This window comes from Oncorhynchus gorbuscha, linkage group LG19 (genome assembly GCF_021184085.1).
Source record: "Oncorhynchus gorbuscha isolate QuinsamMale2020 ecotype Even-year linkage group LG19, OgorEven_v1.0, whole genome shotgun sequence".
Lineage (NCBI taxonomy): Eukaryota > Metazoa > Chordata > Actinopteri > Salmoniformes > Salmonidae > Oncorhynchus > Oncorhynchus gorbuscha.
The window spans coordinates 20,345,472-20,395,954 of NC_060191.1; the positions used below are offsets into that span (position 1 = coordinate 20,345,472).

Below are 50,483 nucleotides of genomic sequence, written 5' to 3' on the forward strand. Positions count from 1 at the left end.
TCATCCCCTCGGCAGCCTCTGTGTCATATGAATGTAAATTGCAGCAGCTGAAAATGAGTCAAAGGTGTTTTTGTTTTTTTAAACATATAAAAAGAGGGAAAATGCAATTCTAGTTATGCAAACTTGAGGGATTTCTTTTTACAAACATTAGGCTTTTATATTTACACACTTCATAAACATTATGTGATTTGGTCAATATAGAACATGTATCAAGACACAAAGATTAATTTAGATTCTCAGAGGCATAGATCATGACTATCACAGTTATTATGTGTGGTTTATTTGAAAATGTAAAGCAGATTTTATTTACACTATTTTAGTAGGGGGCATACATAAAAGAAAAACATTACAAAGAATAGATTAACAGGTAAAACAGTCGTTGGTAAGTATCATGCCTTATAATAAATGTTAGCCTATGTTCCTCCTCATTAGTATAGCTGGGGATCTGAACTCAACTGAGAAAAAGAGAAAGTACTTGGCAATGTCAGTCTTAGTGTAAAGATCAAATTGGACTGAATATAACATTGGGAGCTAAGGCTAATTATTCATTCATTTTTAAGTAAGAAAAAGTCAATTGTAGTGAACACAAACATAGAAGTTCTTGTGCTCCTCCCAGTAGTGTAGCTCTTCGGCAAAGCTCCAGACACAGGCCAGGTCTTTGAAATTCTTGACCGTGTGGACTGCACATGGACCTGGCAACTGCTCAAACAGGAGCTCAGCTGTACCCACTACAGTGAGTTTCTTCTGACCCTGGATCAGCTGCTGGATGTGGGCCTTGTTCAGAGGCTCGGGTGAGGCACTGTAGGACACCATGACGTTCAGCTTCTCGTCTGTCGCTGGCACCTGAAAGCGATTTTTTCCTGTGGGGCACTGGAGGTCTTTTTTGTTGGAGAACAGGCCCGAAGGGGAGCTGAATATACGGACAGACCAGCACACCCAGTCATACTTTCTTTTCAGCTTCTCCAAAATGGCGTCTGCCAGCTGCTGGTTGCTCAGGTCAGAGTGGTCCCTAACCAACCTCCGGGAATCCAGTTCAGCCTGCTTGGGGAAACTGGTGATGCAGTCCTCAATGACAGCATTCATTTTCACCTGTACATCCTTCATCTTTTCACCCCAGTCTTGTAGAAGCTTCTCTTCGTCATCGCAGTCCTTTAGAGCGGTGTAGCCCATCAGAGCGATGAGGCCTATGCAAAAGAGTTTCTTCAACCTGGCACAGAAGTCTTCCATTGCGCGTCGACTTTTCTCTTCATAGTTAAGAGTAATTTCCAACACTGACTCTCCAGAGAAGTTGTCTCCCGTCACGGCACTATAGAGGGTGTGTAGGTTTTTGTCGCCACCTGTTTTGACAAAATGCTCCATGAAAAGCTTCTTCTTGACCTCACGAAACTTGGGTTTGGCATTGAGGATGTCCATGTACTTGCGGAACTGGTTGGAGATGTTCTCCTCTACAGAAAAGTAGGCAGCGTCCGCTCCGCTCTTCTTGATCTCCTCGTTAATACGCTGCATCTCCTCTGAAACCACCTCCAGGCGTTCACGAACTTTCTGGAACTGCTCCTTCATGAACGCAGCTTCCTTGCTCTCCACATTGTCCAGGGCCAATTTCACGATGGGAGCAGCGATGGCGAAAACAGGGAAGAGGTCACCTGCGATACTGGCCACCACCTCAGCTCCCTGTTCAAACACTTCCATTACAGTCTCTACCACATTCTTCTTCTCTGCTACGATCTTCTGTAGCTGGCCGGCCATCTTTGCTGGTATTGTTATTGTTCAGTGCACAACAAATAACAGTATAACATCTGAAAAAAAAGAGCATAAGGACATGGTCAAAAGGATGTTTGAACTCTTTTATTTACATTAGATATGTCTATGGTCTACAAAATGACTCGACTAAACTGACACTTAATAATAGCAGAGTTTACCAAAGTCAGTCCTGGGGCAGCACAGAGTTTGTGAAACGCTGGTCTATAGAATGACTCTTGACAAAGACAGAAACCTTTCTACTGACACTTAACTAAAGCATTATTGAAGATCCATTTAAAATATAGACAACCAATCATCCCCCAGTTCAAGCCCTTAGTTAAAATGGAGGAAAGGTTCAACAGCAATACCAAAGTCTTAACAATTAGGCCCATATAGTTGATTACCTACCTCCCTATAGAATATTAGTATTTGAACTTACGTAGAGCTGTTCAGGTATTGTTGGACTGTGGCCTGCGTCCTTGCTCAAACACTCAACTAGAGTGAATCCCTGCTGGCCTCACAGTGAGAACTGATAAAGAAATAGAGAGAGGGAGCAGTGTAAATTGCAGTACACAAGCAAAGCTTGCTGGGATTACAGCTGGACAATCAAAGTGAGCAATGAGGCAACAATGCAAAGAGAATTCACCAGTGAGGGAAGACACGTAGGGGTAGATACTCTATGGAGTTTGAAATGTGTACTTCAAGGCAGTGTTACAAGCAGGAATTAAGACTAATTTCAGCCTGGAGGCCATTGTAGATTAAATACTATCATTGTTTGTTACAGAAGTAGTGACAGAACATTTATTATACCGCATTTAAAAAAAAAACGAATATACAGTATAACGTGTACACCTCTGCTGCAATAAATCATTGTAAATTGTATTTGACAACTGGCATGAAATTACTTTCAGGTCAAAGTACAATGTTATAAGCTCACAGTTTATAAATAAGAACCTAATCCATTCTCCTTTGGCCCTTCAACTACCACCACCATCCCCACCACGGTTGCTCACTCAGCCAGTCCAGTCAATGCCACGGAGCGAGTGGGAGTGATAAACTGTCTGTTGGAGATTAAACTTGCTGAGCAGGAGTGCATTTTCCACAAAAATGCAAGTAACCACAGCAACTAGACAACGGAAACTATTCTGTCAGCGTCTCAGTCTGCCTTTCTCTGCTGCTGAGGTCTGGCCCAAGGGGATTTGCACTGCAAAAGATCAGGGAAGATGTCACCCTCATTTCTCAACCTGATCTATCACCTACATCTACAGCTGTCAAGGGAGGCACAGTCTTTATGGCCGTAGAGAACAGCGACTACGAAAACAGATTGGTCTAAGAAAATCCAAGAACTCTAGAACAATCTCAATACAGCCAAAGCTGACAACTCTCACGCATTTGACCCTCTTCTCACACCACACCTCATATCTTGTATTGAAAAGTACAGATTTTATTTTTTTAATTAGTTAGTGCGTTAACATTTCAACTGTGCTCCAAATTGTTTTGAAATTGAGAATCTGCGCCACTGAGGTATAATAAGAACTGAAGAATATGTCCAAGATGTCCGACTGTTGTTTTCAAGATAAACCTTCTCAAGTTCACATACGTCGATTCATGGACCGTTAATATCCAGGTGGCATCCCGTTTATACGGACAAACATCACATGCGCACAGGGAGCAGTGTCGACGTCATACAAACCCATGGCAGACATTGGATGAATATAAAAATGTTCATATCTTCGGTTGAGTAAAAAAAGAAATTGGCCTCAGCAACAATTATTTGAATAATTTAATGGATGTTTTGTGCACAATGGTGATGACTAAAGTGTCTTATTAGGAATTTTCAAATTTAACTTCTCTATGTATTCGACCCCGGGTGGTACAGCTGTCTAAGGCACTGCATCGCAGTGTTTGAGGCATCACTACAGACCCTGGTTCGATACCGGGCGGTATCACAACCGGCCGAGATAGAGTCCCATAGGGCGACACACAATTGGCCCAGCGCTATCCGGATTAGGGGAGGGTTTATCCGGGGTAGGCCGTCATTGTAAATAAGAATTTGTTCTTAACAGACTTGCCTGGTTAAATAAAATACAAAAAAAAAAAAAAATGTATGGAAAATTGTCTTTCTGGGCTGGGCATCAGCTAAACTACAGTACCGAAGCAAAACTGTAGGAGCAGTAGAAACCATGCTTCTAGACCCGAACCCTGGCCCCTTGATCTGCGTCTGCAATTTAATATCACAAGCGGAACCTCTATCATTGAGGGGATTCATCTCGCCTGGGTGCGCAGGTAGCCGTGTTTTGCATGGGCTGAAAGTTGATTGCATTTGGAATCAGGATGCCTTCCTGGCTTGAGGCAGGTTCAAAGCCCAGGGTTAAGTCGGCTCAAAATGAATTAAGCACGTGTAGTAATTAGTAGAGTCCTGTGTTTTCCCATGCAAAAGTGATTGCTTTTGATAAACAAAAGGCTTTATCTGCCTTCCCAATGAAAAATATTTGAGAATTTTCTGACATTTATTTGATGGAAAAGAGATTTCTAGATGATGCACCATGCTGTCTTGTCGACAAAACGACAGAGCGCCACAGATTATTCTTTGATTTGAGAATGGCGCTCCTTCTTCCCCACTTTCGCCCGATGGCGTGACGGCTCAGCATAATCGAATCCGTCCATTGTCTTTCCATAGCACTGTGAGCTGCGGCACAATGAAGCATTTGATCGGTCTTGTTATGTAAAGGATCAAGGGGACTGGATGAGCATTTTAAAGAAACGACTACCGCCCCGTAGCACTCACTTCCGTCATCATGAAGTGCTTTGAGAGACTAGTCAAGGACCATATCACCTCCACCCTACCTGACACCCTAGACCCACTCCAATTTGCTTACCGCCCAAATAGGTCCACAGACGATGCAATCTCAACCACACTGCACACTGCCCTAACCCACCTGGACAAGAGGAATACCTATGTGAGAATGCTGTTCATCGACTACAGCTCGGCATTCAACACCATAGTACCCTCCAAGCTCGTCATCAAGCTCGAGACCCTGGGTCTCGACCCCGCCCTGTGCAACTGGGTACTGGACTTCCTGACGGGCCGCCCCCAGGTGGTGAGGGTAGGCAACAACATCTCCTCCCCGCTGATCCTCAACACGGGGGCCCCACAAGGGTGCGTTCTGAGCCCTCTCCTGTACTCCCTGTTCACCCACGACTGCGTGGCCACGCACGCCTCCAACTCAATCATCAAGTTTGCGGACGACACAACAGTGGTAGGCTTGATTACCAACAACGACGAGACGGCCTACAGGGAGGAGGTGAGGGCCCTCGGAGTGTGGTGTCAGGAAAATAACCTCACACTCAACGTCAACAAAACTAAGGAGATGATTGTGGACTTCAGGAAACAGCAGAGGGAACACCCCCTATCCACATCGATGGAACAGTAGTGGAGAGGGTAGCTAGTTTTAAGTTCCTCGGCATACACATCACAGACAAACTGAATTGGTCCACTCACACTGACAGCGTCGTGAAGAAGGCGCAGCAGCGCCTATTCAACCTCAGGAGGCTGAAGAAATTCGGCTTGTCACCAAAAGCACTCACAAACTTCTACAGATGCACAATCGAGAGCATCCTGGCGGGCTGTATCACCGCCTGGTACGGCAACTGCTCCGCCCTCAACCGTAAGGCTCTCCAGAGGGTAGTGAGGACTGCACAACGCATCACCGGGGGCAAACTACCTGCCCTCCAGGACACCTACACCACCCGTTGTTACAGGAAGGCCATAAAGATCATCAAGGACATCAACCACCCGAACCACTGCCTGTTCACCCCGCTATCATCCAGAAGGCGAGGTCAGTACAGGTGCATCAAAGCTGGGACCGAGAGACTGAAAAACAGCTTCTATCTCAAGGCCATCAGACTGTTAAACAGCCACCACTAACACTGAGTGGCTGCTGCCAACACACTGTCATTGACACTGACCCAACTCCAGCCATTTTAATAATGGGAATTGATGGGAAATGATGTAAATATATCACTAGCCACTTTAAACAATGCTACCTTATATAATGTTACTTACCCTACATTATTAATCTCATATGCATATGTATATACTGTACTCTACATCATCGACTGCATCCTTATGTAACACATGTATCACTAGCCACTTTAACTATGCCACTTTGTTTACTTTGTCTACACACTCATCTCATATGTATATACTGTACTCGATACCATCTACTGTATGCTGCTCTGTACCATCACTCATTCATATATCCTTATGTACATGTTCCTTATCCCCTTACACTGTATATAAGACAGTAGTTTTGGAATTGTTAGTTAGATTACTTGTTGGTTATCACTGCATTGTCGGAACTAGAAGCACAAGCATTTCGCTACACTCGCATTAACATCTGCTAACCATGTGTATGTGACAAATAAAATTTGATTTGATTTTTGATTTGAAGATGAGAGCGGAGTTAAAAGGAGAGAGAGAAAGTTCTCAGCTGAGTTTATAAAACTGTAAAAAGAGCAGCATGGTAGCACTGTTTTATGTACAATGTTGCCAATAAAATGAGGCTTTGTTTGGGCTCCCGAGTGGTGCAGCAGTCTAACACACTGCATCCCAGTGCTAGAGGCGTCACTACAGACTCTGGTGCGATTCCAGGCTGTATCACAACCGGACGTGATTGGGAGTCCCATAGGGCGACCCACAATTGACCCAGCGTCGTCCGGGTTAGGCTGGGGTAGGTCGTCATTGCAAATAAGAATTTGTTCTTAACTGACATGCCTAGTTAAATTGTAAAAAATTTAAATGTTGCTGTTATTCCCGTCCCTATAGAGAGGAATAGTAATGCTGTATTTTTGTGGGGACTCCGCCATGGTTAGTTGGACAAAGCCTATGGGAAAGATAAATTAAGTTTTTGTAGGGTTTTTGTAGAAATGCCGAAAATAAGGTCTGTGGTAAACAAAGACTGAGGAGACCTTATACGTTTTTTTCTATGAGATAATGTTCCTCAGCTAACGTCACTTTTTGAGAATTTTTAACAAATGAATTCATAAAAAGGTCATGTTAACTGACTGCTATTATCTCATAAGACAAAACGTATAAGATCTCATCTCATAAGCCTGTGTTAACCTCAGACCTTATTTGGGGTGTTTATTCAAAAACAAAAACATTTCCCCCATAGCTGAACGAACTAGAGGTAACTAATTTATGGGTTTTAGGACTATAAACTGGCGAGCTCTATTGCAGAATGCAGCCTTTTGACAGCACACACTAAAGTAGATTTAATTCGCACTTGCAAGAGTCCCCTTGTTTTAGCAGGGAAGTTTGGTAGGGTGACCTTTTTGGTCAGATTGTGAACTCAAAAGTTTGATTCAAGAAGAGGGGGGGGGACAATAAATATACCAATTATTTGATTAGGGAGGGTGTAGGGGCAGATTAATGTAATCTTGTCTTCAGGAGATTTTATCTATTTAATTTAGCCTGATCAGTGGAATAATTGTAATTCTTAACAATGGGGTAAAATATAGAGTAATTAGTGTGCTTGTCAACAATGACACTTATTACCCAAGGCTATTTTTATTATTCCACTTCTTCCAATTTTGACAGTGTAATCACACATTTGAAATCTGATATGCCTATGTCTGAAAATTAATGATGAGGCTATGTATTTTTGCAGCCATTAATGGACAGTTTTGAATAAATCACACAAATAAGCATTGGATGTTAAATACTCCAGGCCTCAAATATAATTTTTCACATTTTACTATTGTGCAGTCAATAACACAAAATAACATCTGTATATAGTGTGTGGAAATGAATTAAGGAGGAAAGGCAATAAATAGGCCATGGTGGCAAAGTAATTACAATTTAGCAATTAACACTGGAGTGATAGATGTGCAGATGAGGATGTGCAAGTATAAATACTGGTATAAATACTGGTGTGCAAAAGAGCAGAAAAAATAAATAAATAAATATGGGGATGAGGTAGGTAGTTGGTTGGATGGGCTATTTACAGATGGGCTGTGTACAGCTGCAGCGACCGGAAAGTTGCTCTGACAAGCCGATGCTTGTAGTTAGTGAGGGAGATAGGTCTACAACATCAGTGATTTTGAAATTTGATTCAGTCATTGGCAGCAGAGAACTGGAAAGAAAGGCGGCCACAGAGGTGTTGGCTTTGGGGATGACCAGTGAAATATACCTTCTGGGGCGTGTGCTACGGGTGGGTGTTGCTATGGTGACCAGTGAGTTGAGATAAGGCGGGCCTTTCCCTAGCAAAGACTTATAGATGACCTGGAGCCTGTGGGTTTGGCAACGAATATGTAGCAAGGACCAACCAACGAGAGCATACAGGTCGCAATGGTGGGTAGTATATGGGACTTTGGTGACAAAACGGATGGCACTGTGATAGCAAATTGGATGCAGTCTGAGTAGAGTGTTGGAGGCTATTTTGTAAATGACATCGCCGAAGTCAAGGATCGGCAGGATAGTCAGCTTTACGAGGGTATGTTTGGCAGCATGAGAGAAGGAGGCTTTGTTGCGAAATAGGAAGCCGCTTCTAGATTTAACTTTGGATTGGAGTTGCTTAATGCGAGTCTTCAAGGAGAGGTAACAGTCTAGCCAGACACCTAGGTATTTATAGTTGTCCACATATTTTAAGTCAGAACCGTCCAGAGTAGTGATACTAGGCGGGCGGGCAGCGATCGGTTGAAGTGCATGCATTTAGTTTTACTAGCGTTTAAGAGCGGTTGGAGGCCACGGAATGAGTGTTGTATGGCATTGAAGCTCTTTTGCAGGTTTGTTAACACAGTGTCCAAAGAAGGGCCAGATGTATACAAAATGGTGTCATCTGCATAGAGTTGGATCAGAGAATCACCCACAGCAAGAGTGACATCATTGATATATACAGAGAAAAGAGTCGCCCGAGAATTAAACCCTGTGGCATAGAGACTGCCAGAGGTCCGGACAACAGTTAGGTCACCTAACAGTACGAACTATGAAGATAAATGGGGGTCAATCAATTCACATATGGTGTCCAGGGCACAGCTGGGAGCTGAGGGGGGTCTATAACAAGCGGCAACAGTGAGAGACATATTTATGGAGAGATGGATTTTTAAAAGTAGTAGCTCAAACTGTTTGGGCATAGATCTGGATAGTAGGACAGAACTCTGCAGGCTAACTCCGCCCCCTTTAGCAGTTCTATCTTGACGGAAAATGTTGTAATTGGGGTTGGAAATTTCAGAATTATTGGTGGCCTTCCTAAACCACGATTCAGACAAGGCTAGGACATCAGGGTTGGCGGAGTGATCTAAAGTAGTGAACAAAGCAAACTTGAGGAGGCTTCGGATGTTAACATGCATGAACCCAAGGTGTTTCCGGTTACAGAAGTCAACAAATGAGAGCGCCTGGGGACACACAGGGCCTGGGTTAACCTCTACATCACCAGAGGAAAAGAGGAGGAGTAGGATAAGGCTAAAGGCTATAAGAACTGGTCGTCTAGTGCATTCAGAACAGAGAGTAAAAGGAGCAGAACTCTGGGCGTGGTAGGATAGATTCAGGGCATAATGCACAGACAAGGGCATGGCAGGGTGCGAGTACAGTGGAGGTAAACCTAGGCATTGAGTGACGATGAGACAGGCTGCATCTCTGGAAGCGCCAGTATGGCTGTGATCCCCGTACAGGGACCAACATCAGGGGAAATTTCAGAGTGACAACTAAAAATGCAACTTCGTAACATTAAACATTCTTGAAAATGCAAGTGTCTTACACTCTTCAAATGATTAGAATCTTGGTAATCAAACTACGTTTTCCAATTTAAAATAGCTATTACAGAGAACAAATCCCATGCTTTTGTTTGAGAAGAGCAATCAAGAACAGAAACATTTTCCACCATGACAGTTTTTACACATTCACATCTGAATGTAAAATGACTTACATTCTGATATCTTGCTCTTATTTATCTTCCTGAGTGTCCCATTGATCAAATGAAGTGCCGTTTTCTTTGATAAAATCCATTTTTATAGCCTAAATCGAAACATTTTGTAAACCGATTGTGCCGTGAATTCCATCTCTATCAATTTTTTTACGGAGCATTCGGCGTGATTCGCCCCTGTAAACAATCGTTTATCTAGTCATGGTGGGTTTCAGTGCATTCCTCTGGATGTTTGCAACACAGCCAAACGTCATTGTTTTTTTTGCGAGGAGAATTGACCGAAGTGAGCTGATTTGAAGACAACGACAAATGACTACCTTACGCACCAATAATTTTAACGAAGCTTCATTGATTGACTATATTTCTGCCAAATGACCACTGATCTTATTGAAATCTAGCTGGGTAGATAGCCAATGAGCTGAGGTAAACGCCAGTATGTAATGGTTTGGGGTTTGACCACAATTCCTTGTTTGTAATCGCACGCAACTCCATTCTCGCCTTGACGATCAGAGGAGTTGCTGTAAGGCTTTTTACGCGCAGCTGTATTTCGGAAAGTTGTAGTTTCAACAATTTCATTGAAGATATCATGGCGAATAAATCATGTAAAGCGAAGTCAAACTCTAAAGGGAAAGTGAAAAAGTGAAAGTGAGACTGATTTTTTTGTTTGAGGAATCTTAGAGTGTTATGATTCAAACGAACTGAGGAGCTGTTTATGCAAGGACAGGATGTACTTCTGGACGGGTAAGTGCTAATGGCGTTTTATGAAATATAAAAATATATATATATAAAAAATAAAAATTTGCAATGAAATGTGTAGTTTGTTTGTGTGTGTGTGTGTATATATATACAGTGCCTTGCGAAAGTATTCGGCCCCCTTGAACTTTGCGACCTTTTGCCACATTTCAGGCTTCAAACATAAAGATATAAAACTGTATTTTTTTGTGAAGAATCAACAACAAGTGGGACACAATCATGAAGTGGAACGACATTTATTGGATATTTCAAACTTTTTTAACAAATCAAAAACTGAAAAATTGGGCGTGCAAAATTATTCAGCCCCTTTACTTTCAGTACAGCAAACTCTCTCCAGAAGTTCAGTGAGGATCTCTGAATGATCCAATGTTGACCTAAATGACTAATGATGATAAATACAATCCACCTGTGTGTAATCAAGTCTCCGTATAAATGCACCTGCACTGTGATAGTCTCAGAGGTCCGTTAAAAGCGCAGAGAGCATCATGAAGAACAAGGAACACACCAGGCAGGTCCGAGATACTGTTGTGAAGAAGTTTAAAGCCGGATTTGGATACAAAAAGATTTTCCAAGATTTAAAAACATCCCAAGGAGCACTGTGCAAGCGATAATATTGAAATGGAAGGAGTATCAGACCACTGCAAATCTACCAAGACTTGGCCGTCCCTCTAAACTTTCAGCTCATACAAGGAGAAGACTGATCAGAGATGCAGCCAAGAGGCCCATGATCACTCTGGATGAACTGCAGAGATCTACAGCTAAGGTGGGAGACACTGTCCATAGGACAACAATCAGTCGTATATTGCACAAATCTGGCCTTTATGGAAGAGTGGCAAGAAGAAAGCCATTTCTTAAAGATATCCATAAAAAGTGTCGTTTAAAGTTTGCCACAAGCCACCTGGGAGACACACCAAACATGTGGAAGAAGGTGCTCTGGTCAGATGAAACCAAAATTGAACTTTTTGGCAACAATGCAAATCGTTATGTTTGGCGTAAAAGCAACACAGCTCATCACCCTGAACACAACATCCCCACTGTCAAACATGGTGGTGGCAGCATCATGGTTTGGGCCTGCTTTTCTTTAGCAGGGACAGGGAAGATGGTTAAAATTGATGGGAAGATGGATGGAGCCAAATACAGGACCATTCTGGAAGAAAACCTGATGGAGTCTGCAAAAGACCTGAGACTGGGACGGAGATTTGTCGTCCAACAAGACAATGATCCAAAACATAAAGCAAAATCTACAATGGAATGGTTCAAAAATAAACATATCCAGGTGTTAGAATGGCCAAGTCAAAGTCCAGACCTGAATCCAATCGATAATCTGTGGAAAGAACTGAAAACTGCTTTTCACAAATGCTCTCCATCCAACCTCACTGAGCTCGAGCTGTTTTGCAAGGAGGAATGGGAAAAAAATTCAGTCTCTCGATGTGCAAAACTGATAGAGACATACCCCAAGCGACTTACAGCTGTAATCGCAGCAAAAGGTGGCGCTACAAAGTATTAAGTTAAGGGGGCTGAATAATTTTGCACGCCCAATTTTTCAGTTTTTGATTTGTTAAAGTTTGAAATATACAATAAATGTCGTTCCACTTCATGATTGTGTCCCACTTGTTGATTCTTCACAAAAAATACAGTTTTATATCTTTATCTTTGAAGCCTGAAATGTGGCAAAAGGTTGCAAAGTTCAAGGGGGCTGAATACTTTCGCAAGACACTGTATATATATATATATATATATATATACACACACACACACACACACAATGGAACACCTCAGTGACAGTTGAATGGAACGCCTTAGTGACTGTTCCCTCTGCTCTATACAATACATATCTGTTTATTTTATGTGATGATAAAAGGCTCATACCAATATTTTTTAAATGTTTTCTTTCACAGTGATAGCGACTCCAACTGGGGGCCCCCGGTGCCAAGCTGCCCGCTCTACCTGTGCCCCCAGTGGTGTTCATATGCCACAGTTCATTACTGCAGGCATGACTGTGCCTCAGGGCCAAAACGGCACAGCATGAAGGCGTCGTTGTGTTCTGTGTCGCATGAAATGCACCACTTGTTCAGTTTGCATCTGCTTTACATCAGAAAGAGACTGCTATGGGACATGGCACAGGCAGCAAAATATTATGACGAGGACTTCCAAGGGGTGTATATATTATTTTTTTCCTAATTTGTAAAACTTTTTTTTTTTTGTGTGTGTGTTAGAATTTAGAATTTCTTATATGTTGTATAGTTGTTTGCACTGCTGTACATAGTTATAGGTCATTTTACCAATTTGGCCACTTCGGTACATTTGGGCAACTTGTGTGGTACACCTGGGTGATACACCTGGGTGACTTCATGCTAAATGTCATGTAGCTCACCCATTCCTGAAGTTATCAGTCTGAAACTTTGCACACCTACGGTTGCCCTCTTGTGTTATCCATCAAAATTATCTCCAGCATCCTATCTGACTGTGTGGCTATTCTAGTACATGTGAAAGATGATACTACAACAATAAAAAACAGAAAACATATGCTCTTTCTTTCTCTTTTCTTCCACCAGATCTGTGTTATATTCTCCTACATTCAATTAACATTTCCACAAACTTCAGAATGTTTCCATTCAAATGATACCAAGAATATGCATATCCTTGCCTCTGGGGTTGAGCTACAGGCAGTTAGATTTGGATGTGTCTTCAGGCGGAAATTGAGAACAAAGGGATGCAGCCATAACAGGTTTGTTAACTATCTGCGGTCTCCGCATGTCTGGGGGGGTGGGGCAAGGGAGCTAACCGAGGCATGTAGAGCGGAACTTGGGGCTCTGCAGTAAAACAAAACAATAAGAGCTACCCTAAACAACAGTATACAAGGCATATTTACATTGACATAGGTAGTAAGATTATGGCAATGATCGTCAACTAGTAGGGTTAAACCACCTTAATATTGATATCTATTTTTATTAAAGGTTGGTTGATTGAGAAATTAATTGTTATAACAAGAACATTCTCAAACACCCAACACTTGGGAAACATAGATCAGGAGTTGCCAACCCTCCTAGAGTGCCAGCTGGATTTTCTTCCAGCCCTATTTGAAAGAGTTCACCCAAATGACAAAATCCAAAATGGTTGTGTCTTCAACTAGACTGCAATCTATGATTTGGTTTCACACTGCCTTCAACCATTAATATTAGAATTTCTTGTGCAGAGCATTTGTGTTGTGGTAACACTCCCATCACGTGTCACATACAACTTTCCACCTGGGAACAGGTATCAATCCCTGCTTCCAACCTTCCCACTGTTTTTCCCAATGTGCCTGTCTCCCCATCTCATTTCATTACCGTCTGAATAAAGTGTCAAACTACCCCAAAAATCTAAAAGTAACAAAGTCGTTGAATTTTGAGTGTTCATTTAGTGTTCAAAGATTCCGGAATACACCTGACCTGTGGTTTTCATTTTTAAAAATGTTCTACTCTTAGGCCTAAGCCATGTCAAAATATGTAGAATTTCAGGAAATGGGCTTTAAAACAGTACAATTCTCATGGGGGACAACCCCCAGACCCCACGGCTAGGGCTTGTGTTAGGGGGCAATGAAATTCACATAGCAAAATGTCTTCAAAGGTTGGCAGCCCAGTCAATGTAATTGATTAGAATGTATAATCCAGCATACTAAATATAAACAGATGGTCTGATACTATTAGATCAGCAGCTATCATAAAACAGATGGGGCAAATGGCTTTGAAAAAGACACAGCTCTCATTGATACAACATTTGCATTAGAAGCCAGTTCAATGATGGAAGCGGAATGTCATGCATTTGGATAGAAAAACATCCATCTAATTTGATGTAGCCATCCACACTGCCATGCTAAAAAAAAAATAGACATTTCAGCTCTGCATTAAAACCTTAACTCCCAGGGGTTGTCTCATTGTCTGAGTGTATGTGAAGTATCTCTACTTCACTAAAGCAGACAAATTATCCAGGGTAAAGTGATGGTACATTTTCAGATGTGCAAGAATTAGGCTTAGACACTAGCCAACACATAGGTTGAATCAAAGTCGTTTACACATCATTTCAATTAAATTACGTTGAACCAACGTGGAATAGACATTGAATTTACAGCTGTGCCCAGTGGGTACAGACTCAAAAGTGCTATAGCTGTAGCTCTACAAGGGAGGCATATCTCAGGCCAAATAATTCACCAAATAACAAGCAGGCCAGTCAACCTTAAAATGTACATTAACTGATGTCCACTGAGGAGCAGTTAGGCCTACTGAAGTAATAATTGTCAACATCATAACTGATCCATTTGTATATTAATATCTGGCCATCAAGATAGACATTTTATAGTGTCTTCTTTTCATGGTTCGAGTCCTAAATTAAATACAAATAATTGAAAGCTGCAAGAATAAATGGCAACATTTGAGTGGCCCAAACAATCAGTAAGCTACAGTATCTTTTGTCGATTGAGGACTAGTTGAGGGAGGTGGCCAAATCATCCTGTGAAGCTTGCCCACATATACACTGACCAGACATGACTGGCTGCATTTAACAAATGGACATAGCTCTTTGCAAGCCGAGAAGAGAAAATCATATTACACTTGTTGTTGTTAAAAGCTTTTCATGTGGCCTCTTAAAGGGAAATGCATCGATTAGCTCGTTCAACAAGGGCTCTAATTGCTTTATTTCAGTACCTTGTTTAACTCCCTATATAGTCTGCATACCTCGTGGATTAATATGATAAGGCCTTGCAACAATATGTCAATTGATTAAATTCAGCACTGTTGCCACCGCAGTAGTACTTGTACCGTGACTATAATTATGGCCAGGAGAAACACTTCCTGGAAAAGGCCTGTACATTATGTCACCGATTCAAGACTACCAACGCCCAACCTCTGTTTTGACAGAAGTTGTGCACATAGTTACATTGTGTGTTTTGCGCAACTTACAGTAAAACATAGGCTATTATTTAAATGCGCACATTACATTAAAGTAATGTTTTCAAAGATATCGTAGGATCTCAAAAAGTCATGACCAATTTGACCAGTCTCGTCGTTAAAGAACTGCGCAACTAATGAAAACAGCCGCGATAACTTTTGGAAAATATAGACAGAACTGTGTAAGCCTATTGAAGAAACTTTTAAATGGTCATATGCAATTACGTTTGGCTAAAAACTCACCTTTTCATTCGCTTTAGTTTGAGGAAGAAAAGCAAATGATTTATCCGATCTGTTTTTCTCTTCCTATTGGTCTCATATTACAGTTAAAGTGACACACCCATCGACAGAAGCTAAACTTGGGTGGTGGTTAGACAAATTGTTGAACAAATGATAGCATATTTTCCTGGTCAACATAGAAACTATAATAAATTACACTCCTTTGACAAATAACTGACACAAGTATTTTACCAAGACTATTATAACATTTGCTGAGGATAATTGTGTTTATATTGTGTGAGCTGATGATTGTTTAGGGAGTAATGTAAATAAACTGTCATTGTAAGTCGCTCTGGATAAGAGCGTCTGCTAAATGACTTAAATGTAAATGTAAATATATTATCAGTATCAATGTTCATGACTACATGTACCTCTGCTTAAACGTTTTAACATACAGTACCCTCATGTTTTTTTTTTTACATTTCTTCAGCTGCAGATAGAAATAGAACATAAACGTCCTAATTTACTACTGCATAAAATTCCTAATGTACTCTTGCATAATGATGACCAGCGAAAACAATGTCCTTTATATTGTGGTTTATTATGAATAAAGAAGACCATAAACATGAGAAATTATAAGGATATCAAATGTATGAATATAGACAGAGATGTAATGTTGTAAGGATATAGATTTCGACAGTGTGATGTATCTATCAACAGCATTTTCCAACGGAGCTTGAGCAAGTCCTCAGTACATTGATGAGGAGAAATGGTTGTTTGCTGAAAACTTACATAACACATTATTACGCTGGCTGGTGTGCTAATTTACAGTATGGTCATCATGAAATACTGGAATGCAGGTCAAATATGGTATCTTACTATTCTATTTGGTAGGAGGAAGTACTAAGTTCTCATATGTTGACATTGTTGTTGAGTAGATAGCCACAGCCTGGCATAAAATGTCTCATATATGTCCATTAATACACATATACAAATCCTGATAGTTTAAACCAGGTGTGCCAAACTCATTTTGCCCAGGGGGCCGCATTCAGACTTCAAAGAGATAGAGGCGCCGTACTAAAAATTGGTTATATTTCTTTGCCGTGAAATTTTGCATAAGACAGTCCACTATCCATTGTTTCCCCCCCAAAATCTGGCCGCTGCAGGCCATGTGTTTGACACCCCTGGTTTAAATTATCACAAACTACACAAAAATCTATAAGGCCAATAAACAAATAAAATTGTGCAGTCTGTAACAAGAGATTACATTTCACACAACCACTTGCTAAAGCATCAATAAAAACACCTCTAAACTCAGTTATAAACATTCATGAATTGTATTTGTAGTTTTCCCCATTATAACTACTCTTTTTTCCATTGCACTGTGTAACAAAAGGCTACTCAGGATGAACACATAGGTAAGCTTTTTTGTGTTTTCCATAGTAATAACAATCCTCTTGGAAGTTGTTGGACTCCACCACTTCCTTATAGTGGCTGACAGCATGCACCAAGCAGTTGGGGAGACTTCTGCTGAGGACCTGAGCCACATTCAACATGTTCCCCTTCAGTTTCTGCCCCTCAATCTCTTGCTGGATCTGACCCTTGTTGATAGGCTTAGGCTGAACACTGAAAGAGATCACCACTTTGATGTTGTTCTTGGTCAACACATCAAAGTAATTAGCTCCTCCTCTACTTCCATGGTACTTCTTTCCAGCTAGCCAGTTGAAAAAGAAAATGCGCTCCTTGTCATTGAAGACCCTGATAGACCAGCTCACCCAGTCAAATTTCTTAATAAGGGTGTCTAATAGGGATTTGGTGAAGTCAAGGTCAACACTGCCAGGTTTCTCCTGAAGATGATGTTCCATGTCCAGTTTGGCCTGATCCGCAAAGTTTTCTGTGCAATCATCCACCGCTGCTTTCATGCGGGTCTCAACATCTTCCATACGCTCCTGCCACTTCTTCACCATCTCATCCCCCACAACCCCTTCCTTGAGGCTGGCGTAACCCATGACAGCAATGATGCCCACCACAAAGAGCTTCTTAAGCCTGGCGCAGAAATCTTCTACCGCCCTTCTACTCCTTTGTTCTGTGGAAACCACTGTCTCCAGCATGGGGTCACCTGAGGTATTGTCCCCGGTAACGGCATTATAGAGCGCGTCCAGGTTCAAGTCCGCGTCCGTGTTCTCATAATGGCTGAGGAACTTCTCCATCTTCTTCTCTTTGAACTTGGGCTTGGCGTTGACAAAGTCCTGGAACTTTTCGTACTGGCTGAGCATTTGTGCCTCACGGTCAAAGTTCTGCTTATTCAAGGAGGTCCTCTGCAGCTCCAGGGCGATTTGTTCGATCTCAGCCTGGATGCCTTCCAGTTTCTGGTTAACCATGCTGAACTGCTCAGTCAGGTAGCGGGCATCCTGCCCTTCAGGGTTGCTGAGGATCTCAGAGGAGGCTACGAACACAGCCTCAAGGACGGGATGGAGCTGGCCCACAGTGGCTGCCAGGACTGCGGAGGCCTGTCCCATGATCTCCACTCCCTTCTCGATCTTGCCTCTGTTCTGCACGAGCCATTCTGCCACACTGGTCATTTTGAGGGGTCTATCACAAAGTAACAATAGCCAACAAGGTCTTCAAAGATTCTCCAACTATGTTGATGTCTGAAAGAGAAACAAGAGGAACAAACCATAAAGCTCTTGTGGAGGTTTGTTGAGGTGAAATAATACATTTGTTAAGGCAGCAATATCCGATTTTGTGTATTTTTTTCTTCTTCTAAGGATTAGCTAGCTATTAGTTTGAAAAGGTTTGTGTTGGAGATGACTCGATCTTCATCATCTCCAGTGGTGTAAAGTACTTAAGTAAAAATACTTGAATGTACTACTGAAGTCATTTTTTGGGGTATTTGTACTCTACTATTTATATTTTTGACAACTTTTACTTTTGCTGTACTACATTCCTAAATAACATAACGTACTTTTTACTCCATACATTTTACCTGACACCCAAAAGTATTCGTTATATTTTGAATGCAGGACAGGAAATTGGTCATAGAACATCCCTGGTCATCCCTACTGCCTCTTATCTGGCAGACTCACTAAACACACATGCTGCATTTGTAAATTATGTCTGATAAAAACCATTTAAATGGTGCAGTCTGGCTTGCTTAATACTAGGAATTTGAAATGATTTATACTTTTACTTTTGATACTTAAGTATATTTTAGCAATTACATTTACTTTTGATACTTACATATATTTTAAAAACCAAATACTTAGACTTTTACTCAAGTTGTATTTTACTGGGTGACTTTCACTTTTACTTGAGTAATTTTCTATTAAGGTATCTTTACTTTTACTCAAGTATGAAAATTGGGTACTTTTTCCACCACTGATCGTATCCAACACAGAAAACATGAGCAACGTCTAACACAGATTACACCAGACAGTTGGAGTCAAATAGAACAAGCTACTCTCAGCAATAAAACAGATGGAGAACATGTTGGGACATGCAAGAGTCTAGTTTCATGCCACACCCAGAGTCTCAGGTATATGACAGGACTCGAACACAGCGACTCGGTGGCACTGACTCACTTCAAAACATGATTTCAAATAAACATACTGAATGTTTATGGCAACTCAGAGCAAACATAAAAAGCAGTGTGTCTACTCTCGCTTTATGACGTGGAGAGTTGCGCAACATTGCAGTGCTGGCTTTTTGGAGTTGAATTGACAAGCCTAACAATAGCCAAGACCCAAATCAAACACAGATGTCCACAACCTGAGGAAAAAAGGGGATTTTTCTTTGTGAACATGTGATTTTCAATGTAAAATACACAAAAGAGATGAGCTCACACATATGTCATTCCCCTGAGACAATATCCACTACAGAAAAAAGGCACACCCAGAAGGAAAAAAATTCCCCACTGCACTTGTTCTGTAATGAAAAACACACTTTTCTCCCACACACTAAAATATGAGTTAATTGAAATGCAATTGGGTCATTGAATTCACAGCATCTCCAAGTACAATGTAGCATCAGTCATTTACATTTGTATGAAAAACACGAAATACAGATTCATATGTACACCCATAGACCATGGGCTTACCAGTAATTGCTGGATGGCAAGATGAAAAGTGTCATTTTACATGCTTTCCCAAGGTCTACCACTGTACTAATTACGTCAGTCCTATTAAATAAGCTAACATCACCAGTTATTGCTATCCCATTTTAAAATTACACAATGTCCAAAAAATGGTGTTAAGAGAATATTAAATAATTGGAATTTTGATGTAATTTGTAGAATTCACTTGTGACTCATCACCACATTGAACTGAAAGCATTTTAATAAAAAATAATAGTGAAGAAAAATACTTACTGAGAAATTGTCCTGGTTTAGGATATGTCAAGTCTTCACTTGTAAAACAAAAATAGTTGACTGTGAGAATGCTAATCCAAGGGTACAATTAAGAGGAAGAAAAAGGCGAGCCCCAAACTATTTCTGTAACCAACAAGAGCCTAAAGAACTCTTATTGAGACCACATCCTTGAGTGATGAGATACCAGCAAGACCACATCCGTTAACAATGGTATCCCAGCATCTCAAATTGCACTTTAATTTCACCTGTTTGCCTTGTCAGCGCACAAACAAAGTGGATCTTTCAAAACCAGTTCCTCACTTTTTCATATGTCTCAGAGGTAGCCTATACTTCTCAAACAAGATCCGTTTGTCAAATGATAGAAAATCTGGGTCAATAAAAGTTGACACCCTTGATGCTAATTCAAACTGCCCAGATAGTTAAACAAAATGGAGCACGATAAAGAAAATAGGAAGAAACTTACCTCTGATAGTCCAATAAAGTATACAGGGGGGTGCAGTCCAGTTATCCAACAGTCCAACTGTGCCTCTGAGCACCAGCCTCCTAGTGTTGGGATGTATATGTAGTCTCTCTCTCTCTCTCTTGTCTGTCTCTCTGTCTCTCTCCCTCGTCACTCCCCCGTTGGAACTCCTCCATCCCCTCTCTGCATTCCAACAGGAACCCACTCTGAGGGATGAGGGGCAGGCACTGAGACAGATAACATCCTGTAAACATAGCCCATGCAAGGACACCACTGCCATTCACACAGGGTGTGAAGGATTGTGTATGTGTGTGTGTGCATGTGTATGTCCAAGCGTTCAAGTGAGCAAGAGAGCCACAAACAAAACCCTGCTTGTTGTGTCTCCATTGAGGTTGCTATGGCCACTGCTTCTTGCCTCTTTTAACAGTGTGCCTGCTAAATGCCACTGAGTTCTGTAAAGTAAGCATGATGTTTTACAGATAAGCAATTGCAGTTCCCTAAACAGAGGCAGTTCTCAGTATTTTCAAAATAGCACACATAAGGGACATCAGAGCTAAAACATGTGTAATTTTGAACTCTTTTAACCTTGAAAATGCATTATCACTGAAGGCAAGCTATTGGACATTTGGATTGAGGCGTAGTAATTTGGAATACACCCTGTATAAGTTGGAATACACCCTGGAGCTGCAGTTCTCTCAGAGTCACTCCGTCACAGTGCTGAGCAGAGCAGTGAAAGGACCTTTGTGTCTCTGCATCCACACCATGGGAGACAGAGCTCACCCACTGTCTTTGTGCTTCAGCTCTGACCGTAACACACACCGTCTGATATGACCAATCAGTCCAGTTAACACTGGAGAGAAGAAAGAGGCAGAGATAGAAGAAGAGGAGAAGGGGTTATGTGTCGTGAAGTCAGGACGGTCAGTCATATTGAAGAGGATTTGGTACCCCCCAGTGTTTTTTGGGTCTCCCTGTATCGTCCCGCTGTCAGATGTCGCACTATGCTAACTCATTACCATCGGAAAGGGGAGGATATGCTTCGCAGGGACTCAACGGTATGTGGCGTGATGGGTGGTATTGACTGGCGCTGGGAAACATGCTGACTAGGAGGTGTCAGTGTGATGAAGCAACGCTTACTTCCTGAATCCTACTTCCCAAATATTCCACATTACGTAATTTGAGATGTCCCCTATCCTGTCAAAAATTACAGTTCACTATCCAGTGTGCTAAAATCCTAAATCATTCATCCATTACCCATTTACCAGCCGGTTTTGTGGTTCATTTTTGAAGAAAAGAGAACTGAAAACTACGGATTGGAAACTTCAGAAAGATTCTATCTCACGTAAAATCTTTTCAATGGAAAATAGGGCCTCATTTAAATAAACATGGCATTTGAATGGGATTTAAGCATACAAGGTGGAACAATTGTAAAGTCATTAAAATAATGACAACTAGGTGAACAAGGTTTGCCAGATAGGTCAATATATTTTTAGCTGACGTTTTGTCTGGTTTTACTCAGCTAATAGCCATAACAGCTTAATAGTCCTGTTCAACAACTTTAATGTTAATAAACAGGTTGAATAAGCATTGTTTCTCTTATTATTTTATGTGCATAGTGAATCTGCAGATATTATGGCACACTTTGAACCCCTTTGTCTTCTCTTTTATGATCCTTGTATGCCGGTTTAGTCGGTTTAGGTTTATAACTAAAATCTCAACAGAATCTCATGATTGATGGTGAGGCACAGAGGCACATGTCCAAATGCTTATGCTGCTATCCCTAATAATTCCAGACTTGATTAGGATGTACAGTATATTTCTTCAAATGAAAGTGTAAGGGAAATGTTAATATTTGTTCTATTTCTGTGTTCTATTCATGTGCTGTTCTAAATAACACATTTCTGTGTTCATGCAAGAGGCTGATTGTACAAATCCTCACTATTAGTAGCTGCAATTTGGCAGTACGCCCAGATCTTGTTTTGAGAACGAACAAGAAATCTCAGTTTCAAGGTCTCAGCTTAGAGAGAAAGAAGCCTCGTGAGGTATTGGTCTGTCACATGTAATGAACCAGTATTGTTCTGTCACATGGATGAAACAAATCGGTAATGATGAATTAATTATGTTAAATTATGCAAATATAACTTGTCTGTGTATAGCCGTATATAAGACAACTGCTGGGACTGCCCAGGCAGAGCTCCTGATTGACATGTTTACTATGGTTCATTGAGTTGGTTGGAACCTCTCCAGCGCTCTGACAATAAACAATGATTCATTAAGAGTGCCCCTATGTAAGAATTTCCACGACAAAAGCTTATAGAAGAAGTGGGGGTAAAGATAATGGAAGGCTGTGTTTGGGCAATAAATATACATATTTTTGCATAATGGGGATAGGTCTATAATTGGTTCATGTTAAGAGAGGACTTAGCACCCGTCATTCCTGGATTTGAGCAACTCCCATGGGAAAACAAATGTGGGTTGGAATGACAGTTTACTGGAAAAAGGGTTGAGCAACAAAAATGAAAGTGCTTCTCAGGCATAGCGGGTGCTATGAGACGTGAGATACAGCCGGAGGCTCCAAGGTTGGGTCACAGCCAGGTACTGTAGGTGCATCAACATCATATGTCTGTATCATCAACATATGGGAGTGCTAATATGAGCATAAAATGTGATACCACAATATAATATCACTTCATGGCATGGTATACTGCTTAGTTATTAGGTCACGTATGTCATGTACAGGTGTGTACAGGTGACAAATATGTTGAATTTGTACCTTACTGTATCCGCTATCAGAGAAAAAAACACAATAAACTGGTCAGCAGCTACTGGAGAATTGATCTACTTACAGATATTCATTTGGTCTCCCAATCCATGATTATAACCAAGTCCTGCTTATGTTTGTCACTGACTATTACCAATGTGTTATCCGTGTGAATGATTATTGAGAGATCTCTTAATAACTAAATGGATTCCCTGTTGCTATCAGAGTCATTTCAAAGGGTAGGTTTAACAGAGCAAATGAAATGTAACCATACTTTCTAAGTCATATATCATCAATATTTAGGCCTATATTGCATTTGCGAAGTCATCAACAGCTATTGTTTCAATTCAACCCAGGGTTCAACAAAAAATAGACAATAGGCTACATACACTGAGTATAACAAACATTTGGAACACCTTCCTAATATTGAGCAGTGTGTGGACTTGATTAGCATGTACAGTATATTTCCTTAAATGAACGGTTATCAAAGACGCTTGTGTCTTATCATGTTGAATGGCTGTGGAAATAGATTACCTCAATGCTATTGACTTTACTTGATCTTTCTGACCTTGGCCTCTAGCTCTAGTGTTTCCTCTTTGCCACAAGATGTCACGTTAGTCCACTGGAAAGCCCCCCAGTGTCTCATCCAAGAGAGAATGTACCACTTTGCAGGAGAGGGGGTAAAATTGATGCAGGGTGGTTGTTTGGGCAATAAATATACACTTTTTCTTTTGCATAATGTGGATAGACATGATGTACTTGTTCTATAAATAGTTTGTACTGAATATGGTTGGGTGAGGGAAAACTGGAAGATTCTTTGACGTCATGATGAGAGGTGTGTGGATTTCACACTACCCCCTGATTGACACAATAGTCTAGTTTGTGGATTATTGTTGCCCCTGACTTCACTGGTATTTCATTTGCAGGCAGTTTAGAAAGATTATACAGTCATTTACTATGACTTATCAGCCTTTGACAAACACATGAAAATACTGTTACAGGTCAAAACCATTTGCTGTTTATATAAAAAGAAACCATCCTTTATTCCGCATGACCACAGTTGTGTTACTTGGAATGAGGGATTGCTATGCAAACAAAAAGTTGTTACTTTTAAGAGAGGATTTAGCTCCCGTCATCCCGGATTTGAGCAACTCCCATGGGAAAACAAATGTGGGTTGGAATGACAGTCCGTTGGAAAAATGGTTGAGCAACAGACATGAAAGTGCTTCTCAGGCATAGCGGGTGCTATGAGATGTGAGATACAGCCGGAGGCTCCAAGGTTGGGCCGCAGCCAGGTACTGTAGCTGCATCAACTGTGTCATCAACATACATTACCTTCAGGAAGTATTCACACCCCTTGACGTTGTCCACATTTTGTTGTGTCACAGCCTGAATTTAAAATGGATTAAATTTGGATTTTTTTAGTCACTGGCCTAAACATAATCTCAAAGTGAAATTATATTTTCAGATTTTTTTAAACTAATTAATACAAAATTAAAAAGCTGAAATGTCTTGAGTCAATAAGTATTCAACCACTCATTTATGGCAAGCCTAAATAACTTCAGGAGTAAAAATTTGCTTAACAAGTCACACAATGGACTCTGTACCCTACACATACAATTATCTATAAGGTCCCTCAGACGAGCAGTAAATTTCAAATACAGATTCAACCGTAAAAACCAGGGAGGTTTTCCAATGCCTCGCAAAGAAGGGCACCTATTGATAGATGGTAAAAAAAGCAACATCGAATATCCATTTGAGCATGGTGAAGTTATTAATTACATTTTGGATGGTGTATCAATACATACAGTCACTACAAAGATACAGGCGTCCATCCTAACTCAGTTGCTGGAGAGGAAGCAAAACACTCAGGGATTTCACCATGATGCCAATCATGACTTTAAGAGTTTAATAGACTGTGATAGGAGAGAACTGATAATGGGGTCAACAACATTATAGTTAGATACAGTTATACTAAATCAAATCAAATCAAATTTTATTTGTCACATACACATGGTTAGCAGATGTTAATGCGAGTGTAGCGAAATGCTTGTGCTTCTAGTTCCGACAATGCAGTGATAACCAACAAGTAATCTAACTAACAATTCCAAAACTACTGTCTTATACACAGTGTAAGGGGATAAGGAACATGTACATAAGGATATATGAATGAGTGATGGTACAGAGCAGCATACAGTAGATGGTATCGAGTACAGTATATACATATGAGATGAGTGTGTAGACAAAGTAAACAAAGTGGCATAGTTAAAGTGGCTAGTGATACATGTGTTACATAAGGATGCAGTCGATGATGAGTACAGTATATACATATGCATATGAGATTAATAATGTAGGGTAAGTAACATTATATAAGGTAGCATTGTTTAAAGTGGCTAGTGATATATTTACATCATTTCCCATCAATTCCCATTATTAAAATGGCTGGAGTTGGGTCAGTGTCAATGACAGTGTGTTGGCAGCAGCCACTCAGTGTTAGTGGTGGCTGTTTAACAGTCTGATGGCCTTGAGATAGAAGCTGTTTTTCAGTCTCTCGGTCCCAGCTTTGATGCACCTGTACTGACCTCGCCTTCTGGATGATAGCGGGGTGAACAGGCAGTGGTTCGGGTGGTTGATGTCCTTGATGATCTTTATGGCCTTCCTGTAACAACGGGTGGTGTAGGTGTCCTGGAGGGCAGGTAGTTTGCCCCCCGGTGATGCGTTGTGCAGTCCTCACTACCCTCTGGAGAGCCTTACGGTTGAGGGCGGAGCAGTTGCCGTACCATGCGGTGATACAGCCCGCCAGGATGCTCTCGATTGTGCATCTGTAGAAGTTTGTGAGTGCTTTTGGTGACAAGCCAAATTTCTTCAGCCTCCTGAGGTTGAATAGGCGCTGCTGCGCCTTTTTATATACCATTTAGCAGACGCTTTTATCCAAAGCGACTTACAGTCATGTGTGCATACATTCTACGTATGGGTGGTCCCGGGAATCGAACCCACTACCATGCTCTACCAACTGAGCTACAGAAGGACCACACCTTCTTCACGACGCTGTCAGTGTGAGTGGACCAATTCAGTTTGTCTGTGATGTGTATGCCGAGGAACTTAAAACTAGCTACCCTCTCCACTACTGTTCCATCGATGTGGATAGGGGGGGGTGTTCCCTCTGCTGTTTCCTGAAGTCCACAATCATCTCCTTAGTTTTGTTGACGTTGAGTGTGAGGTTATTTTCCTGACACCACACTCCGAGGGCCCTCACCTCCTCCCTGTAGGCCGTCTCGTCGTTGTTGGTAATCAAGCCTACCACTGTTGTGTCGTCCGCAAACTTGATGATTGAGTTGGAGCGTGCGTGGCCACGCAGTCGTGGGTGAACAGGGAGTACAGGAGAGGGCTCAGAACGCACCCTTGTGGGGCCCCCGTGTTGAGGATCAGCGGGGAGGAGATGTTGTTGCCTACCCTCACCACCTGGGGGCGGCCCGTCAGGAAGTCCAGTACCCAGTTGCACAGGGGCGGGGTCGAGACCCAGGGTCTCGAGCTTGATGACGAGCTTGGAGGGTACTATGGTGTTGAATGCCGAGCTGTAGTCGATGAACAGCATTCTCACATAGGTATTCCTCTTGTCCAGGTGGGTTAGGGCAGTGTGCAGTGTGGTTGAGATTGCATCGTCTGTGGACCTATTTGGGCGGTAAGCAAATTGGAGTGGGTCTAGGGTGTCAGGTAGGGTGGAGGTGATATGGTCCTTGACTAGTCTCTCAAAGCACTTCATGATGACGGAAGTGAGTGCTACGGGGCGGTAGTCGTTTAGCTCAGTTACCTTAGCTTTCTTGGGAACAGGAACAATGGTGGCCCTCTTGAAGCATGTGGGAACAGCAGACTGGTATAGGGATTGATTGAATATGTCCGTAAACACACCGGCCAGCTGGTCTGCGCATGCTCTGAGGGCGCGGCTGGGGATGCCGTCTGGGCCTGCAGCCTTGCTAACACGTTTAAATGTCTTACTCACCTCGGCTGCAGTGAAGGAGAGACCGCATGTTTCCGTTGCAGGCCGTGTCAGTGGCACTGTATTGTCCTCAAAGCGGGCAAAAAAGTTATTTAGTCTGCCTGGGAGCAAGACATCCTGGTCCGTGACTGGGCTGGATTTCATCTTGTAGTCCGTGATTGACTGTAGACCCTGCCACATGCCTCTTGTGTCTGAGCCATTGAATTGAGATTCCACTTTGTCTCTGTACTGACGCTTAGCTTGTTTAATAGCCTTACGGAGGGAATAGCTGCACTGTTTGTATTCAGTCATGTTGCCAGACACCTTGCCCTGATTAAAAGCAGTGGTTCGCGCTTTCAGTTTCACGCGAATGCTGCCATCAATCCACGGTTTCTGGTTAGGGAATGTTTTTATCGTTGCTATGGGAACGACATCTTCGACGCACGTTCTAATGAACTCGCACACCGAATCAGCGTATTCGTCAATATTCCCATCTGACGCAATACGAAACATGTCCCAGTCCACGTGATGGAAGCAGTCTTGGAGTGTAGAGTCAGCTTGGTCTGACCAGCGTTGGACAGACCTCAGCGTGGGAGCCTCTTGTTTTAATTTCTGCCTGTAGGCAGGGATCAGCAAAATGGAGTCGTGGTCAGCTTTCCCGAAAGGGGGCGGGGCAGGGCCTTATATGCGTCGCGGAAGTTAGAGTAACAATGATCCAAGGTTTTACCACCCCTGGTTGCGCAATCGATATGCTGATAAAATTTAGGGAGTCTTGTTTTCAGATTGGCTTTGTTAAAATCCCCAGCTACAATGAATGCAGCCTCCGGATAAATGTTTTCCAGTTTGCAAAGAGTTAAATAAAGTTCGTTCAGAGCCATCGATGTGTCTGCTTGGGGGGATATATACGGCTGTGATTATAATCGAAGAGAATTCTCTTGGAAGATAATGCGGTCTACATTTGATTGTGAGGAAAATTCTAAATCAGGTGAACAGAAGGATCTGAGTTCCTGTATGTTTCCTTCATCACACCATGTCCCGTTAGTCATGAGGCATACGCCCCCGCCACTCTTCTTACCAGAGAGATGTTTGTTTCTGTCGGCGCGATGCGTGGAGAAACCCGTTGGCTGCACCGCCCTGGATAGCGTTTTCCCAGTAAGCCATGTCTCCGTAAAGCAAAGAACGTTGCAGTCTCTGATGTCCCTCTGGAATGCCACCCTTGCTCGGATTTCATCAACCTTGTTGTCGAGAGACTGGACATTGGCAAGAAGAATACTGGGAAGTGGTGCGCGATGTGCCCTTTTTCGGAGTCTGACCAGAACACCGCCGCGTTTCCCTCTTTTTCGGAGTCGTTTCCTTGGGTCGCTGCATGCGATCCATTCCGTTGTCCTGTTTGTAAGGCAGAACACAGGATCCGCGTCGCGGAAAACATATTCTTGGTCGTACTGATGGTGAGTTGACGCTGATCTTATATTCAGTAGTTCTTCTCGACTGTATGTAATGAAACCTAAGATGACCTGGGGTACTAATGTAAGAAATAACACGTAAAAAAACAAAAAACTGCATAGTTTCCTAGGAACGCGAAGCGAGGCGGCCATCTCAGTCGGCGCCGGAAATTGTTACTTGTACCAGTGTTGTGTTCCAGAATGTTAATTTGTTTTACAGACAGACAATCTTACACCATACAAGTTGCAAAGGTGGAACTTGCAATGATATCATTCTCAAAGGACAAGGTAAGAAACTGAAACAATTTGCCGGATCTGTATTGTATTGTATAACTGCTAAAGTTCTGGAGTGACTGGTTGTACATACAGCATGTAAGAGACTGAGAGGTGAGTGTGAGTGGGGTGAGTGAGAGTCAATAGAGAGAGAGAGAGAGAGAGAGAGGGAGAGAGAGAGATAGCTAAAGTGAGAAAAAAGAGAAAAAGAGAGAACAGAGAGAGCGAACCGAGAGAGCACATATCAATATACAGATTACAACTTTAATTCGCTAATGGTTTTATGGACAGACAAATAAAAGGAAGCCCGCGGGACTATTTATAGTCCTGCTACAGGGAACCACCCAGACTGAGGTTGAAGCTGGTTCGCTACTGTACATGTGACAATTTTCCTGAAAGTCTACCGTCTAATTAGGAAGCCACACAGCCAGTTATGACGTGGATTGTTTAGATGGGGATTCTATGTAGATTCAAAACTATTACTTCCCGTGTGTTGATGATCATAGATCGCTGCTGTGTGGTTTCCTGATTTCCCTTCCTCCATTTCCTCTCTCTCATGCTTTCTCTCACACTCCCTATACTCCCCGGGGGGAAGGCCTCTTAGTACAAAAGTGGAACTACTCTGTGTGTAGTTTGGGGAGGAGGGTAAGTGTGGGGGAGGAGAGAAAACAAGAAGTTCTGGCTCTTATCTCCTAGAGAGAGAGAAAGAGAGAACTTTTGTGAGTGTAATGTTAATTGTTCTATTTAACTTGCTTTGGCAATGTAAACATGTGTTTACAATAAAGCCAATTGAATAGAGAGAGAGAGAGAGAGAGAGAGAGAGAGAGAGAGAGAGAGAGAGAGAGAGAGAGAGAGAGAGAGAGAGAGAGAGAGAGAGAGAGAGAGAGAGAGAGAGAGAGAGAGAGAGAGAGAGCACACAAAATGAGGTGGAAACTGAGCACTTCCTAACCTCCTGCCAAATGTATGACCATATTAGAGACACATATTTCCCTTGGATTACACAGATCAAAAAATAATTTGAAAACAAACCCAATTTTGATAAACTCCCAAATCTACTGGGTGAAATACCACAGTGTGCCATCACAGCAGCAAGATTTGTGACCTGTTGCCACAAGAACCAACCAGGGAAGAACAAACACCATTGTAAATACAACCCATATTTATGTTCACTTATTTTCTCTTTTGAACTTTAACTATTTGAACATCGTCACAACACTGTATTATTAGACATTATATGACATTTGAAATGTGTTTATTCTTTTGGAACGTCTGTGAGTGTAATGTTTACTGTTCATTTGTATTGTTTATTTCACTTTTTTTGTTTACTAAATGTTAACATATGTTTCCAATGCCAATAAAGCCCTTGAATTGAATTGAGAGAGAGAGAGAGAGAGAGCATATAGAGACAGCGATGTCATGTTTTGTCTTATTTTGTCTTGTCATTTTGACAAATTCTGTCTTCCCACACCTGTTCCCTAGATTCCCTTGTTTTCCGCTTCTGCCCGGTAACTATTGTGATGTAGATGCTGCGTGGTGAACTGAGTCTGCTATGAGGCAGACCTGCAGTTCAAGAATTTGTCTGGGGAAGTCTTTATGATTGTATTTTTACTTTACTGGATTAAAGACTCTGTTTTCGCCATATTCACCTGCATAACAGCGAACACACAAATCTGCTGAGATTCTTGGCTGCTATGGGGCCTCGAGGGGGGCCTTGAGGGGAGAGCATTGAGGGCTCGAGGAGAGACCGGAAGTGTTGCCCAACATGAGGGAACTGTTTGAGGCAGTGCACATGGTGAAAACAAATGTTTTGTATTCACTGGATGCACTTTCTCTATGGTATTTCACCATAAAGATGAGTTCTACAGACAGTCAATTCACTATTTCATAGTGTCCCATATACCACTAGTCCTAGAGAAGCTGCGTAGCTGAACACTCACAAGACTTCAGCCCCAACCTCTAAATGCAGATCCTTCAGCCAGGAGAGAGATGTTTTAGAGAGACGATCCTGAGTGCTGGGCTGGACCTGCTGCTGTGTGTCACTGAACAAATGTTTTAATGATTTTTATCAGACTAGCCCACTTAAAGAGCAGCGGGCTGGTCGATGGTCCACACCGATGGGTAATAACATTAACCTGGGCTGGGATTGGCAGAGACAGCCAGGCAGAGCCATTCTGCCATTGATCCAGACCCTACAGGGCCACTCTGATGCTGCCCTCCATCAAATCACTCATTTGTTTATGAAATATTGATATTGGCTGCGATCTCTAAACTGGCATTTGGACCTACTAGATAGAGTTTATTAGAATGTCTAAGCAGGTTAAAATATTAAGTCTAACAAACCTGTTGCTGATTGTTCGTTAATGTCTCCTAACATTTGGGGGTTCAGGCATTCTGTGGAAACAACATGATGGACTTTGTTTCCTGTCTACTCAATGCTGATTGTCACAGAGTGGAAGTATATAGGCATAGATTCCAATGGAAATGTCAGCCGTCACTTATTTTCTATTTCATCCGTATCTAGGGGAAATTTGGAGATGGAAGACAGGGATCAATACTCTGATTTTCAATAGTGCCACTGCTTACATCAGCTACGTGTGGTCCTGTTGAATTATGTGAATCTTCTAATTCTTTATGAAAGTGAAAATAAAAATCAAGCATTTTCAGGTTTGGTAAGGTTCAACATTTTACCACATATTGCAAATAATCTGGTATTAAAAGTCAAACATAGTCATGCACAATATATGTTAAATAGCCTCAAATTGTAATCGCTAACTACTTTGACACAGCTGTAGATTGTGGAGAATCACCATGCAAAACCTGTAACTGAGAGTCTTAGAGAAGACTGTTGATCTGTTTGTTGATAGCGCCCTCTGTCGTCAGAGTAGCACTTCTCATTCATGATGGAGAAATCCAGAGAATATTTTTAAACAGATGAACAAGGTAACCTTGGCTCCTTCACCACAACGCAGATTCCCTCAATAGAGCAGCCTAGCAAACAGAAGCTTTTGTCGTTCCATAGTGGCAGTTGGAATTCACGTGCTTTCAAAGGGAAAGCTCTTTATGCAGTAGTAGAGCTCCATGGATCAATGGATGTTACCCAGGAAAGCACACAGAAGCACGAATGAAAACAAGAGGTACCATGTGCGTAAGCTGTATGGTTTTCTGCAATAACAGCTGAACTAACCACCAACCTACAGTAGAGATAAACATACCCTGGACAGTAATAACATGGCTCCAATTCTGTATAAAAAACATCAACAAAAAAACACAAACTCAAATAACCTATGAATTGAGAAGTTGCAATTATTTCAATACTTGCCTTCGGAAAGTATTCAGACCTCTTGATTTTTTCCACATTTTGTTACGTTACAGCCTTATTATAAAATGGATTCAATTGTTTGTTTTCCTCATCAATCTACACACAATACCCCACAGTGACAAAACAAAAACAGTGAAATATCACATTTACAAACACAATTTCAGGCCAAAGAGTCCAATCTAAGTTTCATCAGACCAGATCAAATATTATCTCAAGGTCTGAGAGTCTTTAGGTGCCTTTTGGCAAACTCAAAGTGGACTGTCATCTGCCTTTTACTGAGGAGTGGCTTCCGTCTGGCCACTATACCATAAAAGCCTGATTGGTGGAGTGCTGCAGAGATGGTTGTCCTTCTGGAAGGTTCTCCCATCTCCACAGAGGAACTCATGAGCTCTGTCAGTGTGACCATCTGGTTCTTGGTCACCTCCCTGACCAAGGCCCTTCCCCCCCGATTGCTCAGTTTGGCCAGACGTAAAGCTCTAGCAAGAGTCTTGGTGGTTCCAAACTTCATCCATTTAAGAATGATGGAGGCCACTGTATTCTTGGGGACCTTAAATGCTGCATAAATGTTTTGGTACCCTTCCCCAGATCTGTGCCCCGGCACAATCCTGTCCCGGAACTCTACGGACAATTCCGTGAACTCGTGGCTTGGTGTTTGCTCTGGTATTAAAAGTCAAACATAGTCATGCACAATATATGTTAAATAGCCTCAAATTGTAATCGCTAACTACTTTGACACAGCTGTAGATTGTGGAGAATCACCATGCAAAACCTGTAACTGAGAGTCTATGGGACCTTTATATATATATATATATATATATATATATATATATATATATATGCCTTTCAAAATCATGTCCAATCAATTGAATTCAAGTTGTAGAAACAACTCAAGGATGATCAATGGAAACAGGATGCACCTGAGCTCAATTTCGAGTCCAGTAGTAAAGTGTCTGAATACTTATGTAAAGAAAGTATTTCTAAAAAACTTCCACTGTGTCATTATGGGGTATTTTGAGTAGATTGCTGAGGATTTTTTTTTATTTAATCCATTTTAGAATAAGGCTGTAATAACGTAACAAAATGTGAAAAAAGTCAAGGGGTCTGAATACTTTCCGAAGGCACTGTATATATTATAGCAAGCTATGCTAGGCTGCATGAAGAGCACAATTACATCCAGGGATGCCATGTTTACCCCAACTTCCCTGAGGAAAAGTTGGTAATGGAATTAAACTTTTTTGCATTGCATTTCACCAGTAGCCTGCAGGACAGGTTTGTGGTGTGTTTGAAGAGAAGTGCTCTTTCATGGTGACTATTTGATACACCCATCGGTCCGCAGCTTTTGATCTCTTTTCAACACCACCTGTTTTTCAATGGTGGTAAATGTATGATCAATGAGACCCTTCTTATGGAACTCATACCCTTGACTATGGAACTCAACCTTCAGAGAGTAGCAATGTTACCCCATAAAGCCACCCTACTAAACAACAAGAAAGATCCTAACCCCTGTTTTCCTCACACATCCCATAGACACATTAAGAGAGGCTGCATGGAAGATAATGGGATGATTAAAATAGATATATTTCCTACTGCACTGTATATTACAGACTGTACTCAATGAATTTTGACAGGCTTGATTAACGATAGCGTAGCACTGAGGCTAAAGCCCTGGCAGAACCCTGTAGCTACTCCACCGACCCGGAACTGCTGGCCGTCTCCACCGCTCTCCACCTCCAACACGGCTAATGAGTGATTCCATCATGCTGATCCAAGTACTTTGGAGCTCATCTTCAGCATATTAGCGCAGCCAACGGTCATTAATAGACTATAAAACCAAAGCTGTGGACAGGAATTGCTGACTTATGTGCAAATATCAATTCAATTAGTAGAGGCCTCGGTGAGTGCAGGTGCACTAGCTTGCTTTACTGGCAATAGACATCAACGTGTATAAACACGACAGGCAAGACACACTCATATGTACATCCAATAACAGCTGATGTCTTGCCATTTATTGTCACAAAGCATAATTTAGATTATGTTTTTATTATGACTGAATTGGTACGAATTAGAAAGATTAGTCAATTCAACATCACTTCAAATCCACGATCCATTGAGTTAAGCTATTGAACTATGAGAGAGTATTGAGTAACATCTGGGCATAAGCTATGGTAGGAGTTAGTCACTGATAATAAAATGCATATACAGTTAATGAAATACTCTGCAAACACTGGGCTATGTAACACTGCCTCAAATTAGCAATACATTCAGATTTCAATACAGTGAATCTAATTGCAACCAAAGTTTCTTGCTATACACCATGCATAGTATTACATAATAGCTAGGACAAACTGCATGGTGTATTCACAAAACCTCATCACCATTTACCATAATTCCCCACACATCCTCTTTAAGGTGGTCAATTCAGAATTTAGAATAACTCCTCAGGTTGATAACATAATGATCCCTATTTGTCTGACTTGTTGCACCTCTATCAGCGTCACTATGAGTGTACACACAGCGCCACATTCTTGTGCCTCTCCCAGTAGTGGCAGTCCTCCAGTTGGCCTAACTCTCTTTGTGGTTACTGACAGCATGCACCACGAACCTCACCATCTGCTTCTCCAGGACCTTCATCATGGCCCGGGCACCGCCCTTCTTCTCTGGCCCCTCCATCAGTTGTCGGATGCAGTCGCGTGGCACCGGTTGGGGACCGGTGCTGTAGGAAACCACCAGGTAAGGTATCATTCACCAGCCCCTCAAACAAGTTCTGACCGGCCATGTGTTGGAAGTGGTCCCTGGCACGCCAGTTCCAATAGCTGCTGCCAGAGTGGTTGACCAGTCGGACCGACCAGCTCACCCAGTCGTATTTCCTGGTGAGGAATTCCTGTACTTCCTGAGCCATGTCCTGAAGATTGCGTTCCTCTTTTTCCTGGAGAAGATGCTGGGCGTCAGGGAAGGGGGAAGGCTGCTACGCAGGCCCCGATGCATGCCAGCATCTTTGATTCCACCTCCCTGATTTTGGTGCTCCAGTAATGGATGGTTTCCTGTTCCTCATCTGGTCTCCTGGTGAGGGCACAGAGGCCCGGCGGGGCAATTAGGCCCAGGCAGAGGAGCTCCTTCATCCTCACACAGAAGTCCTCCAGTAGGCGCCTGTTTCTCGCCTCATACGTGAGACAGATGGAGAACCAACCACTAAACTGTTGTTAATAACAATAAAAGTAATCATCCTATTTTCCATAATCACAAGTGAACAGTTCAAATTCATGCCAAGTGTTCTGAAACTAAAATACTCAACAAAGCCATGCTCCACCGGTGCATAAAGGCTCATTTAGCATGGTTAAGAACACTTTACCTGTCCACCACCTCCAAGATGGACTCCCCAAAGCTGTTGGTTCCCATCAGAGCATCATACAGCACATACAGGTTCATCTCCCCACCGGTGCTCCAGAAACAGCCTCTTCTTGACCTCCTGAAACTGTGGCTTGGCCTCCAGAATGTCCATGTAATTCCGGAACTGGTCCCTGATATTCTCCTCCACCGAGAAGGGAATCCAGCCCTTCTTAATCTCACAGTCAATGTCCTCCTGCTGGGTGAACAGTACATCCAGCATGTTCCAGCATGTTCCTCACCGCCAGAAACTGCTCTCTGACATAGCAGACCTCTTTGCTCTTCACGTTGTCCAGGGCTAGTCGTAGGACAGGGGCGGCTGCCTCATAGAGAGGGAAGAGCTCCCCTACTGCGCTGGCCAACACCTCCGCCCCTCACCTCAAAACTCTCCATCACAGCCCTGATGGCGTTTTTCTTCTGGGCCACCACCTTCTCCAGAGGACTTGTCACGCTCTGTAGGGAGAATCAATATGAAAGTTGAACTATGTGTCGATGCTTCTTGAGGTGTGCCGGTCTTCAGAAATCATGCTCAAAATCAGGACGGAAAAGCTGCACATTGCTCTCAAGTAAAGTGGTTGAATGCCCTACAATAACAGTTGACATTTAACCCCTTATGGGGGCGCCATGTGTGAGTTTTCCCTCCAGAATAACACAGATAAAATGATCAATTTCGATATCACTATTGGACATTTACAAATAAGATTGAGAACCTTGTTTACAGACCAAAACATACATTTATGGGCCACATCACAAATACATCTTAAAGGGGCAATCAGCAGTTCCTACACACATTTATGGAATTATAAAGTAATGATATGTATGCATTGATTCCTGAAGAGGCATTGCAATTTGTGAGTAAATGCAACCAACATTGATATGTAAGAAACTCTATCAATAACAAGATTATCATCATTAGCTAAATGCTTGAATCGAACTTACAAATATTTTTCCAAGGCTGAAGCGTGACAAGAAATAACTACATTGAAAGACCTGCACCGTAGCGTTGTTTGTAGCTGCTTCTATGCGTGCAAAACAAATTCTGAACTTCCCGTTTGCGTTGTCTTTCTAAGTACCAGAAAGCGCCACTAGGGGGAAAATAACACCATTGAACACAATGAAAATCCAATTTAACCATTGTAATAAAATAATCTGTTACCTTCTAACAGGATGGCAGCACAATAACTATTTAACAGCCATACATCTCGGTTGTAACAATATGAGAGACAGGGACTGGTACCACAGAATAGACATTCCATTGAATATAGGGTTATGAATCACAGATATGGATCGGTGAGCATAGAAATGGCATCAGTAACACTGGAAATCTGAATAGTGGGGTTAATAGCACAGAAGAGATCAAATCAAACTGCAGTGCTTTAGAGCACAAGAACAAATGAAGTAGAGAACGTAACTTTGTGAACCGTTTCTTAAGCAAAGACACAGTTAAGGGGACAGAGAACATGAACAGTTAAGGGGACAGAGAACAGTATCTTCTCATAACTGACATTGTTGGTCAGTTATGAGAAGATACTGATCAAAATCAAAACTACTATGGCAAATTAAGATCTATAAAATCCCCAAAACATCTACAAAACATCCCCATAATGTCTTTTAGTGATTTTTGATATCTTATGCTACTTTTGGTGTATATGGCTTCAAAATATGAAAATAATACAATATAAGTGAAAAGAAAGAGGGTCACAGAGCAAAGACAATTCCCCAGAAATGTAATTATTTAGGGTGTGTTCATAATTTGTGCGCTCTGGACATTCGTATATTTAGAGCTTTGTCAGATTCTCTGTTTGTATATTCAGAGCGTTTCGCTCTCGGAGCATTTAGAGGGCACAGTGGACGCTCTGGCCGAGGAGTAGGGTTGATCTCACAAGTCATGTACCCAGACTAACTGGCTAAAGTTGACTAGCTTGCTAGCTACTACAAATAGGAGAAAAACACACTCTGACCATTTTACTCGCCCTAGAATAGCTGGTTAGGCTGTTTTCATGTTGTTTATAGTGTTGGTGACTAACTGTGCTGCTGGCAACAATCTAATTATGTTTTTTTTGCAGACGTTTACTGACACAGGTCATATTCAACAGGTGTTGCGTGTTCGTAGATTAATCAGTTATTCTACACTGACACACTCAGACGAGAGTGCTCTGAAATCGGAGTAGATGGCCAGAGTGAATTTACGAACGCACCCTTAGAAAAAAACAAACAAAGATTTGTTCTAATACTTAATTTCTCTGAGATACAAGAGAACACATAAGAGAGGAAGCACTTAAAGCTAATGTTTACTTTGACATTTTGTATCGCTGTGTGGTTAGTTCAGTGTTGTCACTGCACTTGGTTAGTTTACAATCACAACCATCATAATGTAGTGTGTTCATGAAAACAAACTGATACACCTTACAATATGGTTGAAGAGGAAACAGTAGTGTTTTTGGACAGTATAGTAGCCCAGTTTTGGTGTTACATTGAACAGGCTACAAGTGTTTAGTGTTACAGTATGACTTTCATCCCACTGACTTCAATATCTGGGTATAAGCTTTTTTTAAACCTTTATTTAACTAGGCAAGTCAGTTAAAGAACACATTCTTAGTTTCAATGGCAGCCTAGGAACAGGGGGTTAACTGCCTGTTCAGGGGCAGAATGGCAGATTTGTACATTGTCAGCTCAGGGATTTGAACTTGCAACCTTTCAGTTGCTAGTCCACCACTAACCACTAGGCTACCCTGTTGTTGAGTAATTATGGAAGATATATGATGCTAGTGTTGTGTGTGTGTGGCATTAATGATTGGATTCCCTCCATAAATACATTCTTAGATAACTTTGGATATTTTAAGTTAAGATTTTACAGTTACATTTTTAAGTTACATTTTACAGATTTTACAGTTTTAGATTTTACAATACTTTTTAATGCTATTTCCAATTGAATGCTAAATAATAGTTAATTTAGGCGCTGATAATAAGTAATACTAATTAACCCACAGTAAAGTACAAAAAAAAATGTATTTAGATAATTAGCATGCTCTGTTAATAGTGTCCACAGTATAAATAATGTTTATTTATTTATTTGATACTGAAAGTGCTAGGTTGCATCAGTGGCACTATTAGATTTGCATGGAGTGTATGTCTGTTCAAATAGATACCCATTATGGTGAATCTTACATTCATGGCCTATTATGGTTCTCAATCAGAGGCAGTTGTCGTTCGTTGTCTCTAATTGAGAATCATACTTAGGTAGACTTTTCCCATCTGTGTTTTGTGGGTGATTATTTTTCCGTGTCAGTGTTTGTCCCACACGGGACTGTGTTGGTTTTCATTTATTTCTCTTGTTCCTTTTGTTTTCTGTGTCCAGTGATATTTCATTAAAATATATTATGGACACTTCCCACGCTGTGCATTGGTCCGATCTGAAATACTCCTCGTCAGAAGAAGACGAGAAACGTTACAACCCCATAGACTTCCAGTCATTGCGCTAATGCTAGTTAGCATTGACTCACATAACTACCTCCAACTTCCTTTATACTGGACACAGACATAAAAATGGTCTGACTCTGGTGAAGTAGATAAAGGGCCTCATTACCAAAATCCCAAAGTATCCCTTTAAAGCCCTCATATGCCACCCGACCCTGGGAGTGGATGAGGATCAGTTCCCCTCACACTGGGCCAGCGCCTCATCCATCTTGGCCTGAATCTTCTCCACCCTGGGGACCCATTTCTCCCTGACTTCAACATTCACCCTCCTCTCTGACCACTGTATATGCCATTTGTGTCATCAGGCCCATGCGAAAGATATTAGCCAATTGGGAACACTTTTTCTCCATGACGTCTCGGTTTTGCTTGTAATCCTCTAGGTACACCTCCAGCAAACCTCTTTGTTCGGAAGTGTTATGTGTCTAGAGAAAGGGTAAGCTTGTCTCTCTCATAGACCCTCTGGAACTCTGAACTCATTTTCGATCTGTTCCACCATGGTGTTGGGGGCGGTGTACTGGTGCTTGATATACTCTTCATACTTTCTGTACTTCTCATTGACCTCGTCCAGTTGACTCTGCTGGTTTATCTTGGAGATGCTTTCCAGCTTGGCGTGGATGTGGCCAAATTTGTCGGCGTCCTGGTCTTGGGTGAGGTCTTTGGCGACCAGGTCCTATGTCAACTTCACCACTGCAGTGACTATGTCGAAGAGTGGGTTGATGGTGGCGGTGAAAGAGGAGACTTTCTCTGTGACTTGTAGGATTACGACCACTGTCTCCTTGTCCATAGCTGCTGCTACAGATACGACTTCACTGTCGTCCTAGAGAGAGAGAGAGAGAGAGAGAGAGAGAGAGATCATGTCTGCAAGTAGTGCCAACTTTATTGAATGTGAATTATGTGGGGTGATTTACTTGAACTTGTATTCAGAATATTCACAAACCTTGTGAATCCTTGATAACTTTGTATTGTGTACGCACAGTCGGCAAATGCATCTGGAATTTAGCTGAATAATAATAGAATATTGTCATACAGCTGAAGAACAGATTAGTCTGCTCTTTGAACACCGACTGACTCTCTACAACATTGAGACACAACATTATACCCCTTATTTTTAACAAACAGAACAAGTATTCTGCTGCAGCCAATGGCAGATGGTTGCTGTCCAGTTCTGAAACTGGAGTTTAAAATAGCATATATGCCCCACATTAGATGGAAATGTTAGTAAGTAAATACTCTTCTCAGAGTATTGATGAATGTACCAATTTGTATGCAATCATTGGAGGGGATTACGTCTTTTGATATCAGTGAGATCTACAACTAGCACCATTCCATCTGAAATTGTGGACAAAAATATATGTGACTGTGATAGATACATTCAATGTCCATTGATTTAATCTAAAATTATTATTAGTAATCGGCTCTTACCAGAGTCAAGTCGGTAGCTGTTTCCATCCTTCTGGTTCTGTTGTAGTACTCTTGGTAGTTGTGGTTCTGTAGTAGTTGAAGTAATAGTACTACTAGTCTTGGTATTGTGATTCTGTAGTAGTAGTAGTAGTAGAAGTAATAGTACTAGTAGTCTTGGTACTTTGGTTCTGTAGTAGTAGTAGTAGAAGTAATAGTACTAGTAGTCTTGGTATTGTGATTCTGTAGTAGTAGTAGTAGAAGTAATAGTACTACTAGTCTTGGTATTGTGATTCTGTAGTAGTAGTAGAAGTAATAGTACTAGTAGTCTTGGTATTGTGATTCTGTAGTAGTAGTAGTAGAAGTAATAGTACTAGTAGTCTTGGTATTGTGATTCTGTAGTAGTAGAAGTAATAGTACTACTAGTCTTGGTATTGTGATTCTGTAGTAGTAGAAGTAATAGTACTACTAGTCTTGGTACTTTGGTTCTGTATTCTCTGAACTAGCAGCCTAGTTCTGAGATGAGGGTGTTAACCACTGCCAACAACCGTAACACAGCTATCGAACAACTGACACGTAAAGTTGTGGCAGACAAAATTATGTTATACACATTGCAGTATATGTTTCCATAAAACACCCTTATTATTATGACAGAAATGTAGGTAAAATAGTGAAATCTTTAATCAAATTGGAATTCATATGTAGGCTATATTAAGAAGTGTCAGACAAAGGCTTTGTATTATCCATGTGATTAAATATCTAAGTAAAATGAACTGAGTAAAATGTGTAAAGAAGTATTTGCAGCAGTTGACAAATGAGTGGAGGAATTGTAATTGCTTACGTTGAAGGGTTTGACAAGCTGTGACTTCAGGCTCTGATCGATGTGACGCCTAAAGAAAAGAGAACATCCCATCAAGATTGGGGGAAAATATGAACTGCATCTGTGCACACCTAATAGTGTTCTTTCAATTTCTAGATGCGATTAGACAGCATCTCTCTACAGCCTTTCATATCTGTATGTATTTGTCAGTGAAGGAGTTAACAGCTATCTCTGTTAGCGTAGCAGCCCTCGGTTCAACACGTCAGCACCACGCTGCTTTGAATGTGCCTCTATGGAAAAGACTGATCGCTCCAGTGTAGCCGTGATATCAGCGCTAGCAGGTGAAATGTGGAAGTCGTGCCCCTCAAGTGGTGGTTAGAAGCTAAAAGACACTGGACAGGACTGAGTCATACAGAGAAGACAACAGACTGAGCTTAATCTCAGTGGAAGAGCAACCTGTACTATGCAACACAGTTGCTTAAACTGTTACATCAAAGACACTACTGTACATGAAGTGAAATAATTTCATGGTGCTAATTTAACCTGCATGAGTTGAGTGAGATTGATGGACGTTTTCAAAGATCGGCAGTTGTTGCCAAAGGTGTACCTAGATCACTGCGACCGAAACCGAGGTGGTTTAGCGGGAAAATGCTGGGTCATCTCTTCCACATGTTTGAAATACAAAATGTTTTTTTTTTAGCTGTCTTTACATGGACATGATCTTGAAAGTATGTATGATGCACACAAAGAGCTACTGAGATGAGGGTGTTCGTGGTTGCGTTTTTTGTTTTACAGCTGCTAACAACAGTCACACAGCTGCCGTGCAGCTGACTTACATTATCAGCTGTTTCTAAGGAGTGCACAGAAGTGATATAGCCAAAATAATATGGGGGACTACTCTTCGATCCACTTTTTGTTGGCTCACATGGCCACTATTGCTGTAGAACATACAGTAGCTACAAACCAAAACAGAAGTATAAAATCTGGAGTATCAGTGACATTTGGCAGTGAATGAGTTAACAATTCTCAACCTGTTAGAGACACCAGTTCCCATTTGGACACGCGCCCCCACCCCCCCAGCTGGAATGTGGCGCAGGGAACGCAAGAAATATTCCTAAAAATATTTAACCTCCACACATTAACAAGTAAAATAGCTCAAATGAAAGATAAACAAGTTGTTTATCTAGCCAGCAAGTCAGATTTCTAAAATGTTTTACAGCGAAAACATAGCACATATTTATGTCAAACCACCACCGCAGACATAGCTCATTAGCATAGCCAAGTAGGAAAAAATATGCAATCAACAAACGCAGGATTAAAAGAAAAATCATTTCACTAACCTTTTGAAATCTTCATCAGATGACAGTAATATAACATGTTACACAGTACATTCATTTTTTTTTTCAATAATATGCTATATATATCCATAAATCTCTGTTTACAATGATGCATCGTTCAAAAAATGCTACCCAAATGTCCTGAGAAATAACGATAGCCCCGGCAGATAACGTCAGCTAACAAGGAATACACATCATAAACTTTGACTAAATATGCATGTTTTACATATGTATAGCAAGATACACTTCTTCTAAATGCAATTGCATTGTTACATTTAATTTTAACGTTACATTTTGCGTTCACTAGACTATAATATGGAGTCGGCGCTCCCACAGTAGCATAATGACTCCTTTATCTTGGAGTTGACAGAAACCCAAAATTAATACATTAAATATTCCCTTACCTTTGTTGTTCTTCCATCAAACGACCTGGAAGGGATTATATTTACCAAACCAGCGTTTAGTTTTCAAGTCTACGTCTTTCGGTTCTCAAAATACCCACATTTCGGTCGAAATTTACGCAAAATTGATGTAGTTGCGCACCAAAACGTTGAAATTATATATTATATGTCTAGTTAACTTGTCAAACTAACTTCATAATCAAGCTTTAACATGTTATAAAGGTGTACAGCAATTTTGAGAACAAACAGAAACACAGGCACCGTTCAATCGATCTTGGAAGAAAGAGAGGACTTGACCACTGGGCACAGAAAAGTGACAGCTGTTTTTGATTGACTGGGAGCATACCGCGTGCTCAAACTCTCGCGAGCGGGCGATTCTCACAATGACAAGCCCCATTGAAAGCTGAGATCACGCTGAACACGTGGAGACTGTTCTGGGAGCGGTAACTGTTTGTGGGGGGTGTCTGTGATGACGTCAAAGGTGGCCCAACTTTTCAGATGAGAAGAGATAGTTTGGGAGAATGCATATTTTGAGAGTTCTGCTTTACACAGAGACACAATTTAAACGGTTTTAAAAGCTTTAGAGTGTTTTCTATTCAATAATATTTTTTATTTGCATATATTAGCAACTTTTGACAAAAAATAATTATGTTTACCATGGGCACGCAATTACTCCAGCGGGGGCAGTAGACAGCCCTATCCCTAAGAGGATTTATTAAGCATAGCAGCGCTCTGTTTAGCACTTCAGCACCATGCCGATTTGAATGTGCCTCTATGGAAGAGACTGATAGCTCCAGTGTAGCTGCGATAGTAACGCTAGCAGGCTAATTGAGGAAATCATGCCCTTCAAGTGGTAGTTAGAAGCAATGTGCTCAAACAGCCACTGGGCGGGACACTGAGTCATGCAGAGAAGCAGAGACGACAGACAGCTCAATATTGGTGGAAGAGAAACCTGTTGTAGGGCAGCACGGTTGGCATAACTATAGTACTACATCAAAGACACTACTGTACATGAAGTTAAATAATTTCACTGTGTTCTAGTGGAGGAATTCAGAGGCTAATTTAACTTGTATGAGTTGAGGTGTAATTGTCTGAGAATTGCTTTCTCAGTCTACACAGTGGTACTTATCCTCATGTTTAAATATGTTGCTTAAACACGTAATTCTAGACCATGAGAATATGATCTTTCATGACATGTTCTGCCTTCCGGTGCTCAATTAACCCTTACCACACCAGTGAGACAACTTTTCTATTTCTGAGATCAGAAATATACCTATGGATAAAATGTCTAATTTGGATAATTATTTATATTTTTGTATCTTTCCCTTTACAGATAACACTGCATCCGAGACAGAACTCGTTACCCATCACCCCCACGCCTTTGAAATGTAGGTAATAAAAGTTGATGGTATTATTTAACCTGGGGGGGGGGAAATCCTCAGACTACAAAAACAGCAAAGAGTGAAGTAAATGAAGAAACATAAAGCACTATTACAGACATTTTCACATTCGTACTCTGTCTATCATCATCACAGAAATGCAAGCAAGTGGCAGTGTAATTGAACCCTTTGTACAAATGAAGCCTGTGTTTAACTGTTCCTTCCAATTGAATGCTTTTATTATTGGTGGTTTCAATAATACCCAGCCCATAGTAAACTGTGTTTGTACACAGTAGAAAAGTGTGTGTATGGAAAAGTTGATGTATATGGGCTGTCAACCCAATATGTTATTTCAGGGAAACAGCTGACCAGGCCCCACGGCCCGTTAAACTAACGTCTCCCTTTCAGGTTAACCGATCACCACTGTGCTACGGTATAGCTGCACCTTCAGAGACTCAGGACACTGCAGCACTCCCTGTTTGAAGCAGTTGGTCTAGGCCCATGTGTTGAAACCGCAAATACAACCATTATTTCCCAATAAAGTAACTTAATTCTAAGTTAAAGATGGTAATTTGTATTCAAACAACATATTTTGCCTGATCATGAGTACAAATAAAGCAGCTGCGATGGTGCTTCAATCAGGAAGTGGACAGTTACTCTCACCACTCTCCCTAAGTGGAGCGGCCATCTTTACAGTCTCTAGATATGCACATAGCAGAGCAAGCTAAATACATTCTACATGTTATCTCACACTAAAATCTTTACAAAGTTTACCATTTGCATATTTGCTCTTTATTTGAGTAATTTTGTGTCTCTTACTGTTCAATCATCACAGCTTCCCATCTTTCTTTACAGAGCACAGCCTGTGAAACAGTTTGGGCACTTCCCTTTGGACAACAGCCCTGAGACCAATGTAGAGCTGGCAATAGCTGACTATTTAACACAATAGACAACAATACAGTTTCTTCCGGAGTTTTACTGACTTTGTGCGTACTAAATCCAACCCACATCTCCTCTGCAGTAGCAGAGCCAGCAAGCTCCATTCCCTTCCCAGCTATGGCTCCCCTTTCTATCCCTCTCTCTCCCCCTCCCTCTCTCACTCTCTCGCCGTGTTCTTCCATATTTCCTTAAATATGCACAGCATAATGGCCTGTCCCGCCCTTCTCTATAACATTATAGAGAAGCACCTGAAAATCTCAATTTTTCTGGATACATTTTGAGATTAGAGTCTCTATATACCCCATTTCCATCCAACGGCACCCTAACCATAGTGGAACATAGCTTTTCTTACCTTTACAAAGTGCCTCTCTCTATACTTCTCTCTCCCCAAAGTCCCAACCTCGATAGCCTCGTTCTTCTTCCCAGAAATCCCTCCAAAAGGGGCACTTCCATGTAAGATTTGTGTAGGAGTGCTCATATTGGACTCAACCATTATTTTAAAATATAGAAGACCCCAGATGCTCAGTAAGGGCCTATTTTGGGTACATAGTCCCACAAGTGCCAACATGTCCCTTTCAAATGGTATGACACTGGCCCTATAGTAAATAACCCTCCCCTAACTCACTCTGCCCCCCCCCCCCCAATGGCTTTCACATCATATGGTTCATCCACCAGTTATACAGCCAATACTGAGAAGAAATTGTCACTTGCTGCACAAATTAGCTCTCAGAGAGTTTCCACTGGGGTTTTGTAGATTCACCAAGCCTTGGAGCCTCTTAGAGAGGCTCAAAATCATTGCTACGGGATATTTTGGACACACAGAGACCCCTTTTTTTATTAAAACTGACCATTTGAATGCAGAGGAAAATATGCTGGTGGGAATATGATGCAATCAAGCAAAAAGAGAGCACCGTCTCCAAGTGTCCATCTCCAAATGTATCCAGTGGGACACTGAGAAGGTAATTAAGCTCCTGAAGTTTAAAATGTAATTTTAAAGAAGATTTTTCTTCATATATTACTGAACAAATCATCAATTTAAGGGGTGGTGGATGACAAATGCCAATTTTGGGGTCCGTGCTTTGAAAGCCTAACAGGTAAGCTCACTAACTGACACGACACACCGTAGGTGCACAAGGTAAGGACTTCATTCTTGTTCAAAACTATATGTATATACATAAATAAACTTTCTTTAAATAATTTGAAGGTGTCATAATATCAATGGTGTATCATCTTAAACTTAAATTATACATATTTACCATATAGTCTACACACCTACCACTTTTTTTATAATATTTTATTCAGCACTAGCCTTCAGTTGACTACATGGTCCTGAAACTAGATACCATGCTAATGTTTTTAAAATAAACTTACATAAATGTTAAGTCTTTAATATCAGAAAATGAACTAAATATAGCCTAGCAGTTTAAGACTTGACTGAACTAAATTTGATACAGCCTACCCTGAATAAGCAACTATATTTCAGGATCTGACAGTAGGCATCAAGACATGAAATGGGTATGCTTTAGAAATGTCCAGTGTTTTAAAAAGAAACACCAAAACCTTGTAGTCTTATTTCACAGTATTTCCAAAGTAGATGTGGTGGTAAAACAAATGCCAGTATTTTCCTGCGAGACCAGACTTGAGCTGATACTTGTCCTAAAACAATAAGACCCCCAAACCAGTCGTCAACTGCCCAAAGCAACAGCAGATCAATTCAAACCTTCAGGGTCGAAATAGGGTGTAAAACGTGGTCTTCATTTTTTAAACCATAAATAACAAACTCCTAAACACCTGCCCAGAACAAATATCAACACTACAGCACAGATATGCTATTTAAATTAAATTATGTATTCGTAAACAATGATAATTGTTAGTCAATCAAATAAAAATGAGACACTAGGTACATTTACCTAGTGTTGTCAGAATATGGAGACAGGCTTCAGCGCAGGACTGGAGATGTCAGCTGCTGGCACGCACTGAAATGCATCCACAGGTACACCTCAAATTGACTCAAATTATGTCAATCAGCCTTTCAGAAGCTTCTACAGCCATGCCATCATTTTCTGGAATTTTCCAAGCTGTTTAAAGGCACAGTCAACTTAGTGTATGTAAACTTCTGACCCACTGGAATTGTGATACAGTGAATTATAAGTGAGATAATCTGTCTGTTAACAATTGTTGGAAAAATTACTTGTGTCACGCACAAAGTAATGTCCTAACCGACTTGCCAAAACTATAGTTTGTTAACAAGACATTTGTGGAATGATTGAAAAACGAGTTTTAATGACTCCAACCTAAGTGTCTGTAAACGTCCCACTTCAACTGTACCTTTTGGGATGTCTGAATCCTCCTGACTAGTGGTTCTTTTTTAAATAAACTAAATATGCTTCTCTGCATCTCTGCTAAAATATGGGCAAAATATTGAAAGGAATGTGAGTCTTATTCAGTACATTTAGATATGGCTTGCTTTTCTAAAGTTTACCAATCTTGCCTGCAGGCATGCCAGCGAAGATGATGATTAGACAACCTAGCTACTCTAACTTGATTGATTGCCTCAACCTATCTGGTATAGCTAAAGCCAACTTCATATAATTGCTAGGTGGCTAGTAGTATTCCTAATTTGATTAAATTCAGATGTTGTGTCACTGATCTACACAGAATACCCCATAACCTCAAAGTGGAATTGTGTTTTTAGAAATGTTAACCAATTCATTAAAAATTCAAAGCTGTCTTGAGTAAATAAGTATGTTTTTGTTATGGCCTAAACAAGTTCAGAAGTAAAAATGTGCTTAACAGGTCACATAATAAGATGCATGGACTCACTCTGTATACAATAATACTGTTTAACATTCCCACCCATCTCTGTACCTCACATATACAGTTATCTGTAAGGTCCCTCAGTTGAACAGTGATTTTCAGGCACAGATTCAACTACAAAGACCAGGAAGCTTTTCCTATGTTTTGCAAAGAAGGGCACCTATTGGTAGAAGGGTATAAAAAGCAGACATTGAATATCCCTTTGAGCATGGTGCAGTTATTAATTGTACACTGTATCAATACACCCAGTCACTACAAAGATACAGGTGCCCTTACTAAATCAGTTGCCGGAGAGGAAAGACACCCCTCTTGGATTTCACCATGAGGCCAATGTAACAGATTTCAATGGTTGTGATAGGATGGAGGATGGATCAACAACATCGTTACTCCGCAATAGTAACATAAATGACAGAGTGAAAAGAAGGAAGCCTGTACAGAATAAGAAATATTCCAAAACATGCATCCTGTTTGCACTGAAGTAATACTGCAAATAAATTGGTAAATACATAAACTTTTTGTCCTGAATTAAAAGCGTTATGTTTGGGGCAAATCCAACCCATCACTGAGTACCACTCTTCATATTTTCAAGAATGGTAATAGCTGCATCGTGTTATGGGTTGGCATGAACTAGGGAGTTTTTTAGGATAAAAAGAAATGCAATAAAGTTAAGCACAGGCAAAATTCTAGAGGAAAACCTGATTCAGTCTGCTTTCCAACAGACACTGGGAGACAAATTCACATTTCTACAGGACAATAATCGAAAACACAAGACCATTTATGCACTGGAGTTGCTTACCAAGACATCATTAAATGTTCCTGAGTGGCTTAGTTACAGTTTGGACTTAAATTGGCTTTAAAATCTATGGCAAGACTTGAAAATGGCTGTCTAGCAATGACCAATAACCTACTTGATAGTGCTTGACACATTTTTAAAATAATAATGGGCAAATATTGTACAATCCAGGTGTGCAAAGCTCTTAGAGCCCTACCCAGAAAAACACACAGGTGTAATCGCTGCTAAAGGTGATTGTAACATGTATTGACTCAGGAAGTTTAATACTTATCCAATCAAGATATATTAGTGTTTTATTTTCCATTAATACAAAATGTATATACTTTTTCTTTTCTTCCACTGACATTACAGGGTATTTTGTGAAGATCATTGAAAATTAAATCAATTTGAATCCCACTTTGTAACAAAAAAAATGCAATAATGTGTCCCTGAATAAAGGGGGGATAACAGTTACAAAAGTAACAGTTATTATCTGGTGTGGCCAAAAGCTGAATTAAGTACTGCAGTACAGCTCCTCCTCATGGACTGCAGCAGATTTGCCAGTTTTCTCTGTGAGATGTTACCCCACTCTTCCACCAAGGCACCTTCAAGTTCCCGGACATTTCTGAGGGGAATGGCCCTAGGCCTCACCATCCGATCCAACAGGTCCCAGACGTGTACAATGGGATTGAGATCCGGGCTCTTCGCTGGCCATGGCAGAACACTGACATTCCTATCTTGCAGGAAATCACGCACAGAACGAGCAGTATGGCTGGTGGCATTGTCATGCTGAAGGGTCATGTCAGGATGAGCCTGCAGGAAGGGTACCACATGAGGGAGGAGGATGTCTTCCCTGTAACACACAGTGTTGAAATTGCCTGCAATGACAACAAGCTCAGTCCGATGATGCTGTGACACACCGCCCCAGACCATGACTGATCCTCAAGCTCCAAATCGATCCCGCTCCAGAGTACAGGCCTCGGTGTAACGCTCATTCCTTTGACGATAAACACAAATCCGACCATCACCCCTGGTGATACAAAACCGTGACTCATTAGTGAAGAGTACTTTTTTCCAGTTCTGTCTGGTCCAGCGACAGTGAGTTTGTCTCTGGTGAGGACCTGCCTTACAACAGGCCTACAAGCCCTCAGTCCAGCCTCTCTCAGCCTATTGCAGACAGTCTGAGCACTGATGGAGGGATTGTGCGTTCCTGGTGTAACTTGGGAAGTTGTTGTTGCTATCCTGTACCTGTCCCGCAGGTGTGATATTCGGATGTACTGATCCTATGCAGGTGTTGGTGAACGTGGTCTTCCACTGCGAGAATGATCAGCTGTCCATCCTGTCTCCCTGTAGCACTGTCTTAGGCATCTCACAGTACGGACATTGCAATGTATTGCCCTGGCCACATCTGCAGTCCTCATGCCTCCTTGCAGCATGCCTACGGCACATTCACGCAGATGAGCAGGGACCCTGGGCATCTTATTTTGTGTTTTTCAGAATCAGTTGAAAGGCCTCTTTAGTGTTCTAAGTTTTCATAACTGTGACCTTAATTGCCTACTGTCTGTAAGCTGTTAGTGTCTTGACGACCGTTCCACAGGTGCAT

General features: G+C 41.3%; 2 protein-coding genes and 2 pseudogenes across 3 annotated transcripts; all 4 read right to left on the reverse strand.

Annotated features, from left to right (window-relative positions):
• Positions 1-249: 249 nt before the first annotated feature.
• Positions 250-20,454, reverse strand: LOC124005298 (protein rapunzel-like). 2 transcript variants are annotated; one of them, XM_046314425.1, is made up of 3 exons: positions 20,392-20,454; positions 2,180-2,269; positions 250-1,796 (listed from the first exon to the last, which is right to left on the reverse strand). In XM_046314425.1, the coding sequence occupies exon 3, from the start codon at positions 1,744-1,746 to the stop codon at positions 571-573; it is 1,176 nt and encodes a 391-aa protein (XP_046170381.1). In that variant the 5' UTR covers positions 1,747-1,796; positions 2,180-2,269; positions 20,392-20,454; the 3' UTR covers positions 250-570. The 2 variants fall into 2 exon arrangements, with proteins under 2 accessions (XP_046170381.1, XP_046170380.1); XM_046314424.1 differs by lacking the exon at positions 20,392-20,454 and adding an exon at positions 15,587-15,741.
• On the reverse strand, positions 16,145-20,257 carry LOC124005297. Its single transcript, XM_046314423.1, has 2 exons — positions 19,929-20,257; positions 16,145-18,213 (listed from the first exon to the last, which is right to left on the reverse strand). Exon 2 carries the CDS (start codon positions 18,142-18,144, stop codon positions 16,960-16,962), a length of 1,185 nt encoding a protein of 394 aa, XP_046170379.1. The 5' UTR covers positions 18,145-18,213; positions 19,929-20,257; the 3' UTR covers positions 16,145-16,959.
• Positions 20,455-34,653: 14,199 nt separating the features above from the next.
• Positions 34,654-38,714, reverse strand: LOC124006040 (annotated as a pseudogene).
• A 475-nt stretch (positions 38,715-39,189) lies between these two features.
• Positions 39,190-39,801, reverse strand: LOC124006041 (annotated as a pseudogene).
• Positions 39,802-50,483: the final 10,682 nt, after the last annotated feature.

What these genes read in the sequence shown, in the direction of transcription:
- LOC124005298 (XM_046314425.1), bottom strand. Translation starts at nt 1,746, where the DNA reads ATGGCCGGCCAGCTACAGAAGATCGTAGCAGAGAAGAAGAATGTGGTA.
- LOC124005297 (XM_046314423.1), bottom strand. Translation starts at nt 18,144, where the DNA reads ATGACCAGTGTGGCAGAATGGCTCGTGCAGAACAGAGGCAAGATCGAG.